The 61,559-nt window shown below is 39.1% G+C and overlaps 1 protein-coding gene across 1 annotated transcript; it reads right to left on the bottom strand.

Annotated features, from left to right (window-relative positions):
• Positions 1–31,448: 31,448 nt before the first annotated feature.
• On the bottom strand, positions 31,449–58,314 carry LOC120998219 (glial fibrillary acidic protein-like). Its single transcript, XM_040428800.1, has 11 exons — positions 57,990–58,314; positions 49,545–49,689; positions 47,705–47,854; positions 46,399–46,518; positions 41,069–41,164; positions 40,852–40,986; positions 40,363–40,473; positions 37,762–37,872; positions 37,533–37,657; positions 31,724–31,846; positions 31,449–31,621 (listed from the first exon to the last, which is right to left on the bottom strand). The coding sequence occupies exons 1-11, from the start codon at positions 58,229–58,231 to the stop codon at positions 31,618–31,620; spliced, it is 1,362 nt and encodes a 453-aa protein (XP_040284734.1). The 5' UTR covers positions 58,232–58,314; the 3' UTR covers positions 31,449–31,617.
• Positions 58,315–61,559: the final 3,245 nt, after the last annotated feature.

Below are 61,559 nucleotides of genomic sequence, written 5' to 3'. Positions count from 1 at the left end.
GGCTGCTCGGGAAGATCTCACACCAGCTACTCCATTTTTATTCTGTCCTGTGGCTCAGAGTTGAAGGTCCCCAAGTGAAGTGACAAAAGGCAATAGGAACACATAAAAAGCCGGGGTGAAAGCGATGTAATGTGCCCAGTGGAGCACAATGGCGATGAAAGGCTGGGTGTTAAAAGTAAGGGCAGTGTCTGCGGCAAATGGGATGGAAAATGAAATGGCCTGAACGAGCGTATTGTCCCGGATTAAAAAGACACATTAATTACATGGGTTTCAGCTTTATTCCAGGACAATCCAAACATTCCGCCATGGTTTTATAGACTCCAGCTCGGGAAGTCTCGTTAACGCTCACAGAGCCGGCACAAAGAGAACTGGGACTTATTGGTGGTAATGCCAAGCGCTGAACTGACTGTGCCTCTCAGGAGCAGCCTGGCACTAGGGGCCCCGCAGTCACCTCCAGCCAGGTCCCAGGGCTCTGCCCACCGCTCACAGCTGGGCACTAGGCTGACCCTGCCATTCTGCAGAAAGGAGGCTTCCATCAATAAATAGTATTATCATCATTATCTACACCGGACACTTTGTCTGTCTATCTATTATCTATCTATCTATCTATTATCTATCAATTATCTATCTATCTATCTATATATTATCTATCTATCTATTATCTATCTATCTATCTATCTATCTATATATCTATCTATCTATTATCTATCTATCTATTATCTATCTATCTATTATCTATCTATCTATCTATCTATCTATCTATCATCTCTCTATTATCTATCTATCTATTATCTATCTATCTATTATCTATCTATCTATCTGTCCATCTATCTATCTATCTATCTATCTATCTATCTATCTCATATCTATCTATTATCTATCTATCTATCTATCTATCTATCCATCTATCTATCTATTATCTATCTATCTATCTATTATCTATCTATCTATCTATCTATCTATTATCTATCTATCTGCTATCTATCTATCTATCTATCTATCTATCTATCTATCCATTATCTATCTATTATCTATCTATCTATCTCATATCTATCTATCTATCTATCTCCTATCTATCTATCTATGAATCTATTATCTGTCTTCTATCTATCTATTATCTATCTATCTATCGCATATCTATCTATCTATCTATCTATCTATCTATCTATCTATCTATCTCATATCTATCTATCTATCTCCTATCTATCTCTCTGTTATCTATCTATCTCTCTGTTATCTATCTATCTATTATCTATCTATCTATCTATCTGCTATCTATCTATCTATCTATCTATCTATCTATCTATCTATCCATTATCTATCTATTATCTATCTATCTATCTATCTATCTATCTCATATCTATCTATCTATCTATCTATCCATTATCTATCTATCTATCTATCTATCTATCTATTATCTATCTATCTATTATCTATCTATCTATTATCTATCTATCTATCTATCTATCTATCTATCTATTATCTATCTATCTATCTATTATCTATCTATCTATCTATCTGCTATCTATCTATCTATCTATCTATCTATCTATCCATTATCTATCTATTATCTATCTATCTCATATCTATATATCTATCCATTATCTATCTCTATCTATCTATCTATCTATCTATCTATCTATCTATCCATTATCTATCTATCTATTATCTATCTATCTATTATCTATCTATCTATCTATCTATCTATCTATCTATCTATCTATCTCATATCTATCTATCTATCTATCTATCTCATATCTATCTATCTATCTATTATCTATCTATCCATTATCTATCTATCTATCTATCTATTATCTATCTATCTATCTATCTATCTATCTATCTCATATCTATCTATCTATCTATCCATTATCTATCTATCTATCTATCTATCTATCTGCTTCCTATCTATCTATCTATTATCTATCTCATATCTATCTATCTATCTATCTATCTATCTATCTATCTATCCATTATCTATCTATCTATCTATCTATCTATCTATCTATCTATCCATTATCTATCTATCTATCTATCCATTATCTATCTATCTATCAATTATCTATCTATCCATTATCTATCTATCTATCTATCTATCATCTATCTATTATCTTTCTATCCATTATCTATCTATCTATCCATTATCTATCTATCTATCTATCTATCTATCTATCTATCTATCCATTATCTATCTATCTATCTGCTTCCTATCTATCTATCTCTCTATCTATCCATTATCTATCTATCTATCTATCTCTCTATCTCTCTATCCATTATCCATCTATCTATCTATTATCTATCTATCTATCTATTATCTATCTATCTATCTATCTATGAATCTATTATCTGTCTTCTATCTATCTATTATCTATCTATCTCATATCTATCTATCTATCTATCTATCTCCTATCTATCTATCTATGAATCTATTATCTGTCTTCTATCTATCTATTATCTATCTATCTATCTCATATCTATCTATCTATCTATCTATCTCCTATCTATCTATCTATGAATCTATTATCTGTCTTCTATCTATCTATTATCTATCTATCTATCGCATATCTATCTATCTATCTATCTGTCTGTCTATCTATCTATCTATCTCATATCTATCTATCTATCTATCTATCTCCTATCTATCTATCTATCTCTCTGTTATCTATCTATCTCTCTGTTATCTATCTATATATCTATTATCTATCTATCTATTATCTATCTATCTATCTATCAATCTTTGTCAGACTTTGTCTATCTATCTATTTATCCATGTATTATCTATCTATATCTCATATCTTTTTATCTATCTATTTTCCGGTCTCTGGGGTTCCCTAGTTTCTCCAGATACGGGGCCAGTTTGTACTCTATCTGCTGTCTATCTATCTATCTATCTATCTATCTATCTATCTATCTATTTATTTATCTATCCATCCTATATCTATCTATCTTTCTATCTATCTATCTATTATCTATCTATCTATCTATCTATCTATCTATTATCTATTATCTATCTATCAATTTATCTATCCATCCTATATCGATCTATCTATAATCTATCTATCTCCTATCTATCTATCTATCTATCTATAATCTATCTATCTAATATCTAATATCTATCTATCTATCTATCTACCTATCTATTATCTATCTCCTATCTATCTATCTATCTATCTATCTATTATCTATCTATCTATCTATCTATCTATCTATTTATTTATCTATCCATCCTATATCTATCTATCTTTCTATCTATCTATCTATTATCTATCTATCTATTATCTATTATCTATCTATCAATTTATCTATTCATCCTATATCGATCTATCTATAATCTATCTATCTCCTATCTATCTATCTATCTATCTATCTATCTATCTATCTATAATCTATCTATCTATCTAATATCTATCTATCTATCTATCTATCTATCTACCTATCTATTATCTATCTCCTATCTATCTATCTATCTATCTATCTATCTATCTATCTATCTATCTATCTTTGTCTTTGTCAGACTTTGTCTATCTATCTATCATCTGTCTATCTATATATCTCATATCTATCTATCTATACATTTATCTATCTATTATCTATCTATCTCATATCTATATATCCATTTATCTATCTATATATCTATCTCTATTATCTATCTATCTATCATCTATTATCTATTATCTATTATCTATCTCATATCTATCTATACATTTATCTATCTATCTATTATCTATCTATACATTTATCTATCTATCTCATATCTATATATACATTTATCTATCTATATATCTATCTCTATTATCTATCTATCATCTATTATCTATTATCTATCTCATATCTATCGCTCTCTCTTTGTATCCATCTATAGACATATGTGTGCATGGCATTGTACCTCCTGCTATTCGGGGACATTTGGTGACATGGTCTCCTCCTGCCTCTGCTCCCACACCAGCTCCTCGTCTTTCTGTCGTGTGAATTGAGAACCTGCTGGCCATTCTATGCCGGAGCAGGGGCCGGGGGGACACAAGGGGTTGTGGCGTGTGAATAGCAGGCACATCCTGACCAGAAGCGGGTGGGACACCAAGCGGTTTCTATGGGAATCCTCGCAGATGACACAGTGTGATATGTGTATTATTAATTGCACATCACATTAGGCTGGGGATCACACAGGGCTCCGGTACCGTGGTCATACAGCGTTACTTGCTCAGAATGAGCGGAGTGATTAGAAAATCGCAGTGCGCAGTGTGTATTGTGCTCTGCTCCTCTCGCTTGACGTGCTGCAGATAAAAGTCACATGAATGGCGAGGTTTGGCTGCACCTTATAAATTCACACCTCTCCTCCCGCAGCCCCAGATAATGAGCCACGCACTCAATTCGATTTTCCTTGCTGCTGGGCACATTTAAGGGAGTCTCTATTTGTGAAGTTCATTTCTAGGCAAATGTATTCAGGGCCTGATTGGGATGAATAGGACCGTGTGTCAGCCGCCCCTAATTGGGATTAAAGCACTTAGAAGCATATGCAGAGAGTGACAGAAATTCTCAGGTCCATTGTGCTCAGCCTCCCACCCGCCCGGACCCTCCTCCAGAAGACGCACAAGAGACAAGTCTGTGGGGAGCTAGGATGTGCCTAAGAAGTGGCTGATGGGGTCCAGGGAAACATTCAACACCACCTCAAGCATCTTAGACAATAATAATAATATATAGAGAGAGTCACATAGACTTTGGAAGAGCCATGGAGGTAACTCCCAGGGTGGCAGGCATAGAAACTGCTAAGGGGACACCTATTCAGTCAGAATTCAGGTGCAGTTAGTGGAAAAATGTATATAAAATAACATAAAAAAGAACTATCACTACAATATATCTGTGTCTGTAACATCATATGTGCATTATACTGTACTTGTGACATCACTGAGTAGATCACCACTGTACTGTGACCTAATTGTGTGTATTGTACCAATATTGTGACATTGCTGTGTCCTTCACTGTGCACATTATTCCACTATTATTAGGTCACTGTGCACATTATTCCACTATTATTAAGTCACTGTGCACATTATTCCACTATTATTAGGTCACTGTGCACATTATTCCACTATTATTAGGTCACTGTGTACATTATTCCACTATTATTTGGTCACTGTGTACATTATTCCACTATTATTAGGTCACTGTGCACATTATTCTATATTATTAGGTCACTGTGTACATTATTCCACTATTATTAGGTCACTGTGTACATTATTCCACTATTATTAGGTCACTGTGCACATTATTCCACTGTTATTTGGTAACTGTGCACATTATTCCACTATTATTAGGTCACTATGCACATTATTCCACTATTATTAGGTCACTGTGCACATTATTCCACTATTATTAGGTCACTGTGCACATTATTCCACTATTATTAGGTCACTGTGTACATTATTCCACTATTATTAGGTCACTGTGCACATTATTCTACTATTATTAGGTCACTGTGCACATTATTCCACTATTATTAGGTCACTGTGCACATTATTCCACTATTATTAGGTCACTGTGTACATTATTCCACTATTATTTGGTCACTGTGTACATTATTCCACTATTATTAGGTCACTGTACACATTATTCCACTATTATTAGGTCACTGTGCACATTATTCTATATTATTAGGTCACTGTGTACATTATTCCACTATTATTAGGTCACTGTGCACATTATTCCACTGTTATTTGGTAACTGTGCACATTATTCCACTATTATTAGGTCACTATGCACATTATTCCACTATTATTAGGTCACTGTGCACATTATTCCACTATTATTAGGTCACTGTACACATTATTCCACTATTATTAAGTCACTGTGCACATTATTCCACTATTATTAGGTCACTATGCACATTATTCCACTATTATTAGGTAACTGTGCACATTATTCCACTATTATTAGGTCACTGTACACATTATTCCACTATTATTTGGTAACTGTGCACATTATTCCACTATTATTAGGTCACTGTACACATTATTCCACTATTATTAAGTCACTGTGCACATTATTCCACTATTATTAGGTCACTATGCACATTATTCCACTATTATTAGGTAACTGTGCACATTATTCCACTATTATTAGGACACTGTGTACATTATTCCACTATTATTAGGTCACTGTGTACATTATTCCACTATTATTAGGTCACTGTACACATTATTCTACTATTATTAGGTCACTGTGCACATTATTCCACTATTATTAGGTCACTGTGCACATTATTTTACTATTATTAGGTCACTGTGTACATTATTCCACTATTATTAGGTCACTGTGCACATTATTCCACTATTATTAGGACACTGTGTACATTATTCCACTATTATTAGGTCACTGTGCACATTATTCTACTATTAATAGGTCACTGTGCACATTATTCTACTATTATTAGGTCACTGTGCACATTATTATTCTACTATTATTAGGTCACTGTGTACATTATTCCACTATTATTAGGTCACTGTGTACATTATTCTACTATTATTAGGTCACTGTACACATTATTCCACTATTATTAGGTCACTGTGCACATTATTCTATATTATTAGGTCACTGTGTACATTATTCCACTATTATTAGGTCACTGTGCACATTATTCCACTATTATTAGGTCACTGTGTACATTATTCCACTATTATTAGGTCACTGTGCACATTATTCTACTATTATTAGGTCACTGTGCACATTATTCCACTATTATTAGGTCACTGTGCACATTATTCCACTATTATTAGGTCACTGTGCACATTATTCCACTATTTTTAGGTCACTGTGCACATTATTCCACTATTATTAGGTCACTGTACACATTGTTCCACTATTATTAGGTCACTGTGCACATTATTCCACTATTATTAGGTCACTATGCACAATATTCTACTATTATTAGGTCACTGTGCACATTATTCCACTATTATTAGGTCACTGTGCACATTATTCCACTATTATTAGGTCACTGTGTACATTATTCCACTATTATTAGGTCACTGTGCACATTATTCCACTATTATTAGGTCACTGTGTACATTATTCTACTATTATTAGGTCACTGTGCACATTATTCCACTATTATTAGGTTACTGTGCACATTATTCCACTATTATTAGGACACTGTGTACATTATTCCACTATTATTAGGTCACTGTGCACATTATTCTACTATTAATAGGTCACTGTGCACATTATTCTACTATTATTAGGTCACTGTGCACATTATTATTCTACTATTATTAGGTCACTGTGTACATTATTCCACTATTATTAGGACACTGTGTACATTATTCCACTATTATTAGGTCACTGTGCACATTATTCTACTATTAATAGGTCACTGTGCACATTATTCTACTATTATTAGGTCACTGTGCACATTATTATTCTACTATTATTAGGTCACTGTGTACATTATTCCACTATTATTAGGTCACTGTGTACATTATTCTACTATTATTAGGTCACTGTACACATTATTCCACTATTATTAGGTCACTGTGCACATTATTCTACTATTAATAGGTCACTGTGCACATTATTCTACTATTATTAGGTCACTGTGCACATTATTATTCTACTATTATTAGGTCACTGTGTACATTATTCCACTATTATTAGGACACTGTGCACATTATTCCACTGTTATTTGGTAACTGTGCACATTATTCCACTATTATTAGGTCACTATGCACATTATTCCACTATTATTAGGTCACTGTGCACATTATTCCACTATTATTAGGTCACTGTACACATTATTCCACTATTATTAAGTCACTGTGCACATTATTCCACTATTATTAGGTCACTATGCACATTATTCCACTATTATTAGGTAACTGTGCACATTATTCCACTATTATTAGGTCACTGTACACATTATTCCACTATTATTTGGTAACTGTGCACATTATTCCACTATTATTAGGTCACTGTACACATTATTCCACTATTATTAAGTCACTGTGCACATTATTCCACTATTATTAGGTCACTATGCACATTATTCCACTATTATTAGGTAACTGTGCACATTATTCCACTATTATTAGGACACTGTGTACATTATTCCACTATTATTAGGTCACTGTGTACATTATTCCACTATTATTAGGTCACTGTACACATTATTCTACTATTATTAGGTCACTGTGCACATTATTCCACTATTATTAGGTCACTGTGCACATTATTTTACTATTATTAGGTCACTGTGTACATTATTCCACTATTATTAGGTCACTGTGCACATTATTCCACTATTATTAGGACACTGTGTACATTATTCCACTATTATTAGGTCACTGTGCACATTATTCTACTATTAATAGGTCACTGTGCACATTATTCTACTATTATTAGGTCACTGTGCACATTATTATTCTACTATTATTAGGTCACTGTGTACATTATTCCACTATTATTAGGTCACTGTGTACATTATTCTACTATTATTAGGTCACTGTACACATTATTCCACTATTATTAGGTCACTGTGCACATTATTCTATATTATTAGGTCACTGTGTACATTATTCCACTATTATTAGGTCACTGTGCACATTATTCCACTATTATTAGGTCACTGTGTACATTATTCCACTATTATTAGGTCACTGTGCACATTATTCTACTATTATTAGGTCACTGTGCACATTATTCCACTATTATTAGGTCACTGTGCACATTATTCCACTATTATTAGGTCACTGTGCACATTATTCCACTATTTTTAGGTCACTGTGCACATTATTCCACTATTATTAGGTCACTGTACACATTGTTCCACTATTATTAGGTCACTGTGCACATTATTCCACTATTATTAGGTCACTATGCACAATATTCTACTATTATTAGGTCACTGTGCACATTATTCCACTATTATTAGGTCACTGTGCACATTATTCCACTATTATTAGGTCACTGTGTACATTATTCCACTATTATTAGGTCACTGTGCACATTATTCCACTATTATTAGGTCACTGTGCACATTATTCCACTATTATTAGGTCACTGTGTACATTATTCTACTATTATTAGGTCACTGTGCACATTATTCCACTATTATTAGGTTACTGTGCACATTATTCCACTATTATTAGGACACTGTGTACATTATTCCACTATTATTAGGTCACTGTGCACATTATTCTACTATTAATAGGTCACTGTGCACATTATTCCACTATTATTAGGACACTGTGTACATTATTCCACTATTATTAGGTCACTGTGCACATTATTCTACTATTAATAGGTCACTGTGCACATTATTCTACTATTATTAGGTCACTGTGCACATTATTATTCTACTATTATTAGGTCACTGTGTACATTATTCCACTATTATTAGGTCACTGTGTACATTATTCTACTATTATTAGGTCACTGTACACATTATTCCACTATTATTAGGTCACTGTGCACATTATTCTATATTATTAGGTCACTGTGTACATTATTCCACTATTATTAGGTCACTGTGCACATTATTCCACTATTATTAGGTCACTGTGTACATTATTCCACTATTATTAGGTCACTGTGCACATTATTCTACTATTATTAGGTCACTGTGCACATTATTCCACTATTATTAGGTCACTGTGCACATTATTCCACTATTATTAGGTCACTGTGCACATTATTCCACTATTATTAGGTCACTGTGCACATTATTCCACTATTATTAGGTCACTGTACACATTGTTCCACTATTATTAGGTCACTGTGCACATTATTCCACTATTATTAGGTCACTATGCACAATATTCTACTATTATTAGGTCACTGTGCACATTATTCCACTATTATTAGGTCACTGTGCACATTATTCCACTATTATTAGGTCACTGTGTACATTATTCCACTATTATTAGGTCACTGTGCACATTATTCCACTATTATTAGGTCACTGTGCACATTATTCCACTATTATTAGGTCACTGTGTACATTATTCTACTATTATTAGGTCACTGTGCACATTATTCCACTATTATTAGGTCACTGTGCACATTATTCCACTATTATTAGGTCACTGTGCACATTATTCCACTATTATTAGGTCACTGTACACATTGTTCCACTATTATTAGGTCACTGTGCACATTATTCCACTATTATTAGGTCACTGTGTACATTATTCCACTATTATTTGGTCACTGTGCACATTATTCCACTATTATTAGGTCACTGTGTACATTATTCCACTATTATTAGGTCACTGTGCACATTATTCCACTATTATTAGGACACTGTGTACATTATTCCACTATTATTAGGTCACTGTGTACATTATTCCACTATTATTAGGTCACTGTGTACATTATTCTACTATTATTAGGTCACTGTGTACATTATTCCACTATTATTAGGTCACTGTGCACAATATTCTACTATTATTAGGTCACTGTGCACATTATTCCACTATTATTAGGTCACTGTGTACATTATTCCACTATTATTAGGTCACTGTGCACATTATTCCACTATTATTAGGTCACTGTGTACATTATTCCACTATTATTAAGTCACTGTGTACATTATTCTACTATTATTAGGTCACTGTGCACATTATTCCACTATTATTAGGTCACTGTGCACATTATTCCACTATTATTAGGTCACTGTGCACATTATTCCACTATTATTAGGTCACTGTGCACATTATTCCACTATTATTAGGTCACTGTACACATTGTTCCACTATTATTAGGTCACTGTGCACATTATTCCACTATTATTAGGTCACTGTGTACATTATTCCACTATTATTTGGTCACTGTGCACATTATTCCACTATTATTAGGTCACTGTGTACATTATTCCACTATTATTAGGTCACTGTGCACATTATTCCACTATTATTAGGACACTGTGTACATTATTCCACTATTATTAGGTCACTGTGTACATTATTCCACTATTATTAGGTCACTGTGCACATTATTCTACTATTATTAGGTCACTGTGTACATTATTCCACTATTATTAGGTCACTGTGCACATTATTCCACTATTATTAGGTCACTGTGTACATTATTCCACTATTATTAAGTCACTGTGCACATTATTCTACTATTATTAGGTCACTGTGCACATTATTCTACTATTATTAGGTCACTGTGCACATTATTCCACTATTATTAGGACACTGTGTACATTATTCCACTATTATTAGGTCACTGTGTACATTATTCCACTATTATTAGGTCACTGTACACATTATTCTACTATTATTAGGTCACTGTGCACATTATTCCACTATTATTAGGTCACTGTGCACATTATTTTACTATTATTAGGTCACTGTGTACATTATTCCACTATTATTAGGTCACTGTGCACATTATTCCACTATTATTAGGTCACTGTGTACATTATTCCACTATTATTAGGTCACTGTGCACATTATTCTACTATTAATAGGTCACTGTGCACATTATTCTACTATTATTAGGTCACTGTGCACATTATTATTCTACTATTATTAGGTCACTGTGTACATTATTCCACTATTATTAGGTCACTGTGTACATTATTCTACTATTATTAGGTCACTGTACACATTATTCCACTATTATTAGGTCACTGTGCACATTATTCTATATTATTAGGTCACTGTGTACATTATTCCACTATTATTAGGTCACTGTGCACATTATTCCACTATTATTAGGTCACTGTGTACATTATTCCACTATTATTAGGTCACTGTGCACATTATTCTACTATTATTAGGTCACTGTGCACATTATTCCACTATTATTAGGTCACTGTGCACATTATTCCACTATTATTAGGTCACTGTGCACATTATTCTATATTATTAGGTCACTGTGTACATTATTCCACTATTATTAGGTCACTGTGCACATTATTCCACTGTTATTTGGTAACTGTGCACATTATTCCACTATTATTAGGTCACTATGCACATTATTCCACTATTATTAGGTCACTGTGCACATTATTCCACTAATATTAGGTCACTGTACACATTATTCCACTATTATTAAGTCACTGTGCACATTATTCCACTATTATTAGGTCACTGTGCACATTATTCCACTATTATTAGGTCACTGTGTACATTATTCTACTATTATTAGGTCACTGTGCACATTATTCCACTATTATTAGGTCACTGTGCACATTATTCCACTATTATTAGGTCACTGTGCACATTATTCCACTATTATTAGGTCACTGTACACATTGTTCCACTATTATTAGGTCACTGTGCACATTATTCCACTATTATTAGGTCACTATGCACAATATTCTACTATTATTAGGTCACTGTGCACATTATTCCACTATTATTAGGTCACTGTGCACATTATTCCACTATTATTAGGTCACTGTGTACATTATTCCACTATTATTAGGTCACTGTGCACATTATTCCACTATTATTAGGTCACTGTGTACATTATTCCACTATTATTAGGTCACTGTGCACATTATTCTACTATTATTAGGTCACTGTGTACATTATTCCACTATTATTAGGTCACTGTGCACATTATTCTACTATTATTAGGTCACTGTGCACATTATTCCACTATTATTAGGTCACTGTGTACATTATTCTACTATTATTAGGTCACTGTGCACATTATTCCACTATTATTAAGTCACTGTGCACATTATTCCACTATTATTAGGTCACTGTGTACATTATTCCACTATTATTAGGTCACTGTGCACATTATTCTACTATTATTAGGTCACTGTGCACATTATTCCACTATTATTAGGACATTGTGCACATTATTCTACTATTATTAGGCCACTGTGTACATTATTCTACTATTATTAGGTCACTGTGCACATTATTCCACTATTATTAGGTCACTGTGCACATTATTCCACTATTATTAGGACACTGTGTACATTATTCCACTATTATTAGGTCACTGTACACATTATTCCACTATTATTAGGTCACTGTGTACATTATTCCACTATTATTAAGTCACTGTGCACATTATTCTACTATTATTAGGTCACTGTGCACATTATTCTACTATTATTAGGTCACTGTGCACATTATTCCACTATTATTAGGACACTGTGTACATTATTCCACTATTATTAGGTCACTGTGTACATTATTCCACTATTATTAGGTCACTGTACACATTATTCTACTATTATTAGGTCACTGTGCACATTATCCCACTATTATTAGGTCACTGTGCACATTATTCCACTATTATTAGGACACTGTGTACATTATTCCACTATTATTAGGTCACTGTGCACATTATTCTACTATTAATAGGTCACTGTGCACATTATTCTACTATTATTAGGTCACTGTGCACATTATTATTCTACTATTATTAGGTCACTGTGTACATTATTCCACTATTATTAGGTCACTGTGTACATTATTCTACTATTATTAGGTCACTGTACACATTATTCCACTATTATTAGGTCACTGTGCACATTATTCTATATTATTAGGTCACTGTGTACATTATTCCACTATTATTAGGTCACTGTGCACATTATTCCACTATTATTAGGTCACTGTGTACATTATTCCACTATTATTAGGTCACTGTGCACATTATTCTACTATTATTAGGTCACTATGCACATTATTCCACTATTATTTGGTCACTGTGTACATTATTCCACTATTATTTGGTCACTGTACACATTATTCCACTATTATTAGGTCACTGTGCACATTATTCATCTATTATTAGATCACTGTGTACATTATTCCACTATTATTAGGTCAATGTGTACATTATTCCACTATTATTAGGTCACTATGCACATTATTCCACTATTATTAGGTCACTGTGCACATTATTCCACTATTATTTGGTCACTGTGTACATTATTCCACTATTATTTGGTCACTGTGCACATTATTCCACTATTATTAGGTCAATGTGTACATTATTCCACTATTATTAGGTCACTGTGCACATTATTCATCTATTATTAGATCACTGTGTACATTATTCCACTATTATTAGGTCAATGTGTACATTATTCCACTATTATTAGGTCACTATGCACATTATTCCACTATTATTAGGTCACTGTGCACATTATTCCACTATTATTTGGTCACTGTGTACATTATTCCACTATTATTTGGTCACTGTACACATTATTCCACTATTATTAGGTCACTGTGTACATTATTCATCTATTATTAGGTCACTGTGTACATTATTCCACTATTATTAGGTCAATGTGTACATTATTCCACTATTATTAGGTCACTATGCACATTATTCCACTATTTTTAGGTCACTGTGCATATTATTCCACTATTATTAGGTCACTGTGTACATTATTCCACTATTATTAGGTCACTGTGCATATTATTCTACTATTATTAGGTCACTGTGCACATTATTCCACTATTATTAGGACACTGTGCACATTATTCTACTATTATTAGGTCACTGTGCACATTATTCCACTATTATTTGGTAACTGTGCACATTATTCCACTATTATTTGGTCACTGTACACATTATTCCACTATTATTAGGTCACTGTGCACATTATTCCACTATTATTAGGTCACTGTGCACATTATTCCACTATTATTAGGTCACTGTGTACATTATTCCACTATTATTAGGTCACTGTGCACATTATTCTACTATTATTAGGTCACTGTGTACATTATTCCACTATTATTAGGTCATTATGCACATTATTCCACTGTTATTAGGTCCCTGTGTACATTACTCCACTATTATTAGGCCACTGTGCACATTATTCTACTATTATTAAGTCACTGTGCACATTATTCCACTATTATTAAGTCACTGTACACATTATTCCACTATTATTAGGTCACTGTGCACATTATTCCACTATTATTAGGTCACTGTACACATTATTCCACTATTATTAGGTCACTGTGCACATTATTCCACTATTATTAGGTCACTGTGTACATTATTCCACTATTATTAGGTCACTGTGTACATTATTCCACTATTATTAGGTCACTGTGCACATTATTCCACTGTTATTAGGTCACTGTGCACATTATTCCACTATTATTAGGTCACTGTGCACATTATTCCACTATTATTAGGTCACTGTGTACATTATTCCACTATTATTAGGTCACTGTGCACATTATTCCACTATTATTAGGTCACTGTGCACATTATTCCACTATTATTAGGTCACTGTGCACATTATTCCACTATTATTAGGTCACTGTGTACATTATTCCACTATTATTAGGTCACTGTGCACATTATTCTACTATTATTAGGTCACTGTGTACATTATTCCACTATTATTAGGTCATTATGCACATTATTCCACTGTTATTAGGTCCCTGTGTACATTACTCCACTATTATTAGGCCACTGTGCACATTATTCTACTATTATTAAGTCACTGTGCACATTATTCCACTATTATTAAGTCACTGTACACATTATTACACTATTATTAGGTCACTGTGCACATTATTCCACTATTATTAGGTCACTGTGCACATTATTCCACTGTTATTAGGTCACTGTGCACATTATTCTACTATTATTAGGTCACTGTGTACATTATTCCACTATTATTAAGTCACTGTGCACATTATTCTACTATTATTAGGTCACTGTACACATTATTCCACTATTATTAGGTCACTGTGCACATATTTCCACTATTATTAGGTCACTGTGCACATTATTCCACTATTATTAGGTCACTGTGCACATTATTCCACTATTATTAGGTCACTGTGCACATTATTCCACTATTATTAAGTCACTGTGCACATTATTCCACTATTATTAGGTCACTGTGCACATTATTCCACTATTATTAGGTCACTGTGCACATTATTCCACTATTATTAGGTCACTGTGCACATTATTCCACTATTATTAAGTCACTGTGCACATTATTCCACTATTATTAGGTCCCTGTGCACATTATTCCACTATTATTAGGTCCCTGTGTACATTATTCCACTATTATTAGGTCACTGTACACATTATTCCACTATTATTAGGCCACTGTGCACATTATTCCACTATTAGGTCACTGTGTATATTATTCCACTATTATTAAGTCACTGTGCACATTATTCCACTATTATTCCACTATTATTAGGTCACTGTGCACATTATTCCACTAATATTAGGTCACTGTGTACATTATTCCACTATTATTAGGTCACAGTGCACATTATTCCACTGTTATTAGGTCCCTGTGTACATTATTCCACTATTATTAGGTCACTGTGCAAATTATCCCTGTCTTGTGACATCACTATGTGCATTATCCCTGTACTATAACATCACTGTTTACCTTAGCCCTTTGCATTAAATAAGCTTTTCTGAAAATGTTGCTGAAAATGGTTATGGTGGAGAGGGGTCCCATTCCAAGCTTTGCTATGGAGCTCCATTGTTTACTATGGGTATGTTCATAGATATCAGTTGCATTCAGCCAGTTGTCCTATGGCTGATCCAGATCCAACTGATTGTAATTTGGTTAATTGGTGCTCTGTACACTGTACCATAGCCCCTAAAGGGGCATGGTGCCAGTTCTGGCCAGACCTATTAACCCAGCAGATCAAAAAGAGCTGCAGTCAATGTTTTTCGATCGAGAGCAACCACGCTGGAGGGAAACTATACTAGACTGATGGACATTTGTGAATGCTCCTAAAGTAAGTGTTGGTTCATGCAGTCTCCCTCTGGTCTGCTGTGCCCACTGGGGGACTGTGGCCTAGCTTGCTGTTTTTTTTTTCTTTTACCAAAGTGACCTCCTTGCTTATGTACTCCATATGGTATTGCAGCTCATTCCTGTTTAAAATGGCTTAGACTAATATGAAAATGAGCTACAAAGACCAAAGACCAATGGAAGGGGGCAGAACTGTGTCTAGAACCGAAGGAGCTGCTGTGTTCCACGGAGAACCCCTTAAAAGAGGACCTCTCACCATGGTATGAGTATGGGTCTAATTGAAAATCATTAGCCCCCATAAAAATTATTATGTGCAATGCATATACAGTTGCAAGAAAAAGTATGTGAACCCTTTGGAATGATATAGATGTGGATCACAGTCTGCTTAAACTAATAACACACAAATAATTAAATGTTACCATGTTTTTATTGAACAAACCATGTACACATTGACAGTGCAGGTGGAAAAAGAATGTGAACCCCTAGACTAATGACATCTCCAAGAGCTAATTGGGGTGAGGTGTCAGCCAACTGGAGTCCAATCAATGAGATGAGATTGGAGGTGTTGGTTACAGCTGCCCCACCCTTTAAAAAAACACACACCAATTCTGGGTTTGCTTTTCACAAGAAGCATTGCCTGATGTGAATGATGCCTCGCACAAAAGAGCTCTCAGAAGACCTACGATTAAGAATTGTTGACTTGCATAAATCTGGAAAGGGTTATAAAAGTATCTCCAAAAGCCTTGCTGTTCATCAGTCCACGGTAAGACAAATTGTCTAGTTCAGCACTGCTCCTACTCTCCCTAGGAGTGGCCGTCCTGTAAAGATGACTGCAAGAGCAAAGTGCAGACTGCTTAATGAGGTGAAGAAGAATCCTAGAGTGTCAGCTAAAGACTTACAAAAGTCTCTGGCATAGGCTAACATCCCTGTAAGTGAATCTACGATACGTAAAACACTAAACAAGAATGGATTTCATGGGAGGATACCACAGAGGAAGCCACTGCTGTCCAAAAAAAAAAAGCATTGCTGCACGTTTACAGTTTGCGCAAGAGCACCTGGATGTGCCACAGCAGTACTGGCAAAATATTCTGTAGACAGATGAAACCAAAGTTGAGTTGTTTGAAAGAAACACACAACACTATGTGTGGAGAAAAAAGGCACAGCACACCAACATCAAAACCTCATCCAAACTGTGAAGTATGGTGGTGGGGGCATCATGGTTTTGGGCTGCTTTGCTGCGTCAGGGCCTGGACGGATTGCTATCATCGAAGGAAAAATGTTTTCAAGACATTTTGCAGGAGAACTTAAGGCCATCTGTCCACCAGCTGAAGCTCAACAGAAGATGGGTGTTGCAACAGGACAACGACCCAAAGCATAGAAGTAAATCAACAACAGAATGGCTTAAACAGAAGAAAATACACCTTCTGGAGTGGCCCAGTCAGAGTCCTGACCTCAACCCAAGTGAGATGCTGTGGCATGACCTCAAGAAAGCGATTCACACCAGACATCCCAAGAATATTGCTGAACTGAAACAGTTCTGTAAAGAGGAATGGTCAAGAATTACTCCTGACCGTTGTGCACGTCTGATCTGCAACTACAGGAAATGTTTGGTTGAAGTTATTGCTGCCAAAGGAGGTTCAACTAGTTATTAAATCCAAGGGTTCATATACTTCTTCCACCTGCACTGTGAATGTTTACATGGTGTGTTCAATAAAAACATGGTAACATTTAATTCTTTGTGTGTTATTAGTTTAAGCAGACTGTGATTGTCTATTGTTGTGACTTAGATGAAGATCAGATCACATTTTATGACCAATTTGTGCAGAAATCCATATCATTCCAAAGGGTTCACATACTTTTTCTTGCAACTGTAAATATATTTTAAAAATCTGACTGTGGCTCTAATTGAAAACAATGATGTTTATAGCATTTATACAGTAGTTATTGATAGTCAAAGTCACTCAGATGACATTTCATCTGCATTTTGGACTTCGGTCTAAACTCAGCTTCTTGACCATAGTTACATGGTTGGTTTTATAACTAGAGCTACTGTAGAATGGCTGGCCCATAGACATTCTGTAATCACTGTAAAGGCCAAGTCTCAATTGTGCTATACAACTTAACTAAAGCCTGCTTCGCATACATCCAGTGGGAAACCAAAGCCAGAACTGATCTCATAGTTTTAATGAGGTTGTCATTATGGGCCATCACTAGCTAATCAGCAAGGGTCCAAAACCCCCTCACCCCACTGATCAAATGTTCTATGTAGTGATGAGTGCTGCCCACTACAATATTTATGGTGGTCTGGAGGGTACAAGGTGTCTGAACCCCACCGACCAGCTAGTGATGGCCTATCCTGAGAATAGGGCATCACTTAGAAAAGACCAGACAACCCCTTTAATATACATCCAGTGCATCACTTATAAAGCCTTATGAGAAATAGTGCCAGAATGAAAAACACTACAATCTTCATTTTTCTGTCCTGCGCCATCAGTCTATGGAGGCCAGACCTGTGCACATACATATCTATTAGTTGTCTCCGGCTCCGCAACAACAAAAAAAGTTCTGAATGTTCTTATTCTATATCTCCATAGTTGAATCAGGGCGTGGAAGGGAAATGATATTTAAATTATAATTTATAGGCTACTCAGATCATGAGGTCAAGGCACATTACTGAGAGAAACCACCATTCAAAATCCATTCATTCTCTGGTCTTCTCACATATTGAATATGGGTTCTGTTAGCCTCTACTCCCAGCAAAGAACTATCACAAATTCAAGAGCCATTGGATTCCTGCTGGTTTTAGCTACTTTCCAATCTGCTAATACATCATTCCACTTTTTTGGACCTTGGGAAGTGAGCAGATGTGAGTTGTATCATGCAATGTCTACCCACCAAAGCTTTCCATCAAAGGGAATCAATGTAGATATCAGGGGCAAATCACCTCACTCTAGTAGTGGATGATAAGTATGAGTTCACACCAGTTCACCAGAGTCGTATTCATCTTCAGGTTAACTGGTATAGACAATGATGAGTTTAATGCCTTACACACTGCTACAAAAACACATCTAACTGATATTCTTTGAGCGTCTCCCATTCATTGTAGTAGGCCTGATTCTTAACCAGTGGAAAGAAAAGATCTATCACTTGTTCATGACTTTATGGCATGAAACAGATCTTTGTCCTATCTGAAAGAGAGAACGTCTACAAAAGGTGGAATAGGTTTCTTTTCAAAAGCCCTTGGAATAAGAAAAGTAATAGAATGGATGAAGAGGCCGTGGGCAGACAGTCATGAGCATATCGGATGCATTCCTTAATTTAGGTCTGCATTGACCTCCTTCTAACCAACTTCTTTCCATTGATATTAGGGCTACAAACTATTACATTACACTCAATGCATCTTAGAATATCTACTAAACTTTGCTAGGACTCTTTAATGCTTTTGGTCTTGGAAAGTTTTTATGCTTTTCTAATGCTATGTATAGTTGTCCTGACATGAAAGGAGATACCTAAATCACATCATGGTGCTGACAGTGACATGGACATGAAGCTGTAAGAGGGATATTGATGGAACTGCTCTATTTGAAACTCTATTCCCCACTATAAAGAGCCGCTAGGGTAAATGTGGTTGCACTTGTTGAATAGAAGCATTGAAGTGGCATTGTAAAGCGAGTAAGCAGAGTTACTTCCAGGCATTCAGCACCACTGACAGCTCCCTGCACACAAATAACCTCTATTCACAAGCACTCACTGCAGGTCCCTAGCAGTGGCCCTACACAAACATTGTGCCTCCACTGTGACACACAGTTAATCACCTGGTAAATCGGAGAAAAGCCTTTTAAGAAAGTCTTATTGAGGTATTCATTGGCATTTATAACCTCGAAACGCTTCAAAAAGAATGTGTTAAACCTCCCTGGCAATGTCTACAAGTGAATTAATCTACCGGTTCAATGTCATTGTCTACAACAAACTTAAGTAACCAGGGAATTAATCATTCATATGATTAAAAGGACTTCCATGGGCATTTACATAGATGCTACATCTCCTGGCCTATAAATCACACGTATCATTATATAAGCAAGATAAAGTAGAAATACCATGCTGAAACAGATGGATTTTATTGGTCTGTGAATTCACAGGCTGCGTATAAGCTTGGTGAGCGATTGTGCTTTTCCTCCGTGAACATATTGCCTGAGTGGATGAAGAGCCTGGGCCGTGTGCGTGAGAAATCCTTGCTCTAAAACATCAGGGAGACTCCAGTCTTCAGCTGCTGCTCTCAAATCAAAAGCACTGGAGCATATGCGCTAACAAGCCCCCAGCCATCCAGTGCCTCCCTTTTAGGATCACAAATGTCCAGACGCCTGGTGATGTCTTGTGTATACAGTATTGTGCTGCGCATTTAGGGCGCCGCCACTTGTGCAGGTTTCAGGAGTGGATCATGCAAGGACATCAAGTATAAGGCCCCATTCACACGGCCATATTTTTTCTTTGCAACCAATCCACATTTTTTAGAAACGGATGCTGGTCGATTCATTTCAACGAGGCCGCAAAAAATGCGGAACAGTACACCGTGCGTCCGTATGCCCACAAAAAGGATAGAACATGTCCAATTCTTGTCCGTTTGGGGACAAGGATAGGCATTGTGACAATGGGTCCGCAAATTTTTTAAAAAAAACAACATAAAGTCGCGTGAATTGACCCTGGGATGGATACAACTTCCCAATTCACTGCTGGTTTTTGCTTCCATTACTGCATCAGGCCGCAGTGTTAGCCCTATGTTCTTTCAAGTGCAAACCTAAGGGCGGGTTCTCACTAGCGTTAGCAATTCCGTTATAGTGTTCCGTTATAACAGAGTTATAAAAAAAAAAAAGTCCCATCGACAGGAACAAAACAGAACCGTTATTTCTGCCCAAAGACATGTATTTGGACAGAGCAAAACTAACGGTAATGCGAACCCGCCCTAATCCACCGTTCCGATTTCTCTGACCTGTGGAACCATCTACTGTGATAAACCACAGCAGAAGTCTTTTTTCAGTTCTTCTGCAGCATTTGCCTTTCCATACTGATGATCACATCTATATAACTGGAATGATACAAGCCACGGAGAAGCATTTGACAGAACTATTCCGTTTTGTATGAGGCTGTTCAGCTTTTAGACAATGCTAGCCTCTGAATTAAGCAGTTCTTTGAATTGGCATTATGCACTATTTTCCAGGGTTTTGTATGTGACCATTATATGAGTTATTATAAAGGAACAAACTATGACCACCAAACTTAAAGGGGTTGTCGAGGAGTAGACAGACATGGCTGTTTGTGCTGAGGATTAGAGAAACAGGTCATGTGCACTGTTCCCTCAAAAGCCCACTTGACATATAGCTGGTGATCCGTAGAAAATGCTGGAGGGGACCTGAAGCCAGAACTGATCCCATAGTTTTCAATGTGATCATTCACATACATCCGGAGCATCACTTATGGCGCTACGTTTTTCTGCCTGGCGCTGTCAGTCTACAAAAGCCGGACTTCTGCACTAAAACGCAATACACATACATCAGTCTTGTCCGGTTCCCAGCCTAAAACAACTGGCCAAGCACCACTGATATGTGTGAAGCAGACCTAAACTGTATTCTCTGGAATTGAAAGAGTTAAAGATTCCAAACTCGGAAGCAGGTTAGTCATTAGTATGTTTAAACCTTCTCCTGTCCAGAGCGTACAGAGGGAACGTTGGTTGTGCGTGGTACTGCAGACTGGTACCAGCTGAGCTGCAATACCTATACAACCTGGGCACAGGTGGGACATAGTTATTTGGTAGAAAGCAGCCATGTTTCTGTAATCCTGGACAAATGAGTGTTCAATTTGCATCAGATCTTCATTCATTATATTCATGTTGTTCATAAAAGTGGTAATAAACAATTGTTAAAAAGTGGGTGTCACCTCTCCTGACATGTCTGTTTCACTAACTACTTGTATTCCCCCGTGTGGTAACAATTCTGGAGCAACTATTCTTAGGAGACTAGGTAGTCCCATCCCTTTATTATTCCTTCTAGAAGTTATGAATTAAATACTAGCAGTTTGCAATGAAGGTCCAGATGGGTTTTACCAGTTGGGGGTATGTCTGACACTGACAGCACTGATTGGATAGTCTCATACTGCGCAGGGACACACCCCCAATTGGTAACTGCCAGATGGACTTTCAAGATGAATATACTCATTAGATTAATGTTGGGCACTTTCAGAGGACTTGGCAAATGATACAATGCCTAGTGGAGCAACAGTCCTCCGACATCTGCTGTCAAGGCAGACGAAGAAATATGTTAGATTTCAGGAGCTAGCCCGCTACTGGAAGTCATCAATATGAGATTAGGGGGGGTCCCCACCAATCAGCTGTTAGCAGGCACAGGGCCATACAGCGGCTGCTCAGGTGAATGGGGCTGAGCTCTGCTTAGGCCACGTGATGGATCACAGGTTAGGTCATCTATATGTAAATCCCGGCAAGCCCCTTTGAGGTTTCTTACATGTATCAGATGTGTTTTTGTTAGTTTTTTTGCCTATATTTTACATAACTGATCAAAACATTGCACAATGATAGCAAATTTGTAAGAAAGACAATATAAAAAGTTAGTTAATTTTGCGTTTCAGAAGTAAGTGAAAATAAAATACAATTAAGTGCAATGGTATCCATAGTATTCAAGTACATGGTGAGTCGGGGGACGTATCTGCCCTGAGCCATCACTGTATTTCTCATTATTCTCAGTGTATTTCTAATATCTAATTCACATTATTTACTGTAAACCTATGTATCACCTCATTCATAAACCTACGCAGTTTATTCAATCGTGATATAACCATATTTTCAGCAGATGACTTGGAGCTAAAGCTTTGTTTTCTTTGCAGTCTGACACAGATTAGTTGTTTTAAATGACCCCCAGTATCTCGCCCATCACAAGAGCTCTACTTACTCGGAACCGTTTTTGGCCAGTAGTAGACTGAACAAAAGTATGTTGGGTAGCGATAGATATAAATTTAACTTTAAAGGGGTTCTCCAGTATTTTCACATTGATGGCTTAGGCTACTTTCACACTAGCGTTTTAGTTTTCCAGTATTAAGATCCGTCATAAGGGCTCAATACCGGAAAAACAGCTTCAGTTTTGTCCCCATTCATTGTCAATAGGGACAAAACTGAACTGAACAGAACGGAGTGCTCCAGAATGCATTTTGTTCTGTTTAGTTCCGTTCCCAGACCGGAGAGCAAACCGCAACATGTTGTAGTTGCTTTCCGTCCTGGGATGCGGACACAATCTGCTACAATAGAAAACGGATGCGTCCTCCATTGACTTTCAGTGGGGTTCATGACGTCTTGGCAATGTTAAAGATGATACAACCGGATCCGTTCATAACGGATGCAGACGGTTGTATTATCAGTAATGGAAGCGTTTTTGCTGAACCCTGCCGGATCCAGGAAAAACACTAGTGTGAAAGCAGCCTTAATCCCAGGACAGATCATCAGTAAGAGATTGTGAAGGTCCAACTACCGGCACCCCAACTGTTTGAGGAAGCCACGGTGCTCACTGTAGCTCTGGTAAGTGCTGTGGCCTCCTCACAGCTTACCAAGCACAGCGCCATACATTGTTTAGCGGTTGTGCTTGGTATTGCAGCTCAGCCCCATTCACTTCTATGGGATGGAGCTGCACCTATGCCATGTGACGGATGAATATGAAATCACATGTCCCAGGAAGAGGCCTAAGCACTCACAGAGTGTCGCGGCCTCTTCATACAGCTAATAAGAAAAAATGTGGGGGGTTGAGTCAGCACAACCCGCATGTAGGTGCATATCACTATGGCGAAATACATATACAAACGGAAAATGCAAATGTGATCGCACTCTACATCCAGCAGAGTGTGCTTGGCTTGCATGCTGACCTGCATTCCCTGGACTTTGTGTGGCTGTCATGGCCCATAAACAGGAACTAGTGTTAGGGACCACTCAAATGAGGCGACCTTGACGTGGTGAGTGGCTTATTACGCTTTGGCCAAAATGTACACCAATGTCTCATCCAGCATGGAGGCAGGGCAGAGTGCTGGATGTAGTGTGCGATCACATTTGCATTTTCCGTTCATACAGCTAATAGGCAGGGGTTCCGGGAGTTAGTCTCCTGCCTATCTAATATAGATGACCTATGCTGAGGATAGGCTATCAATATCAAAAACCTGGAAAACCCCTTTAATTATTAAGTGGAGTTGCATGTTGATAACCAGACCAAGATAGGACACGCTGGCTGCTTAAGGCTTCATTTACACGTCCGCAATTCTGTTCCGCATTTTGCGGAACGGAATTGCGGACCCATTCATTTCTATGGGGCTGCACAATGTGCTGCCTGGATCCGGAAATGCGGACCTGTACTTCCAGGTCCTAAATTCCGTTCCAGAAAAAAATAGAACATGTCCGCGATGTGCGGTCCGCAAAATGCAAAACGCACATTGCCGGTGTCCGTGTTTTGCGGATCTGTGGATCGTGGATCCGCAAAACATACACGGATGTGTGAATGGACCCTAAAGGGGATTTCCAGGATTATGTCCATTTTAAATTAGCTCCCATAGTGTGTGGTACCTTTGGAAAGAATGATACTAACTTGCTCCTATCCTGTGCCCTGGCTCTGTTTGGTGATTTTGCGTACCCCAGATTAAAGTAAACAAGCCAAGGACAGTAAGCCAGGGAGTGGCAGAGAGCAAGTGAGTGTGATTTTTGGCATTAGGTAGCACACATTATGGGTACTAATTAAAAATGGCCCTAAGGCCGAATGCACATGGCCGTGTTCCTGTACTGCAGCGGTATTACTGTACTGCAGCGGTGGCATGAAGCGCACGGCGTCATAGCAACCAATGACGCCGTGCGCTCCTGCTCTGAACAGGAATCCAGCCCGGCATACCACAGACCGCTCTCGGCCGCGGAACATGGCCATGTGGATTCGGCCTTATGCTGAAAAAAATCTTTAAAGGGCGTTTACCTAAAATGACACAATTTGCTTTGTTGTGCTGCTATCCTGCTCAAACACATTAGATTAAAGGGGTTCTGCAGTTCTTTTAAACTGATAATCTATCCTCTGGATAGATCATCAGCATCTGATCGGCGGGGGTCCGACACCAGGGACCCCCACCGATCAGCTCCAGGAGCGCCGCGGCCTTCTCTTGGTTTCCCCTTAGGCCCAGTGACGTCACGACTAGTATCAACTGGCCTGGGCGCGGCTAACTCTGTTCACTTGAATGGAGCTTAGCCTCGCCCAGGCTGCTGGAGCGCCGCTGCCTTCTCAAACAGCTGATCGGCGGGGGTCCCGGGTGTCGGACAGCCGCCGATCAGATGCTGATGATCTATCCAGAGGATAGATCATCAGTTTAAAAGAACTGCAGAACCCTTTTTATGTTGTTTAAATCTGGTGATTTCTAGAGGACCAGACAACTATCTAATGTGTATGGAAGCCTCCTGACTCTCCCGCTATGGCAGATGTCAAGGGATTGACCTGTTAGATTTCAACATGCCCGATCCTTTCGTTCTCAGGCCAATGCTGCTTCCTCTCCAGCAATGTCACACCACTAGGTCATTTAAACAGAGCTCAAGCAGCAGGACGCTGCCTGATTGTTCATAATAGTTCCTGGCATCTCTGCCTCCATGGACTTTAGACACTAAGTCATCCCTGTTCATGGACAGTTACTCAGTATCCTCAGCTGTGCTGCACCACCAACTGTGGAACATCTTCAGCTATGCTTCATCACAAACTGTGCAACATCTTTAGTTCTGCTTCACCACCAGCTGTGGAACATCTCATCTCTACTGCACTACCAACTCTGCAACACTGTCAGCTCTGCTACACCACCAACTTCACAGCATTGCCAGCTATACTTCGCCACCAACGCCACAATGTTTTCATCTCTGCTACTCCAGAAACTCCATAATATTGCCAGCTCTATTTCACCACCAACTCCACAATATTATCACCTCTGCTAGTCTGCCACAACACCAACTCCACAACATTGTCAGTTTTGCTGTACCTATAACTCTGCATCATCATTTGCTTTACTACATATTCTGCAATGTCACCAGCTCTGCTACATCTACAGTTCACTGCTGAACATATGTGCTTCATGCTACATAAGACATTCTCATCCGGACCAGAGGCTTAGTCGATCCACCTCACTAGGTGAAAGCATATAGCAGCCGCTCATAATCCATTGAAAACATGATCGGGCAAGCATGCATGTGTATGGGAGGATCTGGAGAAATTCTCAGCTGTATGCCTGGCTTTAATGCATTTAGACTTCATTTGGAACATCAGTTACAAAAAGGCAAAAAAAAAAAGTATAAGGATAATCTTTTTGTATTCATAAAGCTGGCCATATGTTATGGATTTCAGGAGTCCATGTTCTCAATGACTTGTCCTTCATGATTGGTTTGTGAAGGTTGCCATTTTGGACAACAATGCCATAACTTATAATGACAAATTGCTAGTTGATCTTTGCCATGATCTGTGTCCTGGCCTGAGCTTCCATTGAGAAGATATAATTCTGTTTTTGACATAAATGACTTTTCAATTACAGCACCCGACAAAAGCCAAAAAATCCAACATGGAAGGTCAACTATTCATAGATATCTGTCTTCCATCATCATCTATCATGGTTGTGTCATGAACAGGAGCATAATACACCATTAGGAATCATTTTCACTGGGTTCGGATGTGCTAAATATCACAAAATCACAAACTACAATGGCAGTATGGCACATACAGTTTCTGGAACTCAGACCAAATGTTTATTTCATTTAAGTTACCATAAGTTAATATGAAAAATTCCCTGGCCTGGTTTGAGCTTTGATGGGACGCAGATCTGTTGCCTTTCCGACATTGAAAATCTCTAATCTATGGACAGTCTACTATGACTGTAGTGAACTTTGGTATCCTAGGATCCAAACTTGTAGTCTAGGATTTAGATTCCCTTCTGCAAGGAGCTCACACTAGAGTATAATTTTATGTTCTTATGCCTCTTTTATTTCATAGTTATGTAGACCAAGGGTAAGTGCAGCAACTCTCCAGTATTTGTGGATATTGCAAAGCCATAGGTCTCATAGCTGGCTTAGTTTAAATATTACTTGGAGGGTTGTAGGATATTTAAATATGAGTTTGGAGGTGTTGGTGGTAGTTAGGAGCCTTTTCTATATATCTAGTGATCTGGTTTAGTTTCCTTCTTTCATGGTATAGAAATGCTGGAAAAATACAGATGTTAGAAAAGATCCTATGGGATTGTTCCTATCAACCAGCTCACCCATTTTCATGCTGGGTGTGAAATAGAGCTGGACAGTGAGGTGATTTTAAGTCTATGAATGTTGGATTGGAGCACAAAGTACACCATCTGCCATTGTGAACGATCCTTCCCATTATCTTTTCAAATGGTGGTTGGTTGAAATGATCAAAATCAGCCAATTTAACAAACTGTTATGTCATGTCTATGGGCAGAGCTATTCACATATATGGGGATAATTCCCCTCCAACTCAGACCTCCTCCATATTTGTATGGCAGACACCCAGAAATAATGCCTGTGATTGGCGAAAACACCAATTTAACAGAAATTTAACCCCTCAGATGCCATGGTCAATTGTGGCCACGGCATCTGAGCGGCTTTTCCTTTGGAGCATGAACGGCTCCCATGTGCTTAGATCGGGGAAGCCATGCATTTGCTGTGGTAGCCTTGAGCCTTCTAGAGGCGCCAAGGCCTGTCACACCAAGTTTCCAATGGAGCCCTGTCTGTGGCATGTCATAGAACTCTTACAACAGCTGCAAAAGGACCAAGCTATTGTTTGGGCCATGTACCATCACATCTACCCTGGGGAGGCCTCTCTTTGCATATATCGACTTCCTAAGATACAAAAGGAAAGGACCCCTCTCAGGCCTACTGTCAGCAGCATCAGCTCTGTGACCTACAACATTGCTAAATACTTAGCAAACATCCGAGCCCTTCTGTTTAGGAATCCAGAGCTCCACTTTCAGAAGTTCCAGGACTTCACAACTAAAGTCCAAGCCTTGATACTGGGCACAGAGGAAACAATGGTGTCCTATGACATCACATCCCTATTCACACCACAGAGACAGTTCAAACAGTGAGGGCAAGGTTAACACAAGACAGCACCCTCAGTAGAAGAACAAATCGTTACCCAGATCAAGCGTGTTCCTTGTTGGACCTTTACCTGACCACCACCGATTTTAAGTATAAGGATAAGTTCTACAGACAGAAACATGACTGTGCCAAGGGATCACTAGTTTCACCCATTGTAGACAACCTGTATATGGGGTAGGTCTAACGTAAAGCCCTAAACACCTTCATGGAAACTGCACCCAGTCACTGGTTCAGATATGTGGATGACACCTGGGTTAAAATTCTAAAATAAGAAGTATACAAGTTCACAAAAAAATTTGTGGACCATAACATTAGGTTTACACAAGAAGATGTACAGAACAATACACTGGCTTTCTTGGACTGTCTGGGGACAGTCAGAGAGGGAGTAAGGCTGGAAACTGGAGTCTACAGGAAACCTGCTCATACAAACTAATATGGCTGAAAAGATCTCAACTAGTGTGAAGGCTAAAACGATAGAATTCGAGCACCTCAAAGGGGCCCTTAGAATATGCGGGTATCCAGACTGAGAAAAGTAAAAACAAGGAATTTCAAGATTGCCAGTAAAGGTGCTAAGCAGGTCAGACCACAGAAATGGGTTATTCCATACATAGCTGGTGTATCTGAAAAACTTTTTAATAAACCTTGCACCCCATGTTTACTTGAAACCCTGCAACACACTGATGTTCTTGTGTACATAGCCGAAGTATCCGAAAAACTCAGAAGAGTTTTTAATAACTATCACAACCCTGTCTCCTTTAAACCCTGAAGCAGCAAATGGTTCACCCAAAAGACCCAACGCCAAAACACAGTGAGGAGTACCTATGAAACTGTCTGACTTGTTCCATGTGTGCCTGGCAGCTGAAGGCATCTGTGTCTGTCCCATGTTCATATGTGCCCACATTGCTGAGAAAAATGATGTTTTAATATATGCAAATGAGCCTCTATGAGCCATTACACCTAGAGGCTCAACTCTCTGCACTTCGATTGACAGGACCAGGCAGTATAAACATCTTCACACCTCATCCAGTCAATCAAAGTGGAGATGACGCAGCAGTTGCAGAGAGAGCAGAGCATCTAGGTATAACAGTAACGCCCCCGTTGCTCCTACAGAGGCTCATTTGCATGTATTAAAACTTCATATTTCTCAGTAATGCGGACACATATGAACATGGGGCCAACACAGATGTCTTCAGCTGCCAAGTCTACATGATACAGGTCAGACAGTGTCATAGCTACAAATCTGCTGACAGAGGCCCTTTAAGTTGAAGAAACCAAGTTTCAATAGAGGTTCAGGGGTGAAACATCTATTGTATGCCACTTATAATGTGGCTCTAACACCTCTTGCAAGGCAGTTTAAGCATACCTAATATCTTCAGCACCTTGCCTCCATGACTGAAGCAGGAGTCACCAGTATTTAATGTGGGAGGATTATCATACAAGCCATTCTAATTGAGAAAGCCAGTTGGATAACTGGGGAAACATCTTCAAGAAAAAAGTCCAATTGCTCTGACTTATGACCACTAGCGTAACTATAGGGGTCGCAGCGGTCATACTGGTAAGCACTTACATAATGGAAGCGCTCACTAGTATGCAGGAGGCGGGAGAGTGAAGTGCTGTGAGCGCTGTACAGTACTTACCCCTCCTCCTGCTTGCTCTTCCTGGGGCACGTGCTGCTGTGTCCTGGCTGCCTGCAGCATCAGGATGTACAGAGCGCATTCTGACCTGACGCTGCAGGCAGTCAGGTGACTGCAGCGCGGGCCCTGAGAAGAGAACGGGGAGGCCGCTGGACAAGGAGAGGAGCAGTGGAGCAGGAGAGGTAAGTTATTTATTTATTTTGAAGTCTGATCTGATGTCTGATATGGGGGATATAACAGATCTAATGGGGGTCTGGAGGTCTGATTGGGGGTCTAGAGGTCTAATGAGGGTCTGATTGGGGGGTCTGGAGGTCTAATTCAGGGTGTGGTGGTCTAATAGGGGTCTGATTGTGGATCTGGAGGTCTAATGGGGATCCAATTGGGGGGTCTGGAGGTCTAATGGGAGGTTGGCGGTCTTGTGGGGGGTCTAGGGGTCTGATTGGGGGTCATATATGGGGGTTCGGAGGTTTAGTGGGGGTCTGGAAGTCTAATGGGCGTCTGATTGGGGGTCTGGAGCTCTAATGGGGGTCTGGAGCTCTAATGGGGTTCTCTCTGATGTCTGATATTGAGGTGGGGTCTGACATGAAGGTCTAATGGGGGTCTGATCTGAGGTCTAAAACTGGGGTCTAATATGGGGTCTGACATAGACCAAGCTGAACTCTTGCACCATGAGCCTTTAGCTACGCCCCTGCTTATGACTACTGATACCCCTTTAAGTAGTCATGGCATGGTCTGCCAATTGACTACTCTCTCTCTCATGCCCGATTATCATGACTTTTTCATGGTAGTGTACCACTTGTACCATATGTCTTCTACATATTATAGATATTATTTTGACCAGAACGGTCACATAAAATATTAATTTAATGATTATGGAATAAATAAACTCAGACAAGGCTGATGCTGATGCGTTTATTTAGCAAGCCAGAAAAAGTTGATTGTGCATAATAAAGCAGAAAATGAATCCAAGGGACAGTCCAGAGCAGATATAATAGGTAAGAGAGATGGGCCATTGATCTTCCCTTCCAGGACACATCTTGCAGCACTTTCTTTTTCCGCAGCACTTGACAATTTCACTTCATTCTTCCTTTTCACTTTTCTTAACTGTTGTTTGTCAAAACCAGAGAGATGGGTAAAGTTCCTATTAAAAGGTTGTTCGTCTGAAATTAGAATGAGTCCCATATGCAACCAGAGACTCATACTCACCTGATGAGGACAGTTGTCCTCTTTTTCTGTTCCATGGCATGAGAGACAGTTTCAGTAGAGCTCACACGGAGAAATCCACTCACTGATGTAGCAAGCCGACTGTCCTCTCCTTCAATAAGCTTCCTGCACAGAGAAAACAAAATATATACAGCTATCCATTTCAGTTTCCTGTGAGCATAGCACAGAAACGGCAACATTGATCCCATCATTTTCTAAGGGATCCTTCAGTTCTGATGCAGCTATGAATGCCAGTCTGTGCACTAATGTGTACAACAGAAAAACACAACTGGCCAGATGCAACCAATATATGTGTGCCCAGTCTAAGGTCAGTCCTGCTCAGTCCTGATTAAATGTGTTGAACATACAGCTACCATGCTGACCTACTTGACTTTATTTTTACAAACTACAAACATACTGTGCATGTAGTTTTATCCTGCAGACATGTTTAATCCCTTCTTCTTCCCCTTCTTCTACTGTCCGTAGATTAGCAAGGAGAGGGGGCAGAAGGAATGAAGAAAAGGCAGAGGGAATAGGATTACCCCATGACTACAGCCTAAGATTACCCTCAAGGTTAGTTTGTAGTCATCTGTATGGAATATCTAAAATATACACAAAATATTTGTAATTAAGACATTTGCAAAGTTACTTTTAGGGAGTCATTTATTAAAGGGGTTCTGCAGTTTGTTTAAACTGATGATTAATCCTCTGGATAGATCATCAGCATCTGATCGGCAGAGGTCCGACACCCGGGACCCCGCCAATCAGCTGTTTGAGAAGGCAGCGGCGCTCCAGTAGCCTGGGCGGGGCTAAGCTCCATTCAAGTGAACGGAGCTTAGCCGCACCCATGCTAGTTGATACTAGTCGTGACGTCACTGGGCCAGCGGTAAACAATGAGAAGGCCGCGGCGTTGCTGGAGCGCCGCTGCCTTCTCAAAGAGCTGATCGGCAGGGGTCCCGGGTGTCGGACCCCCACGGATCAGATGCTGATGATTTATCCAGAGGATAGATCATCAGTTTAAACAAACTGCACAACCCCTTTAAGCTGAAATACTTCTATATTAGGCCTCTTTCACACTTGCGTTGTCCGGATCCGGCGTGTACTCCACTTGCCGGAATTACACTCCGGATCCGGAAAAACGCAAGTGTACTGAAAGCATTTGAAGACGGAACCGTCTTCCAAATGCGTTCAGTGTTACTATGGCACCCAGGACGCTATTAAAGTCCTGGTTGCCATAGTAGGAGCGGGGAGCGGGGGAGCGGTATACTTACAGTCCGTGCGGCTCCCCGGGCGCTCCAGAATGACGTCAGAGCGCCCCATGCGCATGGATGACGTGATCCATGTGATCACATGATCCATGCGCTTGGGGCGCCCTGACGTCACTCTGGAGCGCCCGGGGAGCCGCACGGATGGTAAGTATGCTGCTCCCCGGCTCCCCACTACACTTTACCATGGCTGCCAGGACTTTAGCGTCCCGGCAGCCATGGTAACCACTCTGAAAAAGCTAAATGTCGGATGCGGCAATGCGCCGAAACGACGTTTAGCTTAAGGCCGGATCCGGATCAATGCCTTTCAATGGGCATTAATTCCGGATCCGGCCTTGCGGCAAGTGTTCCGGATTTTTGGCCGGAGCAAAAAGCGCAGCATGCTGCGGTATTTTCTCCGGCCAAAAAACGTTCCGTTCCGGAACTGAAGACATCCTGATGCATCCTGAACGGATTTCTCTCCATTCAGAATGCATTAGGATAATCCTGATCAGGATTCTTCCGGCATAGAGCCCCGACGACGGAACTCTATGCCGGAACCCAACAACGCAGGTGTGAAAGAGCCCTTAGGCGTGTTTCAGGCGCAGATTTCTGTGCAAACTCTAGTTGCGCCTCAATCTGCGACGTAGAAAAGTGTCTAAATGAAAGACAGCTTAAAACCGGCGCCTCTTCATAACTCCAGCGGAGTCACCGCACGCTTAGGGGTTTATTAAGACCGGCGTCTAAAACACCAGTCTTAATAAATGTGCCCCTTAGTTTTTATTTGTGATTCACTGTAGCAATACAAATGGTTGCAAAAAGGCACATTAGCTTTATAATCAGCCAGGAGAAAATGCAAGAGAGAGTGCTTGAAAATCAAGAATGCTATGTCATGTACTGTGTAGGGTTTAAAAGGGGTTATCCCATGATTAAAGTACAATACTAATTTTTAAAGTACAATACTAAATTTTTAATTACTGGCAATTACAAAAGTATTAAAGACCCAGGTGCTGGTTTGAAAACTGTAGCAATAGTTTTAATTTCCAGTAAAAATCAGATGTATTTTTAGAATATATAGTTAACTTTATATAGTTAACTATTTAAAGGGAGTCTGTCATCAAAGTTTCACCTTTTTAACCCTTCCCATAGCTTTCTAGCAGCCTTACAGTTAATAAAAACGTTACCTTTATGAGCAATCCTTGACTTATAAAACCAGCAAAAAACAACTTAGTAGCATATGCAAATAAGGGCTCGCAAGTGCCCAGGGGCGGCGTCACCCTCGTAGGTGCCCAGCTAGCTCAGCCTTATTGTCGCTTCCCCCCGCCCATTCTTTCCCTCTGGCCGCCCATCTACTTACTTCTTGTTTCGCCGAGACCCCGCGCCTGCGCACCCAGTCCGTCGGCCGGCGCATGCGCACTACGATGCCCATTCCTTGTACGGCATCACAGTAATTAATGCGCATGTGCCGGCTAACGGCGCATGTGCATTAACGTCGCCCCTGGGCACTTGCGAGCTCTCATTTGCATATGCTACTAAGTTGTTTTTTGCCGCTTTTATAAGTCCAGGATTGCTCATAAAGGTAACGTTTTTATTAACTGTAAGGCTGCTAGAAAGCTATGGGAAGGGTTAAAAAGGTGAAACTTTGATGACAGACTCCCTTTAAGTATTATGAATGACCAGGAAGCATCATGGCAGATTACATGTGCTGCCTAGTAGGGACATGGGAAGGGGATTATTATAAGGGAAGATCTCAGGGGTAGGTCATTAGTAAAAAAGAGGGCATAGGAGGGGTGGTAGACAGAGGTGAGCCAATAGACGAGGGAGGCAGCAGAATTGTGATAGAGAAGCATATTTGTGATTGAGCAATTTTGAGAAGTACTAAAGAATAGGTAGGAAATGACTTAGGAGGGAAATATCATGGAAAGATGGAAAGATGTAGACAAGGTGTTGCAATAATCAAAACACAGAAGTACAGAGGCTTAATTTCAAGGTAAGGCTTGCCATACACATAAGACAGCTATTGCTTCCTATGCCCCCATACACATTCATGCTCAGCCCATTATGCATATTTTCTCAATGGGAAAGCACGCCACTGTCAGATACCTCTGGTAGCAGTCTGTCTCCCTGAGAATAAAAGGGCTGGACAGGTTGAAATCCAACAGCCCGATCCTTATTTGCCCATATCTACCATCAGGGGAGTGTTTAGAGGCCCTTATACACTAAACACTAAACTAAAGGTGAGTCCACCCTTCTCTGTCCTCCACCTTTCACACTAAGAAGCCAGAGGGAACGTAATGTCTGAATGGATTTCATTGTTATCTGTAAGAATTCATTTTTAACTTAAACAAAAAACCAAAAATATCAGTTTCTATGATTGACATTTGCTTTTCCTTAATAGTGCTATGGCTACAAATCCCGATGGGAGGACCAGATGGAAACAATCTAGATTGGTAAACTTGTACCTTAACAGCATATACAATATATATTTAGGACATATTTGGACTGTAATATTACCTTTCACATTAGTATAATATTAAAAGCTATGATATTGTCACGGCTGAGGATGGGGGAAATCCTCAGCCGTGCGATGCCAGATGATGTTATGGCTGCTAGGCCAGGACAACAGGATTAGGGAGCAGGTCACCTCCTACAGCATCCCTAACCTGACCCTAACTCCTATCTGCATGGGCCGACCTTAAAGGTAGGAGGACCCATGCGCAGGAACCTAGGAGCCCTGACTTACCCTCTGTCCGGTCCCTGGGCTAAGGAGCAGGGTAAGACAACCCACTCCTCCTAGGCACGGAGGAGCAGGAGTCTCAATGGCCAAGCAGCTGGAAAAGGGGGAACATAAACAGCTCTATGGATATGGCAGGTGAACAGGGAGTTCTACCTACCTGCCACAGCCTTGCTGACTGGATCCCTGTGCTGGCAGGGTGCAGATCACAACGCATCCCCACACAGGGACCCAGATCCATAGCTGCACAAATCACAAGGAAACATCAAATAGACATCACACATAACTAGACATAAACTTAAATGTGACATTATGGTTATGACCACAGGGGTGGCTCTCACTGGCAGGTAGAAAACACAGGAGGCTGCTTCAGCTAAGCATGGCTGAAGCAACCTGCTGACACATGCCAAACACTGAGGCTTTATAGGCCAAGAGGCCACACCCAACAATCAGACACACCCCGTGACTCAGACACACAGAAAGGGAGTTAACCCTTCCAATACCACAGAAGGGAAAACACAACTTAAGGCCTCTTTCACACTACAGTATGTCCATTTCAGTGTTTTGCGTTCCGTTTTTAACGGATCCGTTGTTCCGTTTTTTTGGTTCCATTGTGTTTCCGTTTCCGTTCCGTTGTTCCGTTCCGTTTTTCCGTATGGCATATACAGTATACAGTAATTACATTGGAAAAATTGGGCTGGCCATAACATTTTCAATAGATGGTTCAGAAAAAACGGAACGGAAACGGAACGGAAACGGAAGACATATGGATGCATTTCCGTATGTAATCCGTTTTTTTTTGCGGACCCATTGACTTGAATGGAGCCACGGACCGTGATTTGCGGGCAATAATAGGACATGTTCTATCTTTCAACGGAACGGAAAAACGGAAATACGGAAACGGAATGCATACGGAACACATTCTGTTTTTTTTTTGCGGAACCATTGAAATGAATGGTTCCGTATACGGACCGTATACGGAACGCAAAAAACGGACCGCAAAACGGAAAAAAAAAACGGTAGTGTGAAAGAGGCCTAAGGGGGAAGTGTCAAAACGAAGGTCACACTGTGGCTGTTGCCGCAGGCAACGACATGGGTGGCAACCATGTCCTGGGAGTCAGCCGAAGGCCGGGACACTGCCACCACATGTACACACTATACAAAACGTTGCTGCGAGCAGCCACAGTGAAGGAAAAGGTCCCAGTGCACACATAACATAAAACCCAGTGCACACCATACATACATACACACACACACACGCCTACCTAACAAAGCGGTAGCTAGGTGTAACCGCATGAAGATGCCGCAAGCTGCCTAGCACCAGCTCAGGCTGCTATCTGCGACAATCTCCAACCACATGTTGCCCGCGGCAACCACAAGTGAGGCAACACACAAGTAGCCTTCACCTGTGGTTGAACAACCAAAAACAAACCGCAGGCAACCGCCTGCGGTTAAGGAGTCACGGTCATGACCATGGCCGTGACAGATATGGCCCAGTGCTGAGTGGTGATGCCAGTAAAGTATGGCACATGACCATTGCAGTCGATGACTGGCTGCAGCGGTTCCATTCTGGCCCCTTGTAAACAAATACTAGGAGAATCCCTACAGTACCAGTGCTGGATCCATGGGAGGAGGTGAGTGTGTGGGTGGGGGGGGGGCACATTTTCTTTTGTCTTTTTGTTTTACAACTTTTGCAGCTGTTCAATTTTTTTTATGAATAATCCCTTGGGAACAACTGTCACTCTACATCATGTAATCACTGCCATTATACTGAATTATTTCTACCAAATACCGGTGCAGACACCAATTATAACAGAAATCATGCTCCTCGTACCTATATGTAGCAATCTCAATATCCAGTGCCATCTTTACACTCAGGAGATCTTGATATTGGCGTAAGTGGGATGCAATTTTTTCCTTCAAAGATTTTAAATCATCTTCTAATTTTCTGATTTTCTCCTAATCATTGAAAAGAAAAAGAAATGATATACAGTAATTAAGGAAATGAACAGGGTTCAAATACTAGTGCTACTAAAGCCACTGACCATAGGTCCAATACCCACCTGTAGTTCCTCGATCTCAAGTTTATTCTTTTCTTGAGTCTCTTTAACTTGGGCCTCCAGTGCTGCATTTTTATTTTTAAGAGATTCTAATTCAGTTTCTTTGCTTTTAATCTGTAATCAAATCCCAATCAGAAACATGCATGTGCCATGGTTCAGATTGATGCATGACAATATAAATTAGTGTTATAAGCAATTATACATAAATACCAGTATACATTTTTACACTCTAAGGCACTTTCACATATTTCCGATGATCCGTCTCAGTTTTCCTTCAGCTTGGTACAGAAAATGCTGGAGGGAAACTGAATATAGAACTGACCTTATAGTTTATATATAATTTGTGATGGTGGCTATAAGTCTATAAAGATCAGACCTGTGAACTATAGTGCACTATATATACATCAGCCTGGCTCCGCAAAAAACAACAAATGGCCAGACACAAGTGATGTTTGTGCACCATCCATTGTCTTTGTCATCTCATTTTACCTTAAGTGCATCTATCAAACTACTGTACAGTGTAGTGTATTTATATCAAGTAATCTTCTGCCAAGGAGAGTTTAACTAAATGAAGTGAAGTTCCATTCAAAAGTATTTATGTTGTTTCTTTTGCTAGATATAAGATCTATCACACGGGGGCCATTGCATAGCATAGCCTGGGCTAATCGGCAGTGACACAATTTCTCTCCATGGATCTATGAACATAAAACATGATGCCTCTAGATTTCTTAGTACAACCAAATGAACACAGAGTTAGATAATGCTGTAGGGACCAAACTCTAATGCTTGAGTACGTTGGTGAGGTAATGGCACTTGTCACAGAGATATATAGTAGTGTGGCCAGCATGCCCAGCATTGAAAAATGCACGCATAATAAAAAAATTGTGGTTTGGTGAGGATGGATAGAGGGGCACAGCAACTAGATATGTTTTTGTCCATCCAACAGCTATCATGAACTCTGGGGACCAAAGGTGAGAAGATCTGCTTAGGGTCAAAAGAGAGCTTTCCCCACCTCTGCCTCTCATCTCTGGTGCTCAAACAGGCACCAGAACCTCTGGAATGATGTTATGTCAGCTTCCAGATTCTAAAGACTGTTCCACACAGGCTTTCCATGGAGGTAGGAGAACAACTCCCATCACAGTTATATAAGATGGTTACATAGACTCCTATCACAACGTAATCAAATTTCAGCCTCTGAAAGTGATCATACACATGGATGAAAGTCAGCCATACATGTTGATTTCCACAGAACAGGACCAGCTCCTAATATGGATGTTACTGTCCCCACTCTACCTTGAGTCAGACATGTTGGATTTCAACCTTCCTGATCCTTTTGTTGTGAAGCCACCACTGGATGTGTCTGGCAGGCGCTTACTCCCTTCTCTTTATTGAGAAGACATGAACACTTGGCCAGGTCAAGCGTACATATGTATGGGTTGGTTGGAAGGAATAGTGTAATGAACAGCCCCTTCTGGCCCCCACCATCATTCAGATCACAAGGCAAAAGAGCATATACTTGCTTCCCCTAAGGCTGGACAGTTTTTTGTTTTTCTTTTTTTTCTTTTTGCGGAACTGAACACCACTGATATATGTGTAGTGCACAATAGCGCACAGGTCCAGTGTCTATAGACAGCACCAGACAGAAAAACTTGTATGTCTTCCAGTATTTTACATCCAGCATCACAACTAATGCGCCAGGTGAATATGAACAATTCCTTAGAAAACCATGGCACCAGTTCTAGCTTCAGTTTCCCTCTGGCATTTTTGGCACCATGCTAGAGAGAACCTGAGTTGGATCACCAGATGTACCTGAAGTGGTCCTAATAAGTTCCTATCCAGTACTTCTTATTGTTGCCCTTAAAGAGTCTGTCCATGATTTTGATATTGATGACCTATCCTCAGGATAGGTCATCAATATATTGTTGTGGCTCAACTCCCGGTAACCATGCCAATCAGCTCTTAAAAGAGGCTGCGGCACTCCATGTGCGTTGCAGCCTCTTCCAAGGCCAGTGAGATCACATTCATTGGTCATATGGCCTGGGCGCAGCTCAGTCTCAATCAAGGAAATGGGACTGAGCTGCAATACCAAGCACAGACGCTATCCAGTGGATGGAGCTGTGCCTGGTATGCTGCAAGGAGGCTACAATGCTCACTGAAGGGCCATGGCCTCCTTAAACAGCTGTTTCGGCTAACGTCTTGGGTGTCAGACCCCCATTGATCTGATATTGATCACCTATTCTGATGATATGTCAAAAAAGAAGAAAAGTGCTGTTAATCTCATTCATAAATAGGTATATCAAAGTTTCTGGAGTTTTTCAGATCTAGAGCTAAAGGTCAAGCAAGTATCATTGGGTAGACATCTTTTTGGGGTTCCTGTCTGTAATAAGATCACAGTAAGTCACTTCCCAGTATAAGCAATAGAGGAATAAGTCCCAAGCACAACAAATGTAGATAAGATATTGCCCATTACAAAATGAATAGCGGTTTCTAGATTTGAGAATTTGAGACTATGTAGCACAGAAGATAGTAGTTAGGGGCATCACAAGGCAAGGCTCCTCATGAAGTGACATCATTGGGCTCCGAGGCCTTTGCAGCCCCACTTACGCTTCTCTTGCAGTTTGCCATGTCTCCTCTGTAATGTCTTGCGTTTTCCACATGCTTTGTAGAAGCTTGACTGAAGTCAACAAATTTGCTTTTGTACCACTCGTCCATCTCCTAAGGGTAAGAGCAGCATAAGACATAATAAGCAGGGGGATGTAGACGTGTAGTGTCAGGTCCTCACAAATAAAGGTTCATTAAGGTCTCATGAACACCAAACTCTTTAATTAACCACCTTGCAGCAACATGACAGTAGCACAGGGGACCCTCCAGCCTTCCATTCCCAACAGAGGAATGAGTGAGCTGGCTATGCAGGGGTTAATAGAGCCAGCTAGGACTGAGCTGTATGTGCATCAGACTATGAGGACTGTCAGGGATGTCCAATGGCTACATTCTGATTTATACAGGAGAAACAAGCTTTTTATGTTGCCACAAATATTACAATCTGACATCTAATTCCATGTTTCCCCAAACAGGATGTGCTCTAATTTTAACCTGCAGGTTCTTGGCTGCAATTTCTTCATATTCTGTCTGAATGTCCCTTAGAGCAGCAGCGAAGTCTGGGATGGAGAAGGCCAGGTCACAGGAGGCGCTCATGTTGTAGATCTGCTTCATCAACTCCTCGATTTCCTGCATTGACAGATAAAACATGGACATGGGGACCTGGCTTCATAAAGAATAGCAGAAGAAATCATGATGTTAATGTCATTACCTCCCCGTGAACTCGCTGCAGAAATGCAATCTCTGTCTCTAAAGTATCCAGCTGCTTCTCCAGTGCGATCCGTGCCGCAGTGGCCGCATCCACGTCCTGTAAAGACATCACACCATGCTACCTACTGTAGACACATCACACCATGATACCCACTGTACAAACTTTACCCCATGATACCTACTGTAGAGACTTCACACCATGCTACCTACTGTAGAGACTTCACACCATGCTACCTACTGTGGAGACATTAGACCATGATACCCACTGTAGATACATCACACCATGATACCTACTGTACAAACTTCACCCCATGATACCCGCTGTAGAGACTTCACACCATGTTACCTACTGTAGAGACATCTGACCATGCTACCTATTGTAGAGACATCACACCATGATACCTACTGTAGAGACATCACACTATGCTACCTACTGTAGAAACACCACACCATGATACCTACTATAGACACACCACACCATGATACTTACTGTAGAGACATCACACCATGCTACCTACTGTAGAGACATAACACCATGATACCCACTGTAGAGACTGCACACCATGCTACCTACTGTAGAGACATCACACCATGATACCTACTGTAGAGACATCACACCATGATACCTACTGTAGAGACATCACACCATGATACCTACTGTAGAGACATCACACTATGCTACCTAATGTAGAGACATCACACCATGATACCTACTATAGACACACCACACCATGATACTTACTGTAGAGACATCACACCATGCTACCTACTGTAGAGACATAACACCATGATACCCACTGTAGAGACATAACACCATGATACCCACTGCAGAGACATCACACCATGCTACCTACTGTAGAGACATCACACCATGATACCTACTATAGACACACCACACCATGATACTTACTGTAGAGACATCACACCATGCTACCTACTGTAGAGACATCACACCATGATACCTACTATAGACACACCACACCATGATACTTACTGTAGAGACATCACACCATGCTACCTACTGTAGAGACATAACACCATGATACCCACTGAAGAGACTGCACACCATGATACCCACTGCAGAGACCTCACACCATGCTACCTACTGTAGAAACATCACACTATGCTACCTAATGTAGAGACATCACATCATGATACCTACTATAGACACACCACACCATGATACTTACTGTAGAGACATTACAGCATGCTACCTACTGTAGAGACATAACACCATGATACCCACTGTAGAGACTGCACACCATGATACCCACTGCAGAGACATCACACCATGCTACCTACTGTAGAGACATCACACCATGATACCTACTATAGACACACCACACCATGATACTTACTGTAGAGACATCACACCATGCTACCTACTGTAGAGACATAACACCATGATACCCACTGAAGAGACTGCACACCATGATACCCACTGCAGAGACCTCACACCATGCTACCTACTGTAGAAACATCACACCATGATACCCACTGTAGAGACATAACACAATGATACCTACTGTAGAGACATCACACCATACTACCTACTGTAGTGGAATAACACCATGCTACCTACTGTAGAGACATCACACCATGATACCTACTGTAGAGACATAACACCATGTTACCTACTGTAGAGACTGCACATCATGATACCAACTGTAGAGACATCATACAATGCTACCTACTGTAGAGACCTCACACCATGCTACTTACTGTAGAAACATCACACAATGATACCTACTGTAGAGACATCACACCATACTACCTACTGTAGTGGCATAACACCATGCTACCTACTGTAGACACATCACACCATGATACCCACTGTAGAGACATAACACCATGATACCTACTGTACAGACATCACACCATACTACCTACTGTAGTGACACCACACCATGCTACCTACTGTAGAGACATCACAGCATGCTACCTACTGTAGACACATCACACCATGATACCCACTGTAGAGACATAACACCATGATACCTACTGTACAGACATCACACCATACTACCTACTGTAGTGACATGACACCATGCTACCTAGTTTGGAGACATCACACCATGCTACATACTGTAGTGACATCAAACCATGCTACCCTAGTGTAAAGACATCACACCATGCTACCTACTATAGGCACATCATACCATGATACCTACTGTAGAGACATAACAACATGATACCTACAATAGTGACATCACGCCATAATACCTAATGTAGTAACATCACACTATGCTACCTAACATAGACATTGCACCATGCTACCTAGTGTAAAGACATCACACCATGCTACCTACTATAGGCACATCACACCATGATACCTACTGTAGAGACATAACCACATGATACCTACTTGTAGTGACATCACACCATAATAGCTAGCGCAGAGACATCACACCATGCTACCTACTGTAGAGACATGCCACCATGCTATCTACTGTAGAGACATAACACCATGTTACCTAATGTAGAGACTTCACATCATGCTGCCTAGTGTACATACATCATACCTTAATACCTACTGCAGAGACATCACAGAGATATAGATAGATAGATAGATAGATAGATAGATAGATAGATAGATAGATAGATAGATAGATAGATAGATAGTAGATCGATAGATAGATAGATAGATAGATAGATAGATAGATATTACATAGCACGACTGATTTTAGATAGCAGATTTAAAGATAGCTAATAAATAAATAGGTACGAGATATAAATATATAGTAAATAGAAATATTGATAGGTAATGGATAGATAGATAGATAGATAGATAGATAGATAGATAGCAGATAGATAGATAGATAATAGATAGATAGATAGATAGATAGATAGATAGATAGATAGATAGATAGATAGATAGATAGATAGATAGATAGGTAGGTAGATAGATAGAGGATGGATGGATAGATAGATAATGGATAGATAGATAGATAGATAGATAGATAGATAGATAGATAGATAGATAGATAGATAGATAGATAGATAGATAGATAAGCTAGTAAATAGATTCATATATTAGAGAGATTGGAAGAAAAGAGATATAAAGATAAGACAAAGTTAAGTCGAAAGATACCATTGATTACTCAATAGGTATTATTAAATATGATATATTAGATAGATGGATAGATAAAAAAAAGATAGTAAACAAATACATACACAGCTATATACTCGTGAATAGAGTAACTTACAATCTATATCCGACGTAGACGGCGTCTTTAATTAATAATAAAAAGTAAGCAATTATAACTGCTATGAAACTATTACATACATAACCTTAGTACCAGACCTAACAGTATAATATTTACTATGATTCCTATTACCTATAATGTTATAGCTACAGAAGTTAGATTTTTACGTTATAGTTGTTATTATTAATAATAATCATCACAGTATTAATAGAAGTAGTTGGAAACTGAAATTGTCATGCCTTGTACACTATAATTCATATGATAATTACTGAACACTTCGGTAGAAGTAGTAAGTGTGGGCCACGGTGCGGTATGAGAGGTTCATGCTCAGACACAGCACTGGGGCTGAGCCTTTTCATGATTTTCCTGAGCCCCGAGACCCCGTTTTTAGATTCCAGCGCTGATACACGTGTATTAGTGGAATGTATATTCGTTCATATATCAGTATATTAGTGGAATGCCTATGAATAGTATAAGCTGAAATTGGCAGAAACCCAAAATGAACATCAGTTGAGCAAAATTTCTCTCAATATGAGAACGTTATGTGCCTTACTACAGTACAACCGGAAAAGTAGACACCTAAATACAGCGATATGTAATTCAGTTTGTATTTCTGCACTATATATTATCCCTATATAGTCCTAATCATACAGTCCTCATCATATAGCCCTCATCATAAAGTCCTCATAATATAGCCCTCTTCATATAGTCCTTATCATATATCTAGTCCTCATCATACAGCCCTCATCATATAGTCCTCATCATATAGTCCTTATCATATATATAGTCCTCATTATAGAGCCCTCATCATATAGTCCTTATCATATAATCCTCATTATATATTCCTCATCATAAAGCCCTCATCATATACTCCTCATCATATAGTCCTCGTCATATATTCCTCATCATATACTCCTCATCATATGGCCCTCATCATATAGCCCTCATCCTGTAGCCCTAATCTTATAACCCTCATCCTGTAGTCCTTATCATATAGCCCTCATCCAGTAGTCCTTATCATATAGCCCTCATCATATAGCCGGCCTCATCATATAGCCCTCATCCTGTAGTCCTCATCATATAGCCGGCCTCATCATATAGCCCTCATCCTGTAGTCCTCATCATATAGCCGGCCTCATCATATAGCCCTCATCTGGTAGTCCTCATCTTATAGCCTTCATCTTGTAGTCCTCATCATATAGCCGGCCTCATCATATAGCCCTCATCCTGTAGTCCTCATCTTATAGCCTTCGTCCTGTAGTCCTCATCATATAGCCGGCCTCATGATATAGCCCTCATCCTGTAGTCCTCATCTTATAGCCCTCATCATATAGCCGGCCTCATCACATAGCCCTTATCCTGTAGTCCTCATCATATAGCCTTCATCCTGTAGTCCTCATCATATAGCCGGCCTCATGATATAGCCCTCATCCTGTAGTCCTCATCACATAGCCCTCATCCTGTAGTCCTCATCATATAGCCTTCATCCTGTAGTCCTCATCATATAGCCGGCCTCATGATATAGCCCTCATCCTGTAGTCCTCATCATATAGCCCTCACCATTTAGCCCACATGATACAGTCATCATATAGTCCTCTTCATATAGCTCCCATCATATTGTCCTCATTGTATAGCCCTCATCATATAACCCTCAATCACCCCGGTGGTCGTGTGCTGTTGATACTACAGTCAACTCTTGCTGTTTTCTCAAGTGATTAGAATGCATTAGGAAACTCTGGGGAATCGTGTGTGGCAGATTTCTTTGCCCCAAGGCTCTCATATTCCACAATCAGGCAGGATTGTACAGCACAGAAGAGTATACGTGAACTGATGCTCCCACAACTCTTGCCCCTGGCTGATCAGAAAAGTCCAGGGTGAGAAGAGCATAAAGGTGCTAGACCATCACTCCACATTAGTGTAGCCCCCAACCCCCTCTATTTACACCTTGTGCTCCCCTGGGGTACAGACAGCTAGGAGCTGAGCTCCGAGGTCGCATTACTGGCAGTTAGGGGGTTAAGGCAGGGCTGACTATAATTTCCATAAGCAGATCATATGTGTGTGGTTAGACAATGCCTGGGCAGAATCATAATAGGTGAGTGAGTATGGAGAGAAGACAGCTCCTCACAGGGCGGAATGCCTCAATGTCCCCTTCAGCCTTTTTCCTCCCCTCCACTGCGTCTTCATAGCGTTTCTTCACGGCGCTGAGTTCCTCAGACACTGATGACTTGGCAGCCACTGCTACATCCTGTTAAATAAAGCAGAGTCTTATGCCTGGCTAACCTGCAGCATCCCCTCCTGCCCCAGCCCCTGACAGGGGTCTCAATGAGGAGAAGACCACAGCAAGGTTCTGTTCATGCTGTCCATGAGGGTCTCCGGCCCCAGCCCCTGGCAGGGGTCTCAATGAGGAGAAGACCACAGCAAGGTTCTGTTCATGCTGTCCATGAGGGTCTCCTGCCCCAGCCCCTGGCAGGGGTCTCAATGAGAAGACCACAGCAAGGTTCTGTTCATGCTGTCCATGAGGGTCTCCTGCCCAGCCCCTGACAGGGGTCTCACTGAGGAGAAGACCACAGCAAGGTTCTGTTCATGCTGTCCACGAAGGTCTCCTGCCCCAGCCCCTGACAGGGGTCTCAATGAGGAGAAGACCACAGCAAGGTTCTGTTCATGCTGTCCATGAGGGTCTCCTGCCCCAGCCCCTGACAGGGGTCTCAATGAGAAGAAGACCACAGCAAGGTTCTGTTCATGCTGTCCATGAGGGTCTCCAACATGTCTCAGCTCAGAATATGTAGCTGAATAGGGGCTAGTGGACCTATGTGTATAAGTGTATGCCAGTATGTCATCAGCCAGTAAAGACTGGGGAGAAGCTGATTAGTAGATCTACCTGATCTCCACCATACCCAGAACTGATGAACCAAGCAGGAAAGAGCCACATTATTATTGCCCATCTCCCCCACCATGCTGAGTGCTGAATGCTTAACTCATCCCTTAAAAAACTTGTTACCTAGCAACACGATAAACAATCCAACCCAATGGGGGCAACCGGAGACAAAACATCCTACCAGTCACACAAAGCTTCCCCCAGCCAAGATCTGCATGAGGATCAGGGGTGAAGACGGCTGAGGAAAAGTGACATGTGGCCCAACAATGCCTAGAACTTTCCATACACTGGCCTCACACAGGCTCCCAGCAAGTGAAGATTTATAGACCCCTTATCCTCAACAGATTGAAGGTTAAAAGGCCAATGCACTTGTGTGCTATACCAGGCGCCAGAGCCCAGCCCTGTGGATTTTATCTGGATACAAAGAAAGCCAGGCAGATATATGGGGCAGTAAACGTTGGCCAGAGCTGGGACCCCAGCTGTTGGGAACCAGGGACTGGGAGTCTCTAAATATAAGACCGATATCATTCTATTTCTATACATATTGGTATTGTACCCGTTGCATCCTGGCTTGTTCCGCCTCCCTGCGTAGGTCCCGCAGCTGCTCCTCGTATAGGGCCCGCAGAGCCGTTGGTCTGGTGCAGCGACTGCGGAGCGCGTCCAGCTCCACCTGCACAATGGCGTTCTGCTGCTCCAGGTCACGAACCTGCGACACATACATAATCATACAGACCCTACTGGACCTGGGAACCGGGTCAACATATGTTCTATGGAAACTGAATATATCCCTATTTAATCTGTATGCCTACTAGGTAGATGGTATATGAAAAAAGCTCTCTCTCTCTATATATATAACCATAAATTTACATAAGATTATATATATATATATATATATATATATATATGTATAAATATTGTCATTTCCACATAATATATATATATATATATATATATATATATATATATATAATCGTATGTAAATTTATGATTATATATATGTAATAAATCTTTCTGGTTATATATACAATGTACAATAAATCATATATATATATATATATATATATATATATATATACGCACACACAGACACAAATTTAAATGGTAAATATACACATAAATATATAATTGTGCATGCTATGCTCTGCCTATATTAGACATAAATGTACATTATATCTTCATGTTTATACATTGTCTAAAGCGAATTTCTGTTATTTTTTCCTTCCATAGGAAATATGCATGTAACCTCTGCCATATACATTATATTTGGGGTACTTCTGTATAAATCCTGTGACATATACATTATATTAGGGGTACTTCTGTATAAATCCTGTGACATATACATTATATTTGGGGTACTTCTGTATAAATCCTGTGACATATACATTATATTAGGGGTACTTCTGTATAAATCCTGTGACATATACATTATATTAGGGGTACTTCTGTATAAATCCTGTGACATATACATTATATTTGGGGTACTTCTGTATAAATCCTGTGACATATACATTATATTTGGGGTACTTTTGTATAAATCCTGTGACATATACATGGTATCTTAATCTATATGAATAGTATGTGTAGGTTTTTGTCTCTGCTCCTGAGCCTTTCCATCAGACCGGCCGCTCCCTGTGTATCACCTCTCAGCCGATCCTCTTCTATTAGTTATTAGTTCTATCCCTGCATTGTTTATTCTCTTGTATTAGTTCTATCCCTGCATTGTTTATTCTCTTGTATTAGTTCTATCCCTGCATTGTTTATTCTCTTGTATTAGTTCTCTCCCTGCATTGTTTATTCTCTTGTATTAGTTCTATCCCTGCATTGTTTATTCTCTTGTATTAGTTCTATCCCTGCATTGTTTATTCTCTTGTATTAGTTCTCTCCCTGTATTGTTTATTCTCTTGTATTAGTTCTATCCCTGCATTGTTTATTCTCTTGTATTAGTTCTATCCCTGCATTGTTTATTCTCTTGTATTAGTTCTATCCCTGCATTATTTATTCTCTTGTATTAGTTCTATCCTTGCATTGTTTATTCTCTTGTATTAGTTCTATCCCTGCATTGTTTATTCTCTTGTATTAGTTCTATCCCTGCATTGTTTATTCTCTTTTATTTGTTACATTAAAAAAAATCTATTAAACTTTTGAATGAGAAACAATAATGTACAATGTATGTCGGGCACTCATTATGGAGGAGCTATCCGATCTCGTGTGCATCGGGATATTTGTATAATATAGAAATAACGTTATTTAATAGCTATAAGAATATGCACATTATGGTTTGGATCTTTTTTTCTTGTATTCGTCTCTTTGATAAAACTTTAGCAGAGAATAACTGAACAGAAGAATATGCATGTCCCTGAGCAGGACGAGTGGTCCCAGGAGGTGTGGGGTCCTACCCGCTCGATGTACTTGGTCAGGCGCTCATTGAGGACGATCAGCTCCCGCTTCTCGTGGCTCCGGAGGTTCAGAAATTCCTGGTTTGCTGCGCTGGCGGCTTCCAGATCCACGGGGAGGAAGGCGGCAGAAGAGTGGGCGACCATACTGCGGGGGAAGAGCAGGCACCTTGTCTTCTGTACACATAATGCTGTCTTCTGTACTACTATTATTATTATATATAATATTGTCTTCTGTACTACTATTATTATTATATATAATATTGTCTTCTTGTACTATTATTATACATAATATTGTCTTCTGTACTATTATTATATATAATATTGTCTTCTGTACTACTATTATTATTATATATAATATTGTCTTCTTGTACTATTATTATACATAATATTGTCTTCTGTACTATTATTATATATAATATTGTCTTCTGTACTATTATTATTATATATAATATTGTCTTCTTGTACTATTATTATACATAATATTGTCTTCTTGTACTATTATTATTATATATAATATTGTCTTCTTGTACTATTATTATTATTATTATTATTATACATAATATTGTCTTCTGTACTATTAATATTGTACATAATATTGTCTTCTGTACTATTATTATTATTATATATAATATTGTCTTCTGTACTATTATTATTATTATTATACATAATATTGTCTTCTATACTATTATTATTGTACATAATATTGTCTTCTTGTACTATTATTATATATATTATTGTCTTCTTGTACTTTTATTATTATATATAATATTGTCTTCTGTACTATTATTATTATACATAATATTTTCTTCTGTACTATTATTATTATACATAATATTGTCTTCTGTACTATTATTATTATTATAATATATTATATTGTCTTCTAGTATTATTATTATAATACATAATATTGTCTTCTGTACTATTATTATATATAATATTGTCTTCTATACTACTATTATTATAATATATAATATTGTCTTCTGTACTATTATTATATATAATATTGTCTTCTTGTACTATTATTATTATACATAATATTGTCTTCTTGTACTATTATTGTTATATATAATATTGTCTTCTATACTATTAATATACATAATATTGTCTTCTTGTACTATTATACATAATATTGTCTTCTTGTACTATTATTATACATAATATTGTCTTCTATACTACTATTATTATTAGTATTATTATATATAATATTGTCTTCTTGTACTATTATTAATATACATAATATTGTCTTCTTGTAGTATTATTATTAGACTTAATATTGTCTTCATTAATAATAGGAATACTACCATTCAGTACAGCACACAGCTGGAACCAAATATGTCCACTGTTCAAGGAACATAATTATAACAACAGCCAATAATTCTTAAACACTGCTTTATGACCTAAATAATGATTCTATCTATCTATCTATCTATCTATCTATCTATCTATCTATCTATCTATCTATCTATCCATTCTCTGGCTACCTAATAGCTATCTACCTGTCTGTCTATTTAATATATATCTATTTATCTATTATCTATCCATTTATCTATCTATTATCTATCTATCTATCACATATATATATATATATATATATATCAGAGAAAAATGGCGGCACTGGCAAAAAGTGAAAGTGTGGGTGCGCGTTCTTAAGGGAATAGGCTTCTTACCCCAATAATAGTCCAGAAAATGAGCGGCACTCCAATAGATCATGAACAAATAACTCCTTTATTCACCGTGCGGTGCAACGTTTCAGCTCATAACTAGAGCCTTTTTCAAGCTTGAGCAGAAACGTTGCACCGCAAGGGTGAATAAAGGAGTTATTTGTCCATGATCTATTGGAGTGCCGCTCATTTTCTGGACTAATATATATAATCTATTATCTATCTATGATCTGTCATCTGTGGACATTTCTAGCATGCTTGTTCCTGTAAATTCAATTATATCAGGACACATTACTCGGATTTATAGACTTAGACCTTGTCTATGCCGGCACAGCTATGTATGATAAGATGATAGTATATGCATTTTATAGCACATACCACAGATACTTGTGCTTCAATATACTTGACATGACTGTATAAGCCACTAGCTCTGCCGGTGTATGAAACATTAATATTTCTAAATCGAATGAACAAACATTTATAGCAAAGTATAATTTCTACAAGCAATACCGCAGTAATGTCTATAGTAACATGTTATAAAACCGGGAAATGCTGGGTCTCTATCACTATGGAATGTGGGTCAGATTAGATTACCTTTAATTACTAGCAATGATGATTGCAGTCTATCAAATTTCTAACAAATCTGTTGTGTTTGGATTAATAAAGTATAATAAGGTATAATATGTGTGTGGTGATCTCCCATGATAAGGAATAGGCACTGAATAAGTGCCCTATGGCTGACTGGAATATACCTATAGGATGAACGTGCATTGGCCCAGTATTCAGTATGGACTCCATATTATACACCATACTGCACCCCAATGATTTCTGTAATATTTTACCCTACCAAATCTCCAGTCAAGACCAATGGAAGAACAATGTCCAGAACGAGTTGTATTTAATTCCATAAGGCAACCTCCTATTCATCTATAAGCAGGCTGGCATACAATTTCCCAATACTTTAACAGATTAAAGGAGATTTTAGTGTACTCCACATATGTGTGTTTTTGTTTTGTTTTTTAGAAATAATGTAAGGCCTTGTCCTCAAACAAACACATGTACATTTAGTATGCAGAATAGCCTATGCAAGTAAATGGAACATAGAGGCCTCCCCCAGAAGGAATAGAAGGACCCCTGACCAATTTACTAGATATTTATTGACTGAACCTATGAACCAGCAATTCACTTTAAAAGCCTGAGATTGTTATATTATTATATTGTATTTATCTTTATGTTGCTGAATAATCAGCATACAAATATTTTCCAGAGTGGAAATATTCACATTTTGGACACTGCATTTGTGATAGTCCAAGTACAGAAAATGAAGACAAATATTACAGTTTGGTTGACCTTTATATTATCAGTGTTTTCAAATAGAAATCTATAAATATGCCTTCATATATAATAGAAATGTAGAAAATAAGGAAGGTGTTTCCAGTGAGGAGAGGGGAATAAACCACTGGCAGCTGCTTATCTCCACCAAGGATCAGTATGCTGGAATTCAACATCTGCTGTCAGGGGGAAGTCGGGACCCCCAGATTGTCACATGTCAGGGATCAGGCTAGGCCTCTTAAATAAATCTTGTAGATGGCACAAGGGATGGATCCCATTTCAGTGGTGCCATTAAAGAGTCCAGTATTAACACTAGATGGGGTACTGGCTCTCCTTAAAGAGATTAGCAGTGTATGGAGACTTATTGGCAATGCTCCATGGGAAAATAATATGCAGAGAGGTATCTACCAGGTAAAGAGAACCATCTCACTAGCGCCACCTTTCAGAAGTGGGTCTCTATGAGTCAAAGTTTGACTTTTTAACAAGCTAATGAGATGTTCTCTTTCCTTCGGAGATATCTCTTTGTATATTATTTTCCCATGGAGCAATGCCAATAAGGTTCCATACAGGACTGGTCTCTTTAAGCCAGCACCCCGCCTAATGGATGCATGCGGTTGTATTATTGTAACGGTTCCCTTTTTGCAGATCCATGACTGATCCGCCCAAAACACGAGTGTAAAAAAAGCCTAAGGGTGGGTTCACACTAGCGTTAGGGATTCCGTTATAACATGATTATAACGGAAAATAACGGAATCCATAAGACAGAAGGACGGATCAGTTCTTCTGGCCATAGACTTGTATTATGATGGAATGCAAGATGGAAGCCTTTAAAAGGCATTCCGATTGCTTTCCGTCCTAATAGAAGTCTATGGGCAGCATAACGGATCCGTCTGGGTCCCGTTAAGCAAGACGGAAAACAAAGTCCTGTCGACAGGACCCAGATGGATCCGTTATACTTTTCCATAGACTTCTATTAGGACGGAAAGCAAACGGAATGCCTTTTAAAGGCCATTTTGAGCTAAAAAAGAGCAAAAACAGTTATGATTATAGTCTGTTTTCACCTGACTGAGTAACACTGGGTTCAAATTTACTAATATGATTATAGTCTGCTAGGACGAGAGCAAACGGAATGTCTTTTAAGGGCTTCCGTTTTGCATTCTGTCATAATACAAATCTATGGGCAGAAGAATTAATCCGTCCTTCCGTCTTATGGATTCCGTTATTTTCCGTTATAACCATGTTATAACGGAAAGCCATAACGGAATCCCTAACGCTAGTGTGAACCCACCCTAAACTGCATCAAAGGCATCACACCCAGCCAGCCAAAATCCTACTCTGTACTGATGAGGGGCAAACACCCTGGATGGAAATTTTGGCTTTAGCTAATTTCCCTTGTCATGTCCCAAGGCTTGGACTTTGACTCATAGGGTGCCACTTCCATATGGTGGCGCTAGCGAGATGGTGCTCTTTCCCTGGGAGATACCTCTTTGTACAGTATTAGCACAGAATGTCTATCAAAAGCCACCAGTCCTGTCTGCCACTAAGGCTGGCATGTCCTCGTCAGGTGGACCATTAGGTCTTTGGTTTTAACGTTCTGAATGGGAACATCCATGTGCATAGACCCCCTGGACAAAGAAAGACTGGATGCAATGGGCTGATTTATTAATCCTGTCTTATATACAGACAGTGTAAACCTGGACCAAGCTGTCTAAGGGGTGCCAGCCATAAATTCAAGAGTAGGATTGGCCACCAAAGACTTGAATAGTTCATATGACCATCTCCACCATGTATGGTTAGAATTAAACCATTGACATGTCAGACTGAACTGGTAAATCAGAGACGAAGTTTAAAAATGTGGTATAAGAAGATAACAATATAACTGGCCAATCATGCCAAAAAATTCAACATAATTCTCACTTTTTGCAGTCAGCAGCCATTCATCAATCATCAAGAAAGGTCATTTGACATTAAAATAATAAAAAATAAAACAATCACTTAAATGGTCAAAATTGTTAAATTTTTGCTGAATTTCATCTTATTATATGTACCGCCAGCTTTACAGTAAGGACTTAAATGTGTGAACGAGCCCTTAGGCTGCTGTCAGTTTCCATGTCTTCTCCTCAGCTGTCTTAGATAAGGACTAAGGGAGCACACCATGTAAATAAGGGTCCTGGCAAACCCCCATAGTGTTTGTTACTTGTAGTCTATGAAATGTCCTGACACACTCAACAGGGGGTACAAAAATCCAAATCCTTCATAAAGTGATATCATTATTGTTATATTGAACAGCCTTCGGCCTCCTCCACTTATGTGGTGAGGAGATACATCATGGACAAGTGTCCTCTGTACTCTAGCCTTATGTAATAACTATGACCCCCAATCCTTGTACACCTTCTCTCAGTAGCTATAACAGGACTCAGTGACTCTACTCATTGGACTGGCCCAGATATTAAGATCATTCTGTATACATATATTCTCCACAGCTCAGACTGCTTCAGGTCAGTGACTTCATGACATCATGAGGGACATCTCAGCTTATCAGATGTGATGGCTGCAATGCTGAGCTGTCCCCAACACACTCAGGGTTATGGATTTGGAATGAACCTCAACATGTTATAGACAAGTTATCACAAGCAGCCACATGGACAGGAATAACACCTCTGACTGCACAGGATGGATGTGAGATGGTATGATATACAGAGATAGATAGATAGATAGATAGATAGATAGATAGATAGATAGATAGATAGATAGATAGATAGATAGATAATAGATAGATAATAGATAGATAGATGATAGATAATAGATAGATAGATAGATAGATAGATAGATAGATAGATAGATAGATAGATAGATAGATAGATAGATGTGGTAACAATAATAGATAGATAAAAAGATGACGATAATCATCATCATAATAATAATAATAAATTGATAGCCACAGACAAATAGTTCATATATAGATAGATAGGAGATAGATAATAGATAAATAGGAGATAGATAGATAGATAGATAGATAGATAGGAGATAGATAGATAGATAGATGGATATGAGATAGATAGATAGATAGATAGATAGATAGATATGAGATAGATGATAGATAGATAGATAGATAGATAGATAGATAGATAGATAGATAGATTAGATAGATAGATACATATTACAACATGAGATAGAATAGATTACATAGATGTAGTAATAATAATATATAGATAAAAAAAAGATGACGATAATCATCATCATCATAATAATAAATAGATAGATAGATAGATATAAGATAGATAGATGGATAGATAATAGATAGATAGATAAATAATAGATAGATAATAGATAGATAGATAGAGATAGATAGATAATAGATAGATAAATAATAGATAGATAATAGATATATACGTAGATAAATATTAGATAGATATTAGATAGATAAATAACGATCGATAGATAATAGATCGATAGATAGATATTAGATAGATAGATATTAGATAGATAGATAATAGATAGATAGATAATAGATAGATAGATAGATCAATAGATAATAGATAGATAGATAATAGATAGATAGATAGATAGATAGATAGATAGATAGATAGATAGATAGATAGATAGATAGATATAAGATAGATAGATAGATAGATAGATATGGGATAGATAATAGATAGATAATAGATAGATAGATAGATAGATAGATAGATAGATAATAGATAGATATTAGATAGATAATAGATAGATAGATAGATAGATAGATAATAGATAGATAGATAATAGATATATAGATAATAGATAGATATATAATAGATAGATAGATAATAGATAGATATTAGATAGATAGATAGATAGATAATAGATAGATAGGAGATAGATAATAGGAGATAGATAGATAATAGATAGATGATAGATAGATAGATATGAGATAGATAGATAGATAATAGATATATATATATAGATAGATAATAGATAATAGATAGATAGACAGATAGATAGATAATAGATAGATATATAATAGATAAATAGATAGATAGATAATAGATATATATATAATAGATAAATAGATAGATAGATAATAGATAGATATATAATAGATAAATAGATAGATAGATAGATAGATAGATAGATAGATATGAGATAGATAGGTAGATAGATAGATAGATAGATAGATATGAGATAGATAGATAATAGATAGATAGATAATAGATAGATAATAGATAGATAATAGATAGATAATAGATAATAGATAGATAGATAGATAGATAATAGATAGATAGATAATAGATAGATAGATAGATAATAGATAGATAGATAATAGATAGATAATAGATAGATAATAGATAGATAGATAGATAGATAGATAGAGAGATAGATAATAGATAGATAGATATGAGATAGATAGATAGATAGATAATAGATAGATAATAGATAGATAATATATAGATAGATAATAGATAGATAGATAATAGATAGAAAATAGATAGATAGATAGATAGATAGATAGATAATAGATAGATAAATAGATAGATAGATAATAGATTCATAGATAGATAGATAGATAATAGATAGATAATAGATAGATAATAGATAGATAGATAGAGAGATAGATAATAGATAGATAGATATATAGATAGATAATAGATAGATAATAGATAGATAATATATAGATAGATAATAGATAGATAGATAATAGATAGATAATAGATAGATAATATATAGATAGATAATAGATAGATAGATAATAGATAGATAGATAGATAGATAATAGATTCATAGATAGATAGATAAAAATAGATAATAGATAGATAGATAATAGATAGATAATAGATAGATAATATATAGATAATAGATAGATAATATATAGATAGATAGATAGATAGATAGATAGATAATAGATAGATATTAGATAGATGATAGATAGATATATAGATAGATATATAGATAGATAGATAGATAGGTAATAGATAGATAATAGATAGATAGATAGATAGATAGATAGATAATAGATAGTAGATAGATAGATAATAGATAGATAGATAGATGGATAGATAGATAGATAATAGATAGATAGATAGATAGATAGATAGATAGATAATAGATAGATAGATAATAGATAGATAGATAGATAGATAGATAGATAGATAGATAATAGATAGATAGATAGATAGATAGATAGATAGATAGATGGATAGATAGATAGATAGATAGATAGATAGATAATAGATAGATAGATAGATAGATAGATAGATGGATAGATAATAGATAGATAGATGGGAGATAGATAATAGATAGATAGATAATAGATAGATATGGGACAGATAATAGATATTAGATAGATATCAACAGATGATATAGACAGACGTTGGGCACATGTTCTCAGGATACTACTTAGCGGTGGTCTTCCCCTGAGAAGTGAGTGAGGGGGTCTTCCCTGCAGTAAGTTTGTATATAGCCGCCCCTCCCGTACCTGCGGGGTCTCCTGGTGGCGGAGGCCGTCCTTCTCCCACCTGTGTGGACCTCACACGAGCCCCGGCTGTAGCTGGTTGACCTCCTGCTGTGCCGGGGAGGGGAAGGACTGCTCACCCGCAGCCTGACCGCCGAGCAGCCGGCGTACTCCTGGAAGTGTCGGCGGTAGGAGGAGATCCTGTCTGGGCTGGCGCTCATGGTGTCCGCGTGCTGACCTGCTGCTCGCCGGCCCTGCGCCCTCATATAAAGCCGGCCGGGGAGCAGGAATGCTGCCGCCCTTCACTCCGGAGTGTCAAAGTCTCGGGCAGGAGCCACATTCCCGACTACTGAGCGATGAGCCCAGGCATGTAGGGAGCGTTCAAGCTGATCTAATGACCGAGGCGCGCCTGCAATAATGGGCGCATCTACTGCCCTAATGAGCTCCCAGACAGACAGCATTCCTGGGTATTAACCCCTGGTACACAGCAGGGGGAGCGGGGCTCCTGGGGGTCCCAGCCAGAGAGCTAGCACATCTATCTATGATCGAGTTATCCATCCATCTAATATGTATCTATCTATCCATTATCTATGTATACGTCTACCTTTTATGTATCTATTTATTCATTATCTATCTATTTATCATTCCATAATCTATCTATATATTTAATATCATATCTATTTCCTATCTGTCTATCTATATGTATATGTCTACCTAATATTTATCTATTTATCCATTCTCTGTCTACCTAATAGCTATCTATCTTCTTATCTGTCTATTTAATAACTATCTCTCTATCTAGTCAGTGTGTATTGTTATACAAACTCTGCAGATGATACATACAATCCTTGCATGTGGTGTGCGGCTGTATAGCACGTCTATGGAGAGGCCAGAGCCCTGTAATTGGTGCACTCCATCATGCTGACTAGGTAATAGGATCTGGACTGTTAGTCATTTGATGAATAGGTTGAACAGGCTGGTGATTGCGCATTCACAACATGTTTTACCAGGCATACAACTACCATGGCAGAATATAAAGAAGCACTCCACTGCCTCCCTGCATGGTGAATCACCAGTATGTATTTTCTGGGCAATCTAAAGCAACACAACTTAAAGGGTTTCTGTCACCCCATTAAACCGTTTTTTTCTTTCCCTTTAATAATAATCCCTATAGTGCGATCTCATGATGCATAATCAAATTAATAATTTTGGTTCAGTAGATTTTGCTAAAAAACGATTTTTAAAATATGCTAATTACCTTGCTACCAGCAAGTAGGGCGGCTACTTGCTGGTAGCAGCCGCATCCTCCAATGGTAATGACGCCCCCTCGGCATGCTGATTGACAGGGCCGGCGTCTTCTCTTCCGGGTGTATGCGATGACGTCATCGACGCAGGCGCATTGAGGATGGAGCGGTCGAGCAGAGCGGCCGCCTCTCAGTGCGCCTGCGCCGATTGAAGCCAGGTACGGCGCAGGCGCGAGATTTCAAATTCTAACAGCGCCAGCAGAGAAGGATTACCTTCCCTGGCCCTGTCAATCAGCATGCCGAGGGGGCGTCATTACCATCGGAGGATGCGGCTGCTACCAGCAAGTAGCCGCCCTACTTGCTGGTAGCAGGGTAATTAGCATATTTTAAAAATCGTTTTTTAGCAAAATCTACTGAACCAAAATTATTAATTTGATTATGTATCATGAGATCGCACTATAGGGATTATTATTAAAGAAAAAGAAAAAAAAAACGGTTTAATGGGGTGACAGAAACCCTTTAAGGGACCAGTGAAAACTGTAGAAAATGCAAACATGCTGTGTATATAAAAGCAACCAGTGTGGATTCCAGCCTGGTTACACCTAATGGAATCAAGAATAAAGGTATAGAATAAGTAGATCCCGCACTCTGCCCGATACAATTGTATACATACTATATACAGTATATACACTGCTCAAAAAAATAAAGGGAACACAAAAATAACACATCCTAGATCTGAATTAATTAAATATTCTTCTGAAATACTTTGTTCTTTACATAGTTGAATGTGCTGACAACAAAATCACACAAAAATAAAAAAATGGAAATCAAATTTTTCAACCCATGGAGGTCTGGATTTGGAGTCACAATCAAAATTAAAGTGGAAAAACACACTACAGGCTGATCCAACTTTGATGTAATGTCCTTAAAACAAGTCAAAATGAGGCTCAGTAGTGTGTGTGGCCTCCACGTGCCTGTATGACCTCCCTACAACGCCTGTGCATGCTCCTGATGAGGTGGCGGACGGTCTCCTGAGGGATCTCCTCCCAGACCTGGACTAAAGCATCTGCCAACTCCTGGACAGTCTGTGGTGCAACGTGACGGTGGATAGAGCGAGACATGATGTCCCAGATGTGCTCAATTGGATTCAGATCTGGGGAACGGGCGGGCCAGTCCATAGCATCAATGCCTTCGTCTTGCAGGAACTGCTGACACACTCCAGCCACATGAGGTCTAGCATTGTCTTGCATTAGGAGGAACCCAGGGCCAACCGCACCAGCATATGGTCTCACAAGGGGTCTGAGGATCTCATCTCGGTACCTAATGGCAGTCAGGCTACCTCTGGCGAGCACATGGAGGGCTGTGCGGCCCTCCAAAGAAATGCCACCCCACACCATTACTGACCCAATGCCAAACCGGTCATGCTGGAGGATGTTGCAGGCAGCAGAACATTCTCCACGGTGTCTCCAGACTCTGTCACGTCTGTCACATGTGCTCAGTGTGAACCTGCTTTCATCTGTGAAGAGCACAGGGCGCCAATGGCGAATTTGCCAATCTTGGTGTTCTCTGGCAAATGCCAAACGTCCTGCACGGTGTTGGGCTGTAAGCACAACCCCCACCTGTGGACGTCGGGCCCTCATATCACCCTCATGGAATCTGTTTCTGACCGTTTGAGCAGACACATGCACATTTGTGGCCTGCTGGAGGTCATTTTGCAGGGCTCTGGCAGTGCTCCTCCTGTTCCTCCTTGCACAAAGGCGGAGGTAGCGGTCCTGCTGCTGGGTTGTTGCCCTCCTACGGCCTCCTCCACGTCTCCTGATGTACTAGCCTGTCTCCTGGTAGCGCCTCCATGCTCTGGACACTACGCTGACAGACACAGCAAACCTTCTTGCCACAGCTCGCATTGATGTGCCATCCTGGATAAGCTGCACTACCTGAGCCACTTGTGTGGGTTGTAGACTCCGTCTCATGCTACCACTAGAGTGAAAGCACCGCCAGCATTCAAAAGTTACCAAAACATCACCCAGGAAGCACAGGAACTGAGAAGTGGTCTGTGGTCACCACCTGCAGAACCACTCCTTTATTGGGGGTGTCTTGCTAATTGCCTATAATTTCCACCTGTTGTCTATCCCATTTGCACAACAGCATGTGAAATTGATTGTCACTCAGTGTTGCTTCCTAAGTGGACAGTTTGATTTCACAGAAGTGTGATTGACTTGGAGTTACATTGTGTGGTTTAAGTGTTCCCTTTATTTTTTGGAGCAGTGTGTATGTATATATATATATATATATATATATATATCTATACACACACACACATCAATGAAACTACTATTATAATAGAATTTCA

This window comes from Bufo bufo, chromosome 4 (genome assembly GCF_905171765.1).
Source record: "Bufo bufo chromosome 4, aBufBuf1.1, whole genome shotgun sequence".
Taxonomy (NCBI): Eukaryota; Metazoa; Chordata; class Amphibia; order Anura; family Bufonidae; genus Bufo; species Bufo bufo.
The sequence above is the reverse complement of the archived record's forward strand: the minus strand, read 5'-3'. Positions and strand labels throughout refer to the sequence as shown.

Coding starts and splice junctions, on each gene's coding strand:
- LOC120998219 (XM_040428800.1), bottom strand. CDS start 58,231: ATGAGGGCGCAGGGCCGGCGAGCAGCAGGTCAGCACGCGGACACCATG. Junction 47,855..49,544: donor TGACCAAGTACATCGAGCGG/GTAGGACCCCAC, acceptor TATGTGTCGCAG/GTTCGTGACCTGGAGCAGCA. Junction 41,165..46,398: donor ACATTGAGGCATTCCGCCCT/GTGAGGAGCTGT, acceptor ATGTCTTTACAG/GACGTGGATGCGGCCACTGC.